The 72089-nt window shown below is 40.9% G+C and overlaps 2 protein-coding genes across 3 annotated transcripts; one reads left to right on the top strand and one right to left on the bottom strand.

Moving 5' to 3' along the window:
• Positions 1-6549: 6549 nt before the first annotated feature.
• On the top strand, positions 6550-9008 carry LOC147628624 (uncharacterized). The gene is made up of 2 exons (XM_086813817.1): positions 6550-7383; positions 7812-9008. Exons 1-2 carry the CDS (start codon positions 7022-7024, stop codon positions 8848-8850), a joined length of 1401 nt encoding a protein of 466 aa, XP_086669943.1. The 5' UTR covers positions 6550-7021; the 3' UTR covers positions 8851-9008.
• A 26513-nt stretch (positions 9009-35521) lies between these two features.
• On the bottom strand, positions 35522-63815 carry LOC147628623 (transcription factor GTE6-like). Of its 2 annotated transcripts, XM_086813816.1 has the most exons (9): positions 63546-63815; positions 38403-38621; positions 38122-38199; positions 37491-37718; positions 36793-36903; positions 36642-36700; positions 36373-36523; positions 35986-36175; positions 35630-35831 (listed from the first exon to the last, which is right to left on the bottom strand). In XM_086813816.1, exons 1-8 carry the CDS (start codon positions 63681-63683, stop codon positions 36014-36016), a joined length of 1146 nt encoding a protein of 381 aa, XP_086669942.1. In that variant the 5' UTR covers positions 63684-63815; the 3' UTR covers positions 35630-35831; positions 35986-36013. The 2 variants fall into 2 exon arrangements, with proteins under 2 accessions (XP_086669941.1, XP_086669942.1); XM_086813815.1 differs by having other exon boundaries at positions 35522-36175.
• Between the last annotated feature and the right edge of the window lie 8274 nt (positions 63816-72089).

Here is a 72089-nt window from a genome sequence, read left to right as displayed (position 1 = left end):
GTTTTGTGTATGCATGTTCCCAAGAATTCTCTATGAATGTACATACCCACCTACGTACGTACATTCCCAGGTTTACACTATATAAACAAGGGGCCCTCCTCTCATTTCCCACTATTCACTCTCCAACTACGTACGTACATTCCTAGGTTTACACTATATAAAAAAGGGGGCCTCCTCTCATTTTCCACTCTCTAGCTAGCCAAACTCTTGCTAATTTTCTCCAGAATCCTCCTCACCTCCTAACCTTTTGCCTCCTCCACTATTATTATGGCGACTATTGCAGGGGAATTTGAGACCTCCTCGGATATAGTCCTGCTCACACCCACCAAGAAGAGGAAGGCTACCAAGTTAAATAAGCTCTTGGAATATCACTGACTTCTCCCCACTAAGAGTGGAGCTACTCTAGGAAGTCTGCCTCTTCCTTTATGAAAGCATTTATACATTCATAAAGTTTATTTTCCACAACATGAAGTTAATGTTATGCATGCATCACACTTCATAGAGCTATAAGGTTAGCTCTGGAAAAGACAGAAATGATTGATTCAATTCTTCCTTAGAGGTTGGTTGTTGGAGACCAACAAGTTAGTTTCACCTCTTGTGCCATGGATATGGTGAGATTGAAGGGAGTTGACTTTTGGAAAGATGATTCTCCAAAAGAGAAACTCTTTCAAGATATTATGTCTGAATTCTTGGACGTGTTTCCATAGGAACTACCTCTTTACCTCCTCTAAAGAGGGGTGCTTCCATAGGAACTACCTCTTTACCTCCTCTAAAGAGGGGTGCTTCCATAGGAACTACCTCTTTACCTCCTCTAAAGAGGGGTGCAGACCATAAAATTAAGCTTATAACCAATGTAACTGGGGGCACACAACCAATGTTTAGGTAGCCTTACATGTTGAGTCAATCTGAGGAGGATGGAGTTACGATAAACCAATGTTTAGGTGGCCTTACATGTTGAGTCAACCTAAGGAGGATGAAATTATTAGACAGTTTTAGAAGTACCTCTAGATGGGGAACATAAGGCCTAGAAAGAGAGGCTTGATAGCAAAGTTGCCATGGGGAGCACCAATTCTTCTAGTGGACAAGAAGGAAAAGACAAAAATAATATGCATGGATTACAAGGGTCTTAACAAATTTAATGTTAAGAATAAATATCATTTGCTGAAGATGGATGACCTTATTGATCTTGGCTTTGTGGAGTGCAATACTTCACAAAGATTGACATGAGGACATGCTACGATCAGATTAAGACTAGTTTAAGAACTAAGTATGTGAGTTCTTGGTTTTACTATTCAAACTCACGAATGCACCAACTACTTTTGAGCAGATGATGTATTATATCTTTTCTCCATATTTAGGAGAGTTTGTGATTGTCTTCTTCAATGAAATCCTCGTGTATAGTAGGTGGACCATGCACAACATCTAAGGATTGTGTTAGATGATCTTAAAACAAGAAATCTTATTTGCTAAAGAGAGGAAATAAGATTTCTTTAAGCAAGAGTTAACGTACCTAAGACACATTATTACTATTAACATTTTTTGTATGGCTCTACTTTCATTGTCTATGTGGATAATTGATCTCTAAAATGCTTTTACAACTTTGTAAAATGGAGGGGGAGAAAAGATCATGGTCGGAGCTTATGTAAGAGTTTGATTTAAGGTCTATTATTGCAAAGCATATACTAATAAGGTGGCAAATACTTTGAGAAGAATTAACCATGTGAGTCAACTTACATTCATCATTAAGATTTTGACATATTTAACTATCTTACATGGCTTGTATTCGAGAGATAGATTCTTTAGTATAGTTTAGGATATTGTCCACGCTAGGAGAGTAAGACCTATTTCTATTAGTTTGAGAAAGTATTCTATTTAAGATGGCTAGATCTTCCAAAAGGGAAAGATCTATGTACCCAATGTAGATTGTGCAAGGAGTCGCATCATATTTGAGTATCATGACATGCCTTCTGTCGGGCATCTGAGTGTACTGAGGACTAAGCACTTAGTAAGCGGTTGAGACATTGTGGCTTTGCTATATCCATTGGGGATACCTAGAACAAAATGGAAAGGTATTATGGGTTTTATGGTTGGATTACCACATAAAATTTAAGGGGGATATAATGCCATATGGGTGATCATTGATTGATTGACTCACTAAGTTGGCGAGATTTTTTCCTAAAAAAGAGAAAATCTTAGCTGTTCAACTTGCTTGTTTGTTCAACTTGCTAAAAAAGAGAAAATATCTTGTGTTCAACTTGCTCATTTGTTTATTGAGAAGGTGTTTAGCCTTTATGGATTACCATTAGATTGATACTGTGAGTGATAGAGATGCCAAGTTCATTGGACATTTCTAACGTGAGGTGTTCAAGAAATTGGACATGAAGCTAAGTAAGATCTCATCTGATTAATCTCATATGGACACAGAGAGCTTGTGAATTAAACCATGGAGGTCATATACTATGTGTGTCTCTACGACACAATTTGATTAGGAAGATTAGGAAGCGTTATTGTGGGTGGTTGACATAAACCTAATGAATTGATTGCCAAAATATTAAATACCAAGCATAAATAGAATGAACAATCGCTCGAGAGACACAATATTGGGTCCAATTTGCCCCCACACAAGCGTGAGCCCACACTTTCTCTTGGTGTACTTAAATATATTTCTTGGAATAACTTTTGGGGCTTAAAATAGTGTCCTTTTACAAATATGTTGAATTCTTCAAGAATAGCTTGCTTAAAAAATAACTTGCTTTATTGAGTGTGCAAGCTAATCTACTTCAAAAATAGACGTGAATCTAAAACCATATAAATGTGTATATATCTTGTAAAATCAAATATGTTTCACATGTCCCAAATAATATATACATCATCAATAAATATAGATGGTGTGTCCAAAATGAATAGAGCCTTGTGGATGATTCACTCTATGAGAGATGCTATAACTAGTTTGCAAGAGAGAGAAGAAAGGGTACATAGGATTATGTTCCTGTGGATGTTCGTGTGTACTTATTTCATGATGTATTATTTTGTTTCAATGTTTCAATGCTTTCTTTTACAAGTAAGTGGATTCTTACAATGGGATAGACACACATGTAAGTGGATTCTTACAATGGGATGTTTCAAAAAGGATAACTATTTTGTTGTTTAAAAAAATAATCATTTTTAACAAATTGAACCCTTTCTCTCTCTCTCTCTCTCTCTCTCTCTCTCTCTCTCTCACACACACACACACACACACACACACACACACACACACACACACATATACATATATACATTGATGTATATAAATGTGCCATTTGTTTAGTGAGCTTCTAGTCTTTTACACACACACACACACACACACACACACATGCGCATGCACGCGCATGCACACACACACATATGTATATGAATAATGTATGCCTATGCGCACACACACACACACATATGTATATGAATAATGTATGCCTATGTGTGTGTGTGTGCGTGGGGGCATGTGTATAATTTTCTCTCTCATATTACATGAAACACGTGTGTGTGCATGTGTGTATAATTTTATCTCTCTCATATTACATATAATATATAAGGCAATTCCATTGAGAAATAAATGGGAAACCACGGACCTTGGGAAGCCTGTCAAATAAAAATACAAACGCGAGAGAAACACTAGATTGGGTCCCAACAATTGCCCCCCCAAGCGTGTGCCAAAAGCATCCCCGCTTGAGTATTAAATATATAAGGCAATTCTATTGAGAAATAAATGGGAAACCACGGACCTTGGGAAGCCTGTCAAATAAAAATACAAACGTGAGAGAAACACTAGATTGGGTCCCAACAATTGCCCCCCCAAGCGTGTGCCAAAAGCATCCGTGCTTGAGTATTTATAGATTTTATTACTTTAAAAATAGGTTACATGGCTATTTTAGCCCTTGCTTGCTCTACAAGCTTTTCTTTTACAAAAATTTGGATAATAAAATATCTGAAAATCCCTTGCTTGCTGTATAAAATTTCTTTTACAAAAATAAAATATCTGAAAAATCTCACTCCCATAATAAGAAAGCTTTTTATTATATATTATACTTCATTGTTCAATTTATATTCTATATTATAGTATATATATTATATAAAATATTGCTACTTTCACGAGACTTTTTACTTATATTTAGTATACTGTATAATTTTTAGTTCGCTTCAAATTATTGTAAGATTATATCTTACAAATTATTGATTTGTAAGTTACAAATTATTGATTTGTAAGATTATACCTATTAATGAAGCCTAACAATATCAATGTAGCCTATATACCCTCAAAATGCTACTAGCCTTACCCTTGATCCTTACTGATATAGATAAACACCTTTTTATAATATGTAACAAAGTTGTTACATATACATACATGCAAGTTAAAATCACAACCTTCTAAAAATTAATTTAAAATTCAATCCCATAGCATTATGCTTCCCAAGCTCTTCTAAATTTGGTTCAAACTCACTCAATGCACCAACCATGCAAATATGATTGCAACTTCACCCAAAAAATCAACCACCCATCTCTTCACATAATGAGATGCTACAACTCACATGGACCAATTAAATCGAACAGATGCATGCCTCACCTTTAGCATGTGGAAGTGCTCCTTTCATTATAATAAGTAGAATATATTGTTGCAACATCTCATATACAATGTAGGTAGATTTTTTGAAATAAAGAAATGGTCCGACTCGATGAAATGAACTCATGGGACATTCATGGTGAAATGTGACATGAAAAGTACTTGAAATAAACTCATGCGACATTGACAAGAAAACAAATACTGAAATTACCTCATGAGACAAATATGGAGAAGTGCTACATGACATTGCTTTAAAAGAAAACAAAGAGTGAAATTACCTCATGAGACAAATATGGAGAAGTGCTACATGACATTGCTTTGAAAGAAAACAAATACTGAATGTAAAAGAGAGAACTTAGAGTTAACAAAAAGGAAACAATGTTGCTTGAAGTTATAAAGTGAGAGTTCACATTTTGTAGTGGTTTGTCACCACATAATCTATACACATTCCATAATAATAAGGCAAGTTCTATTGCTTATAATGTGCAATGCTTTTTTGACATAATGGTAGTAATTATTCCTAATAAATTATAATATTAACTATTTGTGAAAGTGCACTAAGTGATGCCATCAATCATTACAAGAAGGAAAGTATAAGCAAAATAAGAAGGCAAATAACGAATGATAAACTTAAGGACGTCCACTACCTTCTACTGAATTGCATACAAGAAAACCATGTGTGAGATGGGCATTGCTTTTGAAAGATTTCATTGGGAAAGAGGAAAGTCATGAAAATAAAATATATTAGTGTATTTGATGAGTCTGTTGTGGTGGATAAATGATGAGCTAGTAAATAGATGCCACTTGAGGCTATTTAAGTCATGAATGAGGGAACAAGGCACATGTGCAGGTGTGATGGTTTGAAGTGGGATGTAGTTGCTTGACCTTTACAACATAATAGAAAGTTGCATAATTCATTTAATGCATACTTCCACAAAAGCAAGAATAGCAAATTATCTTGGTTAATTGAAACAAAGCCTTTCTTAGCAACTTTTACATGACCTTACTTATCATTAGAGACCTACTCCCCACACAAGTCAATCACATAAACCTAAGGATTAATCGGCATGGTCAAAAAGGTTCATTGAAGGGACATGTAGAGGAAAAAGAGGTGAAAGCATTAAGTGCATTCCCTTACTTTTTCAAACAACTTTTAGTTTACACAACAAGAAAGTGTAGGTATAGAAATGGGCTCTATGATTGTGCTTATATGCATTATTCATACCTTCCCTATGCACGTGTACTTTTGAAGAATCAACATTTTTGACCCTTTCAATGCATTTCAAGGTGCATAATGGGGCGCTTAATCGTAACACTCAATTTGCACTTGAAAAAATGCAAAACCTAGTATTAAGGGTGAGAGCAAGAGATTATACCATTGATTTTTGAAAGGTGTATTAGAGAAAAACCTTAACATACATGTTCACATGCACCCATTAGTGAGTATGTTTTCTCCACCATTGCTAGAGTTTGCATTTCCTCGTCCAAATATCCATCCTAGTGGGGAAAATAAAACTAGCATTGACATGGTATTTCCTCATTGGTGTGAATCCATAGGGGCCTATACTCGAGACTAAATTGCTTGACCTACCTACTTTTGGCTGAAAAAGCTAATGGGTGCTATCTCAACAGAAAAGAGTAGCTTTTAGTAGTTAGTAAATGGGTTAAGCCTTTTTGAGATCAGTGTGTGCCTGAGAAAGACTGTGCTTGTCAACAGTTAGGGCTTCATCAAAGACGCCCTCGCTTCGGCATGGATGTCAAACCTTACTTTGTGTGATGGAGAGACTTGTTGTAAAGAGGTACCCAACATATATGAAAGTAAAAGAGGGCCATGTGAAGAGGCAATGTGCATGAGCATGAAGAGGCCATGTGCATGAGACCCAACGGGAATCTTCCTTGGCCGGCCTCATTCTTCCAAGTTCCCCACACGTCTACTCTATATCGCCGGGCATTGGGGGTGTCATCTTATTTCGCCCAGGTCTGGCCTTGGTTCCAGTACGGCCGGGTCAGCAGACCCCCACGTTATCATTTGTCAAAGGACAGAGACACAGCCACACACACACACACACAGCGCGCTTGCTCTAGAGAGTGACAAGCTTTGTAGGCGAGTCTGCATTGTGCTTCAGAGTCTCGTGCATTGCGTTCTAGAGAGACAGAAGCTCGGTGGGCGATGTTTTCTAGAGAGAGATTAGGCATTTTTGTGCTCCCCGAGCATTTCTGAGAGATCGACGTTGTGGGCAAATTTTCTAGAGAGAGGTGGGCGATTTTGCATTGTGCCGTAGGAGAGATCTGCTTTGTGGACAATTTTGCGCACACACACACACACACAGATAGAGAGAGAGAGAGAGAGAGAGAGAGGCCACGGAGGTTTTTGCAGAGAGAAGGAAATGAACGTAACTGATCTTTGCTGACGGAAAGGGCGAGATGGAAGTCTCCCCTGGAGCGACAGCAAATACAGCAATAACAACATCATCATCATTAACAACAGCAGCAGCGGGAGGAGGAGGGTTAGGGACAGGTCCTATGCAGGCATGGTGGGAGGGCATAGCCAAGGCCCGGGAGCGCATCAAGGCACTTAAGGAGATTATGGGGCCCCTGAGCTCTTTGGAGGCTTTGCAGGAGTCCGACAGGCCCGCTAAGGGCCTGCTCGAAGAGGAGCGTGTTGCACAGGCCATCCTCGCCCATCTCACAAAACCCACCTCCGGCCATGGCCAGGATGCCCTCTGCCAGTGGCTTTATGAAACGTTCCAAACGGGTGACCTTGACCTCCAGGCCGTTGTCCTCAGGTATTACATTACCCCCATCAGACGCTTCTTTTTTTCATTTTTTCAAAGAATTTCCCCTAACCCTGCACCTATCTGCCGACTATGTGTTTCCTTTGGCTAGAGAAGGTTGCCAAAATTAGGTATTCAAAAGGATGGATAGTAGGGTTGCAGGGGCAGGATGGGATTCTTCATAAGAAGCCATGGGCGGCTTTCTGTTGACGAATGCAGCCGAACCATTCTCCTACCATGTTATGCGTCTGGGTAGTCCAATTTGCTTGATGCCACTCGTAGTGCATCCTCAAATTTTTTTCATCGTTCTCTTTGATGTGTTAAAGGACCTGTTTGTAAGGTGGTGCTTTTGTCTACGAATCCACCAGTAACCTTAGTGCTTTTTCTAGTCTGCTTGCTGCTAAGTGTGGTACGTTTTCTAATTTCCCATCTTTGGCCAGGTATATCCCAGCACTCTGTGGGCTCTACCTTCCTAGAATCACTAGCCATGGTGATGAGTCCCTTGCTGGGTTTGAGGCTGTCTTGCTTGCCTTGTACACTGCAGAGACAAAGGCCCGCAATGGGCGCTCCCTCATCGTCAACATTCCTGATCTTTCACAGCCGAGTCTCTACCACGCCCCCCGAATCCCCCCTGTTACTTCCCTGGAGCCTCGACTGGGGCAATTGTCAGCTCCTTTGGAGCCTCAAGATGCAGTCAAGGCTACAAAGAGAGCCTGTATTGTTGGTGTTGCACTGGATCTCTTTTGGCGCAGAATTGCCTCTATGCCACACAAAGTTAAGATTGAGGCATGTCAGTGTGCACTCAGATGGGCCAGGCTCTCTTGTTCTGATGACCAGATAATCACAGATGTTTCTGCAGATGCGGTCTCATCTCCTGTAAGTGGCAATGGAGAGAGGATTTTAGACTCAAATTATTACCTTGGCACCCCTTCGCCCTCCCGACAAGTGCCAGAGATTGAGATAGTGGGACCAGGGGAGCTTTTTTTGGGGAACAAATCTCCCTCACATTATGGCTCTGCACATCACCACATGCATCAAAACATGGTCTCTGAAGCAAGATTTAGTCCCAAGCATACCTCCATAGAATCTCCACTAGCAGACAAACCTAATCAGATCATGCCTTCCTCACAAAGAGTTGATACCAATGTGGATTTTGCAAGTTCACTCATGCAAGCAGGCAACGGAGCTAGAATACAGCTTTCATGGGAGCTTCTTCAACCCCTCATCAAGATACTAGGCCATTGCTTGTTGGCTCCGTTGAACTCGGAAGAAGTGAAAGAGGCTGCTTCTGCTGCCATCAAAGCACTGCACCGGAGGGCTTCCCATGATCTCATACCAGAAGCGATGCTTGCTACTTGTAGTCTTGTGCGGCTGGACATGGCGTCTAAAGCAATGAGTAAAACACACACTACCTCTGGGAATTCCACCTCCAGTTCGTCAAAACCACGTAAGCCAGAGATCTTGCTTGTCTCAAAATAAAATTTTGTTTCACCCTCTGTATTTGATATTTTATAGCATTTATTGCTGTCCCTCTGTATTCACATACATACACACACCTTGCACAATTGTTGGTGTAACAAAGTTGCATGCACATACACACACTGCACAATTGTTGCCTTAACAAAATGTTTTGTTCTCATTCATTTTCATTCAGCATGCCTGAGCATGGCCATCATATCTTGAAGTTCTATGTGCATGAGGTATCTTGCCTTCTATAAGCGGGTTCATGTAAAAGAACCTGCTTTACCTTATTTCATGTTACTTTGTGGAATTATTGCCTTTGTGCCATTGACCTCTCAGCTCCTGTGTGCGCAGCCATGTGCGTGAGCATGAGTGAGGGAATGAGTGAGTGTGGTGAGCATGAGTGAGGGAGTGAGTGAGGGTGTGCGTGTGTGCGGTTTGTCCACTAGTAAAATTTGTTAATTGGTAGGAGGGATGTTGACAGCCTGTGTAGGATATGATAACTAAATAACATGGGCAGTACAACAAGAGCATCAAGCAGTTAGAGATTGTAACAGTGGACTATCTAATGAAAAGAGCAGTCGTTAAGAGTCCATCCTATGCCATGGCCAGCCGCTGATCTTCTTGTTACAAAATACAATGGGGACTCATGTACTCATCCTGTGGCATGGATGAGACAATTCGGCATAGGGGAAGTGAAAGACCAATCCCATGCACACTAGAAAAATCAGCTATGTGGCGGAATGTACCTGGGCTCGGTGCTGGGTGTATTTGGGTTTTCAAAAACCTCTTGGAGGACACCCGTTGCAAGGGGTTCGTGTGGGCTGTGTCCTATGCAGGCTGCCATGGTGGTCTGCACACATTGGTGGATGTCATCAGCTTTAATTGCATGGCATTTTTAATCCTAATCTGGGGTGATTGCACTAAAACAATGTGCAATCAAGCTCCTTAAAGCAATTGGCTGCCATGGACATCAAAGATTCCGATCGAGGATTAGCCATGGAAGGATTGGGATTTACTATTTGGGTGATGAATGGAAGTTGGGCTTGTTTCCGAGGAAAAGTTGCAACCTCTAGCTTCGTCTTCTGCCCATTTGCATTTTAGTTAGGTCTTATTACGCATTAAAGAGCAGTGATGGGCAACCACTTGTACGGAATGTCTAGATTTTTTAAAAAATTTGCTGCATGCAACATATAGGTCTTCTGTATTTGATGTATGTGTACATGGTTCTCATCGCAGGAAATTTACAAGCAGATCCCCTACCCATTGATGGGAGGGAATTGTTCCCCCCGCCCCCCCCCCCCCCCCCCCCCCCCCCACACACACACACACAAATACCACAACCCCCAAAAATAAAAAAATAAAAAATGAAAACCAAAAGCAATATTCCCATTGTGTGTAAAGTTTACCCTTATATATCCGATATCTACAAATCTATTTGGATTGTAAAAGAGTGTTGGGTTTTCCCTGGGTAGACTTTGAGATGGGAGGGCTTTGTGAGGTACTACCAAAAAAGTTAAAGGTGTTCCTCTATGAATAATTGAGCTTTTCTAGCTGCTTCATCCACATCAAGGTCTTGTGGTGTGTCTTGCTTCCAAGGAAGGTATGCCCTTAGCATCTAAGCTAGCGTAGTTTAGTTTAACTTCAAATTTCCTAGGGCTAGATTTTTCTAAGTTTTCTAGATGTGAGCATAGCTTTAAGAATAGTTTCTAGATTCCCATAGGGTGATAAGACTCAATTGTGTTATGCCATTGGGTACAAATAGTAGTCCCTAGCTTCATATATTCCAGAAGTGTACATCGAAACTAGGCTACTAGAAATAAACTCCATAGGGCATTGGTAATCCTCATACATGTTTTGTGGAAAACTAAGAAGGAAGGCTCTTCATCATTGTCAAGGAAATCCTAAGATTGTGTAAGTAATCCTCAGACATGTTTCCTGGCAAATTGAGAAGGAATAGCTCTTTATCACAAGGAAATCTTGAGATTGCATTAGTATAATAATCTGTTCCCTAAAGTTAAGGACTATAGGATGAATCGGAAAGTGAAACATATCATCAAGCTCTTGAATTGCTACATCCCTATGAAATATGGCCATAATGTGCCTTTTGACAATCTTCTGGACATAAACTCTACATAATCATGGCTAATGGGTGATAAAAAATCTATTTCCCTTGGCAACAACAAGGTAGATGTAAAAAAGGCATGCGTTTGCTCAGGGGTCTTACGCACAACACCTAGGGTGGCTAACTAATAATTACCCGTTTGCTTGGGAGGCGAGCTTGTATCTTCATTCTCTTCTTGCTTTCGAAGAACCAATTCAAGTTCTTCGACCCTTTGTTTCTACTTCAGCTTTGTACCTTTAAACCAATTAAAGAGCTTCCTCCGTCTTCAGGGATGCTTGCTCATATATCTCTTTTGCTCTTTGTGTTGCCTTTATTTCAAATTCCTGGTACTTTTGTTGTTGTTTTAAAAAACATTGGTGGGCATCTAGAAGCTATTTTTGTATTTCTTTGCATTGGTTTGTCTCTCGCAGCTAAGCATTCTTCATCCTTTCATCTACAAGTTCCCTCATAAGCTTCCCTTTATTTGTTTGAAGTTGAGCAATTTGATGAGAAAACTCCTTGTTGGCCTTGCTTAGTTGATCCCTATCTTTCTTTGTATTCCCTAATTCATGTAGCCATTCATTGCACTTTTTTGTTGAGTCAACCTATGTCATTTAGGTCATACACTATGCTACATGATGTCCACAGTGGATTATGATGTCTTCTATGAGGCTGGCATATAGTTATAGGTGTATGGATACATTCATGTAGATTGGGTTGTAGCATCTTGGACAAAGGTGTAGGTGGATTTATGTTTTCCTTTGGTAGTGGTGCTATTACATGAAGCAGCAAGAAACAACCTGACAAGTTGCCTTGTCGAGTAGTACAAAGACAGAGTGCATGGATACTGCGATGGGTGGGGCCGCATGTGAGGTAGCTTGGTTGCGTAAGCTACTAAGAGATTTGGGGTTGCATGTGGACACATAGGTTATCTACTATCGCATGTGAGGTAGCTTGGTTGCGTAAGCTACTAAGAGATTTGGGGTTGCATGTGGACACATAGGTTATCTACTATCGGCAACAATCTTAGTAGCATACAGTTGGCTAGAAACCCAGTGTTTCATGCATGAATCAAACACATACAGGTCCATTAACACTTCATTAGAGAGGTGGTCTTGGCAAGAGATGTTGATCTCGTGTACGTCAACACAGAGGAGCAGGTTACTACTGACATTTTCACCAAGGCCTTAGGAGCAGAGAAGCTTTGCAGATTTCGCACTATGCTTGGAGTCTTGGAGATGGAGTTAAGCTTTAGGGGGAGTGTTGAGATATCAAGATTAACACGAGTTGGCACTCATGATGTGCCTAGGTGACCATTCCACTTTTATACCACTTGCACGTTTGGTAGTAGCTGAAACAATGGATCTTCACCAGTGATTCTATAGCTAGATTACACATAGTTATGGCATACTTGTTCACATTATGGACCGCTTGTACATAGTACTCTATTACTTATTTTGGTTTACTTATCTTTTGTAGACTTCTTTTGAGAGAAACAAGGAGAAGAAGATTTCAGCCTTCCATCTTTGTGTGTGTCTTATCCATTGTTGTGTGAGTGTACGTGTGCTTGTAAGAGCTCAACTCAAGCTTTCTCTCCTCCCCCAATCATTTTACGCATGCTTAGTTCTAAGACAAGAGATGTGTTAAGATTAGGAGATATTTGGTATGTGGATTCTGGCGCTTCTAACCACATGACTAGTCATGGTGAGTGGTTTAGAGATATGCAAAAAATGAAAAACTAGGTTATGTAAAAATAGGTAATGATACTGTGCATCCCATTATGCATGTTGGTAAAGTGCCATTATCTTTACAGGATGGCAAAATGAAGTACTTGTGGCAGATTTACTTCATGTTTCAAATATTATGAAGAATTTGGTTTCTATTGAACATATGGTTGAGCAGGGTTTGCAAGTGAGGTTTAATCCTCAAGGATGCTTTGTGGAAGACTTAAAAAATCCTTTCCAATTTATTGCAAAGAGTAACAGAAATGGCATGATTTTGCTTTGAATATTAACATGCTTGAGGTTAAAGAGTAGCCATGGGATGGACGCCATTGGTGCATTCGTCATGTGAATATATAATGCTAAAGTGTATGCAGGTCCAAAATATTATTGTAGATTTGTCGAAGTTTAAGGTTGATGGTATAAATAAAATATGTGAAGCATGTCAGCTTGGTAAGCTTCTCGTATGAAAAGCACATCAATGTAAGGTCGTTGGAAGTTATACACTCGGATGTGGATTGACCAAAATTGCAACAATTGCAAGTTACAAGTATTATGTTACATTTATTGATGATCACACTAGGAAAGTGTGGGTTTCATGAAGGAGAAAAGTGAGGTGTTTACTCACTTTCAAAGACAACCTTGGTCGAGGAGGAAAAATGTATGCAAATAAAATGATCGAGATCAGATGGTGGGGAGAGTATTTTTCCAATGAGTTCAATGATTTTTTCAGCAAAGTAGGGAATCAAGAGATAGTGGTACACTCCACAACAGAATGGTGTTACAGAAAGGAAAAATAGGCACATTGTATAAGTGACATATGTCTTGATGTCTAAAAAGAATATACCAAAATATTTTTGAACTAAAGTAGTATCAACTATTATTTTCATAATGAACAAGACTCCCATTGAAGTGCTGCTATGGCAGCTTGGTTTTAGAAACTACTTGGTGATATGGGTGAGCCCATGGATAGGGCATTTGTCATTTATTGTGACAACATGAGTAGTATACAATTGGCCAGTAACCTAGTATACCATGCTAGAACGAAGCACATCGAGGTGCATTATCACTTTGAGGGATAACGTTCTAGAGCAAGTGATGTAGGTCAGGTATATGTCAGCACACAGAGGATTAGATAGCTGATATCCTCATAAAGGCATTGGGCACAGAGAAGCTCCATAGGTTTAGGAGCTTACTTGGAGTGCAGTGTGTGGAGTTGATCTCGAGGGAGAGTGTCGAGATATCAAGCTCAACTACTAGTGCTGCGGACGTTGATGACCCACCTGGGTGATAGCTTCTGCATTTATGCTACTAGCATGGTTGGTGAGATTTAGTTGATATGCCGTCGGTGGATAATAGGCTATGTGATGGCCACTTTGGAGTACTAGAGTTATGACATAGTTATAGCGCCAGCTCATATAGTTGAGTTCACACTTTGGACTGACCATTGTATGTTATTGTAGGAGAGTACTTTCCCTTATAGTATGTACTCTTATATGGTTGTAGAGAAGAGAATAAGATAGAAAAAAATTTAGGCATCCATCTCTCTCGTGTGTCTTGCTCACTTGTGTGTGTATGTGTGTTTGCTTTGCAAGGAACTAAAGCTCTCCCTCTCCCTCGCATTCTCTTTACAGGTTGAGCTATGGCCATTGATAAGTGGTGCAAACGGTGGCTGATATGTTCACGATGGTTCATAGTCGACAACACGACAGATACTATTGAGATAAAAATCCTAAAAATGTGACCCTAAAACCAAAGCTCTGATACCATATTGGTGATTAGGCTCCAGTGTCTAGTGTGGTGAAGGTAGCCGTGAAATCTATGGAGGATCAAAGAGATCCATGGTTGTTAGTCTATAGAGAGAAAGAGAGAAAAAGATAAATACTCAAGTGAGAGAGAGAGATTGCAGAGTCAACGAATAATATATTAGATTGATATCGGGCCTTCACCAAGTACAATGCTTTTATAGCCTTTAGAGGCTCATCTAGATAACATCATTGCTTATGTCAAATAGGTATAATATCTAGATGTGCTAACTACCCTAATAACTACCCTAAGAGTGGTTTCACACACTTGTACACACACATAATATCTAGCCTTAGAGGTTATTCATACACATAAATGGTATACACATACATGGACACACGCACAAGGGTATACACACACAAAGTGGACACACACATGAAGCTCCGATTTCCCAAATTTTTTGGGATTGATCAATTCCACTTTTCAGATCACTCGATTCAACTTTTTGGATAAAACAACTCTACTTTCTTGAATTGCCTGACTCTACTTTCAAGGATCGTCTGATTCAACTTTCTTGGATCATCCGATTCCACCTTCAAGAATCATCCAATTCTACTGCTAATTTTCACCATTTTTATAGATTGTTCATCATCAAGACATTTTTTGACATAAGTTTAATCTTTATCATAGCATCTTTTCTTCTCAAATTATCCAGCAGTTATGTGTGGCCACAACTCTACAAATGATTTTTCTGTACAAAGAGGATAAATTGGATGGGTCAAATTGCTCCCTATGGAGATTTATGGTAAAAAATGTCCTTCTTACAAAGGGCTCATGTTAGTGGTGGTGACGACCCTCGTCTTGGCACAATTGCTCCTGCAACTCCTCAAAGGGTTAAGGACTAATAGTTCCTCAAATAACTACTGAATAAAAAAGATGGGATTCACATGATGCTTAAGCTTTGGCATTGATTGGCCTTGTCAGTTTAAAGGTATATTGTTTCTACACATTCGCTCTTGTAAAATATCCATTCTAGCCTATACTTCTATTGAGGATTCATCCTTAGCAAACGTGATCCACCACTAAGATATGTTTGTGAAGGATGTATCCTTAGTAAACTTGCATGTCAACCTTTCCCATCCAATAGATAGAGCTGATACATAGTAATATGTGTGTGGTCCAATGAGGACTACTTCTTTGGGAGGAAGCTTCTACTTTGTTACATTCATTGATGATTACAATAAGTACAACTGATCTTATTCTATGAAAAAAAATCAGAGGTATTTTCTCATTTTCAACACTTTGTTGCTATGTTTAAAAATGAAACTAGCTTAAAAATACAAACTCTCCCATTCCGACAAAGGGAGGGAATACATATCTAAAATATTCAAAGAATTTTTGGCACAAAAGGCATTAAGCATCAATGTACAACTCCTTATACACCACAACAAAATGGTATTACTGGTGAGAGATGTAATAGAACTCTTATGAAAATGGTTAGATGCATGGTTAAGGGTCAGTAGCAACTTCCACACAAGTTTTGGATTGAAGAAGAAGTCTCATGGAGATGGTTAGATGCATGGTTAAGGGTCAACAACAACTTCCACACAAGTTTTGGATGGAAGTAGTTCTTTGTGCTACCTATGTGCTAAACAAATACCGCGCTAAAGCTTTGAAGACTCCCACTCCATATGAGGCTTGGTTTAATCAGAAACCTTAGGTTGAATACATCCATGTTTTTGGTTGTTTGGCATATGCACATGTGCCATCACAAAATCAAACTAAGCTTGATGACAAGGCAATGAAGTGAATTTTTATTAGCCAGTGCCAAAAGAAAAGGTTATCGTCTCTACAATCCTCTCACTAAGAAGATTATTATCAATAAGGATATAATTTTTGCAGAGGATTCTATCTATCCATTGATGGAATTCAATAAGCATACCTATGCAAATTCTCCAGACACGTTTGATGGTTTATTACATGTGCCACTATCTGCTCTGCTGATTCTTAGCAGATTTTGCTTACTGATCCTTGTTTGATGCAAGGGGGGAATGCTCAAGAAATTGATTCTTAGCAGATTTTGCTTACTGATCCTTGTTTGATGCAAGGGGGGATTGCTCAAGAAATTGATACACCAACTTCAGATGAGCTTAAAGATACAATTAATGTTGAAAGATGAGCAATAAATGAATCCAGGGTATGCTGGAAGATCAACAATAAATGAATTTAGGGTTATGCTTGGATGGGTTAGAAGAAGTTAATGTTGACAGATCAACAATAAATGAATCTAGGGTTATGCCTAGATGGATTAGAAGTACCTTTTAGGATATCAAATTGTCTGCTCCTTTGCAGAGTAGAACCATATCTAGTGCTCAAACCTCTTCTTTAGCAGATATTGTTGAGTTTGAATTTTTTAATTCTCTACATGATTTAGAGTATTTTGAAGAGCCTCAAGAAGATCCAAAGTGGGTGAAAGCCATGTAGGATGAAATTCATTTCATTAAAAAAAATGGTACTTGGGATTTAGTGGATCTACCAGTTGGTAAGAAAGCTATTGGTACTAAGTGGGTCAAGCAAAAGGCATATGGACCTATTGATAGATTCAATGCTGGACTTATTACAAAGGTATAGAATTTGAGTTGTGAAAATGCATGGAAGATGTATGTTAATATGATTGGTTCATATAAAGTGGCTACATAGTAGGTTTATCTCTCAAACCTCTCCCATTCTCTATCTCTCTCTCCCCCCTTGCTCCTCTTATGTTCCATGTTTCTTGGTATTCCATGATGGCATTCTATGGAAAGAGATTGATTATAAAAAACTTTTGCTCCCACTTCCTATATGACCATTATCCACTTTATGATTGCTTTGGTAGCCTAACATAGATGAAAAGTGCACCAATTGGGTATCAAAACAATGTTCTTGAATGGTGACTTATAGAAAGAAGTTTATGTGAGAGTCAACTAGCTGGTTATGCCCAACCTAGTCAAGAACATCAGGTATGTAAGCTTAATAAAGCTTTATATAGTTTGAAACAGTCTCCCTAAGCTTGGTACTAGAAGATTCATCCTATTTGATTTGATAGGGATTTCAAAATAGTCCTACTAAAAGCACTTTCTATGTAGATGACATGTTGGTGTGATTCCATTCTCTATGTAGATGACATGTGATGATAAGCACTAATGAGGATGATCTCGCCTCAAATCTTGAGATGTCAAACCTGGGTGTTTTGCACTACTATGTGGGTATACAGTTTATGCAGCAAGATGATGGTATAGTCATTAAACAATTCAAGTACGTCAAGGCACTGCTCAAAAGATTCAATATGGAAAGTTACAAACCCATCTCTACACCATTAGAACCTGGTGTAAAACTTAGTTTGTAGGATGCTGATGAACCATTCAACATAACCACTTGAGCAACTCACAAATAGATATGATTAAGCTATTGGATGCTAATGAACCATTCAACATAACCACTTATGCAACTCACAAATAGATATGATTAAGCTATTGGATGCCTAATCTATTTATACAACTCACGACCATATATGTCACAACTTTTAAAATTCATGCAGGCAATAAGCATTGGCAGTAATTAAATGTATTGATACTTGCAAGGCACAGAAGATCTTTGATTGTTTCATGCCAAGGGGAGTGATTTACAATTGTAAGCCTTCAGTGATTCTGATTAGGGAGGTGATTATCATAGGCGATAGTCCACATCTAGAAATTGTTTCTTTTTCTTAGTAATTTGTGCATATCTTGGATGAGCAAGAAACAACAAACTATGGCAACGTCATCTTGTAACAGTTGAATGTGTATGGTTGAGAGGATTGATGGAGGATCTTTGTGTCCCTTATGACACTCCAACTCCTATTCATAGCCAAAGTCATTATGTAAAGAATCATGTCTTTCATGCCAGGACTAAGCACATTGAAGTGCATTACAACTATGTCAGACAGACACTCCACGTTGGAGAGATCAGTCTGATCTATTGTAGTACACATAATAATGTGGCATATCTTTTCACTAAAGCCTTATCACGTGAAAAGTTTGAGGCCTTTTACAAAGATTTGGGCCTCTTCACTTTCAAAGATTAATCTACAAGCTCTGTAAGCCTCACATTTATACTATAGAGGGGGGTTTAATAGATATTTGATAGTACTTCACTGTGAGGTCATATACTTATGCCAGGGAACTTTTGTCCCACTGGGTTTTTCCTTGTGGCCATCCAGGAGTGAAACGTGCACCTTAGGGATCATAATCTCACGGTACATATCACTTCTACAGTTAAACCCCTTGCTAAAGGTAACACTATAGCGGAGATCAATTTCACAGATTTCATGATCATAATCTCACGGTACATATCACTTCTACAGTTAAACCCCTTGCTAAAGGTAACACTATAGCGGAGATCAATTTCACAGATTTCATGAAAGTACTCCAAGAGGGAATGAAGGCCAATAGAGCTCAAGAAAACATATATATGTATCCAAGGAGAGAGCTTCAATGGTGCTCAATCCACTGACAAGGGCATTTGACCAGTGAGTGTCCAGTCCTAAGGGCACGCTATAATGTAAATTGTACTTTTTGTGGACATAATCATGAGGCTTCACAATGTCGCATGCGTTTGCAAACCCTTTCTAATGGTTCCAAAGACCTCAGCAGTTGCCTTTACCAGCTTCATCACAACGACAAGCCGTAATACCTACTCCAACACCTCAACCCAATGATGAGCAAATGGCACAACAACCTATTGCAAGGAAGATTTACAATGCACAAAATGTGTCGTTACCTCCATCAATTTTGGGACCTCAACCTCAACCTCAACCTCAACCTCCCCCCCCCCCCCCCCCCCCCCCCCCCCCCGAGGATGACACCATTGAATCAAATAGGTTTCGAGGATGACACCATTGAATCAAATAGGTTTCGAGAAACCTTTTGAGTGTCCAGAATATGAGGTTGACTTGGACAGTGCCTCACATGTCATTGAGGACTCCACAGAGCTTTATCTAGACTATTATGTAGTTGATGCAAGAGGCAAAGTCAAACCAGTATACCAGCTAGCCACAGTAGGATTGAGACATCAACTCTACTGTGTCAAGAGAATGCCTCTTCAATGCTATCATTGTCATGACCACACCGAGTCTCTAAGTGTCCCATTAGAAGCCAACCAATCACCCAAGTTGCATCTTCCAGCATGCCACCGGTAAACTATTAATCTGTGTGGCATAGATCATTGGATCAAAGATTTCCCAATGAAAGTGATGGTTGCAAATGAGCAAAACGGTCCTACCATCACACCTCTCAACATGATTGGAGTGGTTGGTCAAACTCAGAGATCAATTTTGAGAAAACCTAACCCATATGTGATGCAATAACGAGACTCATGGCTCAAAACACACCTATTGTGGAAAAGAAAGTAGAAAACCAGGCTACTTCAGTAGCGGGATCCAAAAAGAAGAGGAGCCATAGAAGAAAGAAATCCATAAAAGGAGGCAAAATGAAGAAAACAGAACGAGAGAACTTGGGAACACTTGACAAACCAGTCTACATGAATGATATTGATGAGGACTCCGATTCACTGAACACACACGCTGGTTTTGGGCAAACTAAAGACACTCAAACAAAAACTAAGGAGACTAAAAAGCAAAGGATGTAAACCCTCAAGAAACCAAACAAAGAGAAACTTGGTTCATACTCTGACCTTGTAAGAGAATTGGAACAACTTCATGAGCTCAGGGAGATGGTCACACATACTCACGAGGAGTTAGAACCAAGACCAAAACAAGTAAACATCTCTGATACTATTCATCCAAACAACCTAAAGCCTATCATCATAACCCACAAACCCTTTGATATACCTAGTGTCATCCTTGAGGTTAGCGACAAGAACTCACCTATCCCAAGCATGGATTCTTAACTCTTTTGGAGAATGTTTGAGTATGAGAACCCCAAACTCATTCAAGAGGTGAAAATTCCAATATCACCATTAGCCTCACATGGTACAGAGGTGATGAGTACTCCCTTGAAAATCCTAAATTGTTGGAGTTCATGGCTTCTGAAACAAAGACCATGATGACTACGTGCTTGTGTGGAGATCCCAAACTCTTCAGAGCATTGAAAGCTCTTTTAAATGGAGAACTCAACATAGGACTACCATTTGCAGAAACCCACAAGACTCAACCGTATTATGGAATTTTATCAACTCAAGTCATAGAGGATCTAGGGACCCAAGTAGAGGATGAGTACACCAAATCAATGGTCAAAATTCCATTAAATAAATTGGGTCAATACTTTGAAGGTGATGTATCCACCAACGCATTACTACCAGTCACAGAGGGCATCACAATAATGGAAGTCCTTGGTGGTGCAGGAGTCAGTTTAATCACCAAAAAATGCTTTTAAAAAATGGCTAAACCTAGGCTTGAAATCTCACACATTGTGGTTAAAATGGTTGATGGTACTATTACGCAACCTAATATCAAGGTGTTGAAATATCAGGTGAGGCATACGTTCATTGTGATGGACTTTTCCAAGCAACCTGATTCTCATGAAATGATCTTACGAAGACCATTTATGCGTGAAGCTAAAATGGTCCATGATTGGTCCAAAACCATGTCTACCTACAATTTGATGACTCAATCCTTAGAGTAGACCTCGTGTGACTAGTCATGTACATCCGTGGACTATTTGACTAGAGGTCTGATACTACCATCCATTCAACCCCTTTGCAATATTGCGATACTTGCATAGAAGAGACAGATGTAGGGAAGGACCCTCCCTTCAAAGATACTAAAAAAAAGCTATTGATCCTAAAGATGATCTAAACTGGATACATATGATGGTTAAAATTGATAGCTAGGGAGCTAGAGGATCTACATGGGTTACGCCTGATGGTGAGGAGCTCCCTAAGGTTGTGCCCCTACGAATGATTCGTACTCTACCTTCTAATATCAAGAGGATTGGTTATAGTGAACTTGAGTCCACATGGGATGACTCAAGCTCAAGCACCAATAGTGGTGAGGAGTCTGAAATAGAGATTGAAAGCAACACCAACTCCTAAATTACCATAAGAAAAACACATTTAAAAACATCAAAAGGACTGCAGCGAGTAGCTCTGAATCCGATACGGATTCCCTATTTGAAGACATGGATGAAGTTATTCAAAACACCTAGGAGAATCTCCGAAGATGGCGGAGACGTAAACGTTATACAGCCAATCATTATATAAGGTTGCAAGAGAGGACAACTACCGCCCAATAGCTGTAATATGTTGGTGCATTCGACGCACATCGTAAGTTTATTGACAATTGGGGAGAGGAATTACAAAAAGTTATGTATTGCAAACCTCCTTCCCCACTGAGTGGATAGCCAAAATGGATGTTGTGGTGGATGAACCAAAAATGAATCGCTCCGCGAGGCGAAAAAAAAACAAAGAGTTGGACCAAAAAGAGTGGGAAGCGGAAGCTGCAGCTGCAGCTAACACAGCTGAAGAAAATTAGGAACCAACACCTAACTTGTACCCTACCCCAAAGCATTATAAATATTTGAAGTGCTAGGAGAGAAATGTAAAGTTCTAGGACAAGAGAGAAATGTGAAGTGCTAGGAGAGAAATGTAAAGTTCTAGGAGAGATATCCAATGTATTGACTAGCCCCTTTATCAAATTTGGCTAAATATAGCACGTGGCTTTATAAGAGAGAAATGTGAAGTGCTAAGAGTGATATCCGATGTACTGACTAGCCCCCTACCACGTTTGGTGCCAATCTGACCTAGTTTACTTCTAAAATAAACTGGACTAAGAACCATCCACATTCAATTATTGTTGGCTCCAAAATAGACCAACTTAGAGGGGTTTTAGAATCAAATGCATGCTTAATTACTTGTGAATCTAGTGATCCTAGCTTCTATCAAATCCTAACAAAACTTTGCACCAATCTAGACACATATAGGATCTACCCACCCACCATCAACTTACATCCTAGACCGGAATACTTGAGTACCAGAGGGGTTTTTGAATTAAATTCATGCTAAATTACTTCTGGATCTAGTGGTCCTAGCTTGTACAAGATCCTAACAAAATTTTGCATCAATCTAGACACATATAAGACCTACCCACTCATCAACTTACATCCTCCACCGGAATGCTTGGGTAGTACCAAATAGCCCTAGACCAAGAAATGAACAAGAGAGATTAGTTTTCCATGCCTAGCTCTAGATCTCTCCCCAATTGCTTTCTCTTAGTTCTAACTTTTGTGGGCATTGATGTCTATTAGCCTAGCCATGTACGGGTAATATTTTTTTGCAAACTTTTGTAAGTGAGCTTTTTAAAAAATTTACGAGCTTGTTTTGAACTCTGGATCATTGGGGGAAATTTTTAAAAGAAAGAAGAAGCACACTTTTAAAAAGGAGGGCTCAAGGAGTCCCAAAATTCCATCATTAGATTTAAAACTTTTTTGGGTGTAGAATTTGGCACTTTTGACATCCGAAATGAGCTCAGAAGGCCCAAAAATGGTGTTAATACTCCTATGTTATGACCATCTTTCTTCGGCTGTTGATGTTTAGGAAAGGGGGATACAGCCAGCAGCCCCTGGACAATCAACGTTAGCACTGATAGTCCAGGGGGGGCTGGTAGTAGCCCGGGTCCTTTCCTGAACATCAGCTAGAGAAAGATGGTTAAAATATAGGCGTGTTTACAGTTGATTCTACATTTTTGGGCCTTTGAGCTCATTTTTTAATGTCAAAAGTGCCAAATTCTATAGTTTAAAAAAATTTGTAAATCTGATGTACATATTTAACCCACTGAGAGTCCCCTTTTTCTCTTAAATAGTGTAGCCCTCAAATAATATAGTTTATGTGTAAACATCTTGATGATAGGTAAATATATTGTTGCTATGGTGTTGATCTTGATACTATATACTTGGTGTGATGGTCTTGAGAGTTGGAAAAAAGCTCCCAAAAAATAGAATAAAACTCGTATGCAAAAGCTCGCAAAAAATCACACTCGCCATGTACCAATTTTGACCTCAATCTACCATATTTAGGTTTTTACCAATGCAAATTCCCAAAGCTAGTTGCATTTTCATGCCTACCTAAAAATAGCATAGGGCACTGTGGGAGAGCAATCTTAAATGCTAGCAGTCTTCTCTAGTAGAGGTTGAAAAACCCCCTATCTAGTCTTGAACTAATTGACATAGTTTGTCATTGCAAAGGACTTGGTTAACTCATTGATTTCCTAGCATAAATTTTGGTCAAGGATGAGCCAAAATTCTTACATTTTCCTGCAAGGCCATAACTTTCAACTGGTTGACCTGAATCAGATAAGATTTTGTACAAAGCACGCTTGATACACATATGACGACTTGGACTAGGCAATTTTTCCAGAGTTATTACACCAAGTGGGAGATTTGGCCTGGCTCTAAAACTCTCCCCATTTAGTCATCTTCGAATCTCACTGAACAAAAGTGATACAGACAGCTTGAGTGGTACCGTCACAAAAAGATTGGACATTGTTGGGTCACTATTTATTTGTAGTAGCCCTTGCTAGAATTAAAACTTCTTCATCATAGATCATCAAAGATTGGAATTGAAGCATCCACAGTATTGTAAATAGACTAGGAAGCCTTACTATCAAGTTTGGAACCATTCTGGTGAGATTTGGATTACTTATAAGTCTTTTTATATCTCTTCCAGGAAAAAAGACAAGACTTGTTTTGAAGTAAGAATCAAAAATCTTTGGGAAAAGAGAATTTGATGCCGGCTGATAACTCATAGTCCATTGATCCGTTCCAGAAAATAATTTGCATAGTGTGTGCCCATACATCAAAGACCACACCAATTAACTCAGATTTTAGAACATAAAGTGGAGGTAACTATATGGGCCTGGCAAAGAAACCTTGCAAGTTTTCACACCTGGCTCTAAAACTTTTCCCATTAGATCTTTCTCAAATTTGAGCTTACACATGAGTTAACACCATTTTGGACTACTCAAACAAAATTTGGTCCCAATCTGGTTTCAATATTTATTTTACTAGATTTTACAAAAATTAGTTGTAATTTCATAAAAATTAGGATTGAAGCATCCATAATGTGCTTTGACACTTTGAGAAGCCCACTACTCAAGTTAGATCTTGCATCCAAGGATGAGTCCAAGCTTAAGCTTAACCTAAAATTAGCATTTAAGTAGGTTTAGTGAGTTGTGATAGAGTTTGCATCTCCCAAAAACTACTCTAAGATAAGCAAGATCCTCCAAGGATGACTCGATGCTTAACCTAGAATTGGCATTTGAGTGGGTTTGACAGAGTTTACAGTTCTCAAAAACTAGTTGTAAAGAGATGCTCCTTCCGCTTTGAGTGCACACAAAGGTCATCTATGAATATTTCCAAGATCTTCCAAAGAAGAATCTTGAAAGTTATGCACATCAAGTGTTGGAAAGTTGCAAGGGCATTAATCAAGCCAAAAACATCTTGAAAAAGCCAAAAACATCTTGAAATTGTTTGAGCAGGGATATCAACTCCCCTTCTCATCATCGGTGAGATCTTTGGAAATGAACATTAGCTTAGGTTCTTCATCTAGGTCAATGAGGTTTACTTCCTTGGCCTCAACGGGGCCTTCAAAGAGGTATGAGGCTCTCTTTTTGGGCTTCTTTGAATCTTCTTGCCATGTACTACTCTGTGCCCAATGTTGTAGGGACTTTTAGAACTCATGCACTCGCCCTGATCTTCCTCTTGGTGAGCTTCTTGAATTGGGCTTCCTTCTCTTCCTCTTCCTTGATCTTGTTAAGTTTACATTAGGTGTCTTGGTAGAGCTTGGCTTGCTTAGAGCTTGTGGGCCTCGAGGTGCGCTAGGAGCTGCCATCATATAGGAAATGTGCGCACTCCTTATTAGGAGTTGGTGGCTCTAAAGGGGAAAAAATGAAGTTGTTGCCAAATCAACTCATAGGAAATATTGTGATGACCTATTGAAGGCCAACCTTCACCTCTCCCTCTCTGAGTCCTCCTTCATTGCATCTAGAAATGTGGGGTGTGATTAAATTGGTCCTAGAGGTAGAGGCTTTAGGACTCACTCTTTTTGAGGCCTCTTTAGAATGGTTATGGGTCCGTTCAAATCCTTTAGCATAATTTGAGGTTCCCTCATAGGTTCTATGATTGGATCTAGAATAGAGTGGTCTAGGGTACATTCAAGAATAGATTCTATGATTGGCTCTAGAAGGGAAAATTCTTTTTGCATCTATAAGTTTCTTGGTAGCTAAGTCCATAATTTTATGGGCTTTTTCAAGAGAGACTCTTATGCATCTCCTCCATGTTTAAACTTCACCCCTCCCACCCCAACCAACTATCACCCCTCCCACCCCAAACAACTATCACCCCTTCTATTTTCAACGACATGGTAACGTAAGAGGCCCAGCCTTCTCTGGGGGCTAGATCCACTATTTACACGTTGAAACCTACATTTATTTGTTTGCTTATCTCTAAAGATGTGATTTTGTTCCTACATCTATCTTCCACATCTTTGGAAATTCGGGCTTGTACGATATTAATGTGGAACTAGGGTTAAGGTAGGGAGACAATGCTAAGCAAAGGTGGCTTTAAAATCTCCATAACTTCTATGTGTGTAGAAGGACAAAGAGAGAAGAGAGATAGCGATAGTAGAGATAGAGAGAGAACAAAGCTCTTAGAGGGAGAGAGTATTTGCAAGATGAAGGACAATACGTTTATATAGGTATAAAGGTTAAGCTCACATCATTTCTTATATCACATATAAATTATCTAGATATTATGTTAGCCCCTCCTAAGAGTGGGTTCACACATACACACAAATAAACAAACAGGCACGACCTTGATCCCAACAAACCCACAAAGGGATTGCCTCATACTTTGTCAAGGATAAATCTAGGCTCATGGTATCTCATGCCAATTTTCCTGGTCACATGGCTCGAGTTTCACATGGCAATTATGGGGTCCCAAGGGTAGAGACAAATCAAGTATTTTAGGTCACACAAACAAAAGAAAAACAACATACATAATGGACTTTAAAAGGCCCAATCATCCATACAATAGTTGGCCTCATGTGTGGAAGGCTCTTCAACAACATAAGCAATGTTCTTCTTGGAAAAACAATAATTTTCAAGATAATTGCTTTTCCCATAGAAATCACAAGGATTTAGGCTAGAACAATTCTTTCCTACAAGGCTTTCCGTTGGCTTGTCCTTTGTATGAGCCCTTGGACTTTGCAGCAAAGCCTTATTCTATGATAGCTTCTAATGACCTTTGCTTCTTCTTTCTTTCTTCTTCGTGTAAGGTACTGATGATTCCCTCTAAGCTTAGATTAGGTACATTCTTCAAGGTAGTGACCATGTTGTCATACTCCTTAGACATACTTTTGAGAAGCACATCTATGGCATCATCATCATAAGTCTCACTAGAGATTTGACTACACGTAGTTGAGTCATGAGACTCCACATTTTATTGACATGTGCAGTAAGAGATTCTCTTATCTTCAATTGTAAGTCAAAGAAAGTAATTTTCAACAAAAGCTTGAGTTTTAATGCTAGCACCAAAAAGTAAATCAAGTTTTTCCCAAGCTTCAATAGGTGATTCAAGATCAGAAATGTGATGCAAATAGTCATTACCCAAGCCAAGAGTAATGATGGAATATACCCTCTCTACTCTAAGGAGTTCGTGTTGTGTTCTGGCTTTTTCTATAATGGTTGAACCATCATCAAAGGAAGAGGCTATACTGGTAGTGCTCTTTAGCAATCCTCATAGATTTTCTTTCATCAAATGAAACTTTACCAGGTGTGGAAACCTTGGCCATTAAACTTGTATATGAACAAGTGAGACCTCATAATTACAAAGAAAATAAAATATTTTCACTTTATACCATGAAAATTTAGGGTTTCTAAAAATTATGATTTCTAAGAAATTAGGACTTTTGGGAAATGATGCTAATAGTTAAATTCTTGAATCATGTCCTTAATTATGAAAAATGATAGCGGATATAGGATTAACACTTTGATTAAGTAAGACTTTATAAAAACTTAAAAAGGCTCAATTTTTTACTCTTATAGGGACTTCAATAAGATAAATTTTACCAAATTTCTAGAATGCCCCAAATTTTGGGGATGTAATATGTCTACTACAATAGCTAATGTGGAAGCATGCTAGTAGCGGTGCTGCTGAGTAGATGGCTAAAGTAGGTAGCCAAGACTATGTCAGACATACACACTTCCTTTGTTTGTGTGTCCCTTGGGAAAAATCAGCACTAAAAGAAACCTTTAGAAACACATAAACCCTAAACCTAAAATAAATCCCTAACCCTAAAAGGATTCTCTACTCCAAAACTTGCCCAAGCAACAACTCGTCCCCTCACTTATATATTTTGTCAAGCCAAAAGCAAGGAACCTAAAAGGTTGAAAAACACGGGCACATCCTTAGGGGGTTGAGCTTCGTGAGTAGATTTTACAAATGGCATAAGGTTAACATTAAGACAAACTCTATGATTCGGCATGTAGCAGAAATCAGAAGAAGATCGTTTGTCCAAGCCCATCAAGAGTGAAGATAAAATTAAATCATATAATTTCACTTGTGGTTTTTTTTAATATCATATTTTAAATCAAAGGTTTAACATTTTGAAGAGAGACTTTGAATCAACAATATATAGTATAGAAATAATATTTTGGCATTAATGTGAGGTAAAATATGTAATAGTTATAGTTGATGTTTTGATTAGTAGATTCTCAATTGGCCATTGGAACTATTTTTTTGTATTGACCTCTCAATAATAATTTAAAAAACTGGCTAAATTCTTACCAAATTATAGTAAATATGAAGGTAATTATAGTCCAGTAGTGATCACTACATTGTTAATTAATCATTGAACCCTTAGTACAAACATTAAATAGTGGTAATTATAGTAAATATGAGAGGTAATTATAGACCCACTTGTGATCACTACATTGTTAATTTGATAATCGAAACCTTAGTTGCAAATTTTAAATAGCAATGCATTGATCTCATATCGATGGGAGAAATAGCCTTACAGCATTCAAGGGAGTAAATCATTAAACTAACTAACCTTTTACTCGAAGACCCAATCACAAAACAAATCATTAAACTAACTAACCTTTTACTCGAAGACCCAATCACAAAACAAATCATTCAAGGAAGTAAATAGTTAAACAAAATCATTCAAGGAAGTAAATAGTTAAACAAAATGACCTTTTACTTGATCCATTTCCCATAAGTGTTCTTTTAACCCTATCCATGGCTCGTATTTTTTTTTAAACATTCCTTTGCAAAAAATTTGATGAAAGGCTTCTTGTTTGAGTAAGATACAATATAATGTATTGCCATTGGTATCTTTGAACTTTACCAAAAATTGTACCTTGTACTCTTAAAATATGACTATTAGCAAACGGAGAAGAAATGTATGATATAAATGTTGTAAATGGTTTGTTTGTGAAAGCCATTCAACTTACTAAGTAGATTTAAATGTAATAGACATAGATCAACCATTAGTCTCTACCGATTGTGTTTTTACATCACATGGGAATGGAGTTCTTAGTATTTCTTATTTACGCATATATCCCTAGAAGTTTGATTGCAAAACATATTAATAAGAAAATTGACCATCGTTTCATTAAAGTTATTGTCCTTGTTTACAATGGCAATACTAATTTTGACCAAAGAGAGGTGTCTTGGAGATATTACTAAATAGGTAGTAAACCACTCTTATTTGGTACTTCTTAGTATTACAAAAAAACAAAAAACAAAACCTAGAGACTCTTCAAAAAAGTAGCCTATCCATGCTTAAAGCCTTAGATAAATCCAAGATGATAAGGAAATAGTGGAGAAATAATCATGCGTAACTTAAAAAGATACCTTGTCTTGATTAACAACTATCTTGGTGGAATAATAGGATGGCACATTGAAAAACTATATGGTCTACTTAGTTCATACATCGAATCCACACATATAATCAATGCAGGGGAATTGGGTGGTTGGCTTTTGAAGGCTACATTCAACAAATCTCCTTGTACAATACTTGTGTGCGTGATTTGGCCAATGCATTGTTACAGTTGACAAGTTTGAGCACCATGCATATGGCTTACACATAGGCGGAGGCCTTGTCAAGCTTCCACCACAGTGAGACAAGGGATGTTGGGAGTCTATATAAGAAGAAAGAGTTTGGTACAAAGTTAGGGGATAATGACACCCATGGATATGACTATGAATATAAAAGGAGGATGAAAGATTACATTGGTGGTCACACCAGTGTAGTCAAACTAATGTAACCTTTTACTGGTGATCACATCTTATTAGTTTATGGTTTAAATTGCATTGAGAGTAAGCAAAGTGGGAAATCTTCATAAAATCAATCAGAGCCATATTTTGTTTAGCCTATTAGGTAGCCCATGCTTGGAAGCAAAGAGCAATGTTAAGCATGGCTAGCTGAGTATGGTTGTAAGTGCAAAAATACATATGAATAAATAAATCTTAGAATTCACACCAAGGAAAAATGAAGCATTCCAAAGTGTGTGTGTGAGAGAGAGAGAGAGAGAGAGAGAGAGAGAGAGAGAGAGAGAGAGAGAAGTTTAATGGGGATGACATGTCTCATGTTTGGAAACCAACCAATGCAATTATTACACCTATACCAAAGGTTTGGTTAATACAAAGGGGTTAATGTCATTTGCTAAGAGATTAGTATTACAAACTGATAGTTTCATTTTGGAAGTTGTCCTAGGCATTGAAAGGTTGAGGAAGATGACATGTTGATACCCAATAAATCCATCAATTGTTTAAGCAAGGATGCAAGTAGAAAAATGCAACCTCAAACAAGAAATTTTAATGTAGCTATCGAGCTTATTCTGTGGAATCCACTTTAGTATATAGAAGCTGGACACATGAGTTTTTTGGGATGAGCTTTCGTGGAAAGTAATACAAGTTTTAGCTATAATGTTTGCATGTCTATGGAGGAATCATGTGGCCTGTCATGCGACTTAACATGAAATTTGTTCCATGTAATCATGCACATGGTGCATGTTCTTGGCCAAAGCATGGATGCTATGCCTATTCATCACCAACCTAAATTGAAGTGACAAAGAGGTCAAAATGTTACGATCATCAAAGTGCATTTATGTTGACTACAATCCCTCATTGAGTATAGGATTAGAGGCTAGAGAAATGCTTTTTGGCCAAATTTATTTCTTTCTCTTTTGGACCATCAATAGTGTAAGAATCACATGTATATTACTAATAATCATATCTTCTTCTTTTTTGTCTGCAAAGATAATGTTTTGAACCAAACTTTGAAATCAACTTGAGCAAGGTTATAGCCTATTGATTCAATGTAAAAAGTTGATTGGGAATTTTGTTTTTTTTTTAAAAAAAAACTTACAATGTAAATAGTTGATTGGGAATTAGTACTTTGTTTAAAAAAAACTTACAACTTTACTAAAAACAAACCTCACGAAAAAATCTCCCTGTTCCTTTAATGTAATCCTTAAAATTTGATTTATGGGAACCTTGGATCAAAAGTATTTCCTGATTGAGAGAAAGTATAGGGACCTTGGATCAAATGTATTCATGGGAGACTTGGATCAAAAGTATTTTTTGATCTTCAAACTTCTCTCGTGAGAGAGTCTTCGTGAACATATCTACCACATTGTCGTGCGTAGAGACATAAGCCAAGCTAATCTCTCCTGCAATGTGACATAATGATAATACACCGCAATGTGCTTTGTGCGATCATGAAACACTAGGTTCATTACAATGACTAATGCACTCTAGCCATCATCAGTGACACGGAGATGGGGGACTACTCTCTAACACCAAGATCTGCCAAAAGGCATCTCAGCCATACACAATCCACAATCACTATAGAAGCTGCCATGTACTAATCTTCACAGCTCAAACTGGCCACTGTTGGTTGCTTCTTTTGTTGAACATGATATACATGAATCACTAAGGTGAGTGGACACTTGTGTGTCATAACATCCAGCCCAATCAGCTTACAAAATACAAAAATCAAATTATCAATGAGTTCTTTTTGGTTAAAAAAATGTGAAATTACATGGAATCACATAACCCTGTGTATTCAAAAATGTCAAAAAAACAAAAGTGTAGTAAAATGACAAAGGAGACCTTTTCAAATTATAAGTGGAAAGAAGATATGCCATCACATAAAGAAAAGGAATTTTTAGATATTAGGCTATTGCTTGATGCTTTATAGATAATTATTGATGAGCTAATCAAGGATTTACCCTCAAGCTGAAGACCAATTTCAAGTGTTCAAATGTCCTCCAACATGAACAAAAGAATAAAATCAACAAGGTGTTAAGAGTGCAAGGTGGTTCCAAACGCAGTGAACGATACATTTAGTACGTTTGGAAAACGTGCTAAAAAGGTTCCAAACGTAGTGAACGCTGTCCCCGATATATATATATATATATATATATATATATATATATATATATATAATTTATAGTTTACTTATAAAATTTTAAAATATGAAGTTTGAAGATTCATCAATGAACAATAAAGCACTTACTAATACTATACAACCTTTAATTTCAATTTTGCACAACTTACAAGTCACAAGTGATAATGGCAAATGCAAATATCAAACAAAATAATTAAACAATGAACAAAGATGAAAGTGAGATGGATCATAGATATATCCGAAATCATAAGACTATAGACATATGTCATACATGATACTACAAAGAGAGAGAGAGAGAGAGAGAGAGAGAGAGAGAGTTGAGCGTGTGCGGAAAGGGGGAGGGGGAGAGAGAGAGAAAGAGAGTTGAGCGCAGCACAGAGACGCCCATAGGAGAAGACTTGAGCGCGCACAAAGGCTGCCGCATGCAAGGAAAAGCGAAAAAAAAATGACGACTTGCATCCGTTTTTTAACCTATAAAATCAAAAGTGCTCGTTCACTAATGTTTCCAAACGTTAGTGAACGTTCCAAACGTTTGGAACGTTTGGATTACATCCAAACATGGATGCAACTATGCAAGAGTGTGACACTAGATACTCCATACTCAACGTTCCAAGCAACTCTTGCTTTCAGGATGCTCCTGGCACTTTAATGCATGGATTCCTTTGCATGAAGTGTAATAACTTTTGCTGGAGTGCCTAGAATTACAAAGTTTTAATATCATTGGAAAGCTTATTTTTAGTAGATAAGTTTTGACTTTTTGATCACCTTTGATCGAAGTTATGGATCAAAAGTTGTGGTTGTCAAGTTAAGGCTATCCTGGCCACATTTCTAAACAAAACTATCAAAAGTTATTTTTTTCTTTTCACGCCTAGTAAAACAGAGGGCCAACTGACCTCAAGCTTAGACAAGGCCATGGATGCATGTTGTCAATAGCATGTACTTCAAGCTTATCAAATGTTGTGCCCAACGGACAACGGTAACCACTAGTTTCAACATGCCAAAGTACCCCCAAGAACATATCCTTGGGTCTCTTAATTGAAGAGGCAAATAACAAAATTGTATGTCACTACCATCGTAAACCCACTTAGACCATGCCAAGGATAATGGTGCATGTTGGAGAGCATCAACATCCTGTAGCAACAAGGATATCTAAGGCAATGATAGAAAAAACCAAGACACTTATGGCCAATGTATTGTGAAAGTGGATAAAAACGTTGCTCCACTAAAGTGAAAATGAGCATGGCCAATAATATACTCATAACATCCATTATGTGTGGAAATAACTCTAAAGAAATAAATTATAAATATTGGTCTACAAGCAATTGTTACTTTCTTTATAAATATTATGCCCATCGGGTGACATTTAGAATTGAACTATTCTTTGACTTAGGTTATGAGGAGTACATCCAAGACCCAACCTATAAACAAACATGCATGGTAGCTAGTTGGTGGCCGAGGGATACAAAACCAAAATATCATTGTATGAAGCGTGTATAATGAGGAGCACACTCCAAGATCCAACCTTTAAAAAAACATGCATGGTAGCTAGTTGGTGGCCGAGGAGGGATACAAAACCAAAATATCAGTGTATGATGCATGTGTCTCAAAAATGGCAAATGCATTGTTATAGAGATCATGTTTATATGAGGTGACACTTTGAATTGTACTATTCTTTAACTCAAGTTATGAGTACACTCCAAGATCCAACCTTACATAAAACATGCATGGTAGTAGAGATGGCTAGTGGCTGGGAAGGGATACAAAACCAAAATATTATTGTATGATGCATGTGTCTCAAAAATGACAAATGCATTATTATAAAGTGCAAAGCAACATGCCTACATGATTGGAAGGCATGTTGGGGATAGTCCAAACTTGGAAAATTAGTCGAGAGGGTAGCCACTTAAAGTACAACCACACCACCGTATGTTGCATGGATGATGCATGAAGCAAGGGGTAGGATTACCAATGTTCGACGAGCTAGGGACTGATCATGGAGATAAGGAAACTATCCAAAAGGAAGAGGAGTAAGTTTTCAAGCAACAATGTGGCCAACAACTCTCATAGACTAGGGTACATGATGGGTACGTGATGGAGACTAGAGATCATAAGCAAAGATGACGGCCATAAAAGATCAAGTCTGAGAACGAAGCTCCAAGCATTGGCACTACAACTGCTCAAGGAATTGATGCTCAAATGGGGAAGGCCATGCCCTCCATAGAGGATCAATATGAATTCCCACATACACCAATGCCACCATTAACAGGGCAAGGGAACATTCCTAGCACTCCTTTTGTTCATTTGGCCTTTCGAAGACGTTACTACAAATTTCATTTCATTTCATTTCTCTCAATATATGGTTTGATGTTTTTTTTTCTGAATTTCTGATTTTTGTGAAGGCCACAATTAGGGCGAAAAAGGGGTAATAAGTGGATGTAAAACATGTGTTGTGGCCAATACGGAGAACTCCAATAAACTCGAAAGTGAAGTGTATGGGACGGATATATAGAAAGATAAAATGCAATTGATATATTTAGAACTTCTCAAGAGGGATGGTGGCTCCATGTTTCAACTCTCAGAGACAAGGCCGGGAGCTCTAAAGCATCAAATGATATGATTCTACCCTGACGATGTCTCCCGCACACCGCATGTGGATCTTAATTGTTGGGATCAGGGTCTTGCCTAGGTGTTTGTTTGTGTGTATATGTGAACCCACTCTAAGAAGGGACTAGCATAATATCTAAATATTTAATGTGTGTTTGACATAAGCAATGATGTTATGAGTTAAGCCTCTATACCTATAAAGCTTAGGTGCAAAGCTTATGTGAACCCACTCTAAGGGACTAGCATAATATCTAGATATTTAAAGTGTGTTTGACATAAGCAATGATGTTATGAGTTAAGCCTTTATTCCTATAAAGCTTAGGTGTAAAGCTTGACATAAGCAATGATGTTATGAGTTGAAGCTTTATACCTATAAAGGTGTTGTACTTGATTGAAGAGATACACAAGTCACATCATTTGTAGTCATGCAAATAGCCTCTCTCTAGGAGCTTTGTCTTTGTATTTGATTTTCAACAAAGAAATGATGGTTCCAAGACACCCACCAGCAGTTCATTCAAGCCTCTTGGAAAGACTAGGTAATGGAGTCTTTTGTGCCAGGCTCGTTTAAGGCTTATCAAAGGCTGGAAAATGGTGGGTGTGCCTTATGTTGCCTGAATGCATGCAGACTTATCAAGTTCCCTGCCTGCCCACTTCTAGTTCTCCTAAGTCTACAAAGCCCAACTCCCCAATTCAAATGCAACATGTTTCAAAGGTAGTGCGAGCTATGAAGACTCCAAGAGTCCTTCGTCCAGCTACTGTGTGGGAAGTCATTGGAGCCCTTTGTCAAGCTGCTGTGTGAGAAGTGGAGCCCTAAACCAAGCAAATGTGTTCCCTAACTATCCTCTGTCGGGCGCTATGTTAAAAGTTGTGGAGCCATAACCCAAGCAAGAAAGCTGCCCAAGAGTCGAGCTCAGTGCTGGGTGCAACTACTGCCTAGCTTTCCTCGGTTCTGTTTACGTGACATTTTTCCAAGCCTTGGTGCAGTCATGCACTAATGTGCTTGCTTGTACAGCAGAAAGAAATAGTATAAATGAATGCATGATAGCATGCAGAACATAGGCTAGCACCATTTCTGATTTTGATGTAAGGTATCTGCATATCTTAGGATTAGGTCCTTCACTTCAAACTTCACAATAATGTCCACAATGGCTTGAGCTTCACGCTACCCAGTCAAGTATTTGGTTAGCATAATAATACATTTTAAAAAAACATTATGAATCCATTTTCATCTTGGAACTTGTATGCCATGTATGTAAAAGGAATTTCAGCAAATACTTACACTTAAGCTTGTCATCTACCTATTGCTGAAACAGTCTTGTTCTACTTCAGTGAAATTGTGACTGTCGAAGGAGAAGGGTCTTCATTAGTGAACAAATCCTCTGAAGTAGAGAGGCACCTCAACATGATTTTTTGGTGACAAAATTGTATTGAAGCCGAATTCCAACAAGAGAGAACAAAACCCATAAGCTCCGGCATTGTTCAAGTCGTACTCTTGTACAAGCTTTGGATGATAAAGCAGGAGCCACTACTCACATTTTTTGCTTGTAACTATTTGATGATATCAAGGCGAAGCTTTCCTGCTTCGTTTCTTGGACTTTCCAAGTGTTTCATTCCCACTACCCCTTCTGACTTTCCCTCCAAGACTCCTGGCTGCTGTGCCTTTGTTCTGAGAGCTCATTACAGCTTTGACAAAGTGCTGTAAGCGCCACAACGTCGAGGCATCCTAAAGCCACACAAACAAATAGCATAGAAAGGATGATAAGTGTTTCAAAACGTCAAAATCTCTCCCCCACAGAGACTTAGCATCGTCATAAGCATGCGTGTTCACATGCATGCTTGAGTGTCGATCATATTCAGTTTGGTGGATCTATATAAGGCTGTATAAAAGCACAAAAAACAAAAAAGGTGATTTGAACAGACCTGAGCATCAATGTCAACTTCCACCTCTTCTCCACTTGCTTTGAAATCAGGGTTTTTTTGAGCAATAAGCTGAATAGCCTTGGATAGATCTTCGGGGGACAATTGACTCAAACTTTGTCCTAATTGCCTTTTCTCCTCTGTTGTCATCATCCTTTACACAAGTAACGGCACAAGATTGAGATAGAAAAGACAACCATGCATCAAGCAAGTGTGAACCTAGCTCAGCCTTCCGCCACATAGTCAATATGAAGGTGCAAGCATATGATTACCTGCATTGGGGTGCTACTTCTTGTCTTAAAACTTCCAGCTGTGCATTCAACTCATCCAACTACCCAAAAAAAAAAAAAAAGGAATTCTGTAAAACTTGATATTCTTCAGACTCCAGCCAAAGTTCAATATGGACAAAACAAGGTGGTATACCTGATGGTTCAAATCAGACGCATGCTTTTCCATTGCCACTTCTTCTGCAATCTGGAGGGTCTCCAGGTCTCTGATGTGAGCTTCTCTTTCTTCTTGACGTCTCTTGGACTCCTGAAAATTGGGAGAATATCATCAATAACTACTTGCTGCGTTACATGTCTTGTTCCCCCAAAGCATGAATGCGAAATTAGAAGAACTAGATGGCTACCCAATGCTAGAGGTGGGCCAATGTGAAGATAAAATGCCTAGGGGAGGCCCAAGGCCTTGAAGGCTAAAAAGCGCATGTGTAATGAGGGAGTCTAGAGGGCCTTGCCAGTCCTTGAGATGGCAAATGTGATGTGGTAAGGCCTGCGGGATGCCCAAGGCATTATTAACATTCATACATGATAAAGGCCTTTTAACCTTCATACATGATAACACACTTAGTCGGGAAAGGCGAATAGGTAAAAAGATGGACATGCCATATCTGACGATGGGCGGTAAAACTCTACTTCCACAACCCGTTGTTGGGTTCTCCAAGGGAAATGATTGGGGGGATGTACGTAAACACCCTGATGCCTTGGAGTTGGGCTCCCCTCTTCACATTGGGCTCCTCGAGCACTGTCTAGATCCCCTAATTATGCATCCGCCCTTAGGTATAAACACTATGTAACATGCTCCTCCATAATTTCCAAAATACAACTTTATGCGAATAATACCTCCTCTACAACTTTGGGCTCGAGTGAGGTCTTCCACTTATCTTCAAATTTCTCTGACAGAGTCTTGGCCATGAGGTGCACATCCGTCCCTTCCTGATTATATGTCATAGCATTCGTAAACACGAGCCGTACATCATCACAGATCTCCTGCACATGCTTGTAACCAGTCCCATCCTTCGCTTCCATTCGATTGCGAATGGTTCCAAGGTCCATTGGTTTCTTTATCACCTATATTTACACATTAGCTCAACTTATAGTCGGTCCAACCTTGCTAAAGAAGTTGTAGGATGAAATTATGTGCTTGAAAAATGCCCTGCCATCAGTAAACTAGATGTCTAAGACAACATTAAAAAGAGTAAGCCCTGATCATACAATGCAGTAGACGAAAAAACCTCATGTGTCCACACTCATCTTGTGGCATCCTCCTCATGGACAGAGTATAGGCCATAATATGCACTACATGCATCCTCCTCCTCATGGACGGAGAAATATTGTATTAATATCATTAAAGACCCAAAGGATCTGTGAGACCAAAAGATATTACATATGATCCATGTATACTTGAAACAGAGAAAATGGAAGGAAAAAATCTTATCTGTCTATCCTATCTAGAGAGAGAGAGAGAGATTACATCATAATAATCATGTAGTTTGAGACCTTCCACATCCACAGGCTTCATGAAAGGCCAAGCCCACTTATGAGATGTGATCTGCAAATAACAAATGGCATAGCAACAAACGTTCAAGTTCCCATCCAACTACCTTAAAGATGTGTGTAAGATGGCTGGGGGCCTGGGGCTTGCCTTACCTATTGCACAAGGATAACATAGCCTTACAACAACAACAAATAACAAACAACTGATCAAACAAAACTTTAAACCACTATGCATGTGCATGTATAACAAGCCTTTACCTGCCGCAATATTGTGCCAAATTGGCGCATAAGCTCCCCCATTCGTTTTGCAGTAGCGGCCTCCCGACGTGCTGCATCTGTCTGCTGCTGCTTCTTGGCATTGATGGCAGTTTTGTCCTTGTCGCGATCTTTCGGATTCAAACTACCTTTGGCAAAAGAGACTTTGCCTTTGCTCAGAGAAGCCTTCAGTTGGATAACCTCATTCACTTGTTGCTCAATCTGTCATCTCCACCCACGTATATAAGCCTCAGATTCCTCCTGCATATGGTAAGTACGAAACACATAGCTTCCATATTTAAGTCTCTAACATTTCATAGCATTCACTGTTGTTACACACAACTGTGACCATCTCCTAGAGCCTTCAGGCTCAATAGAGGACACAATGAATCTATCATTGGCAAACCAGTAATGAAATATTAGGTTCACAACATATTTCAAATTGAAACCAATAAACCAGCATTCAAAATTAACCATCCAATTGTAGGTCCCCAGGCCTTGAACTGCCCCTAAGCCAAGAGACTGCATTGAGTAGAGTGGCTATGCAGAGCCCAAAACTGTGACATACACTGTCACCAGGGTTATCAGAACCTTCAGAAACGTACAAATAGTACAGGTTGAGTAGAGTGTCTATGCAGAGCCCAAAACTGTGACATACACTGTCACCAAGGTTGTCAGAAACTTCACAAACATGCAAATGGTACAAGTTTCAAATGAGTTCCAAAAATTTCAATCCCCGAAGGAAAGGTACTGTATGCCTGTACAAATGTACACACACACACACACACACACACACACACACATACATACACATACACACATACATACATCCAACAATACATACATACATATGTACAGAAGTAGTATGTATGTATGTAATTATGTAATATGTATATGCGTGTGTGTGTGTGTGTGTGCGTGCGTGCGCGCGCGCGCACGCGAAGATTTCTAAGGTACCATATGTTAAAAACGATGCGGGCTGTATCACACGTCTCGTCTCGTTTGACACAAGTTTCGAACCGACTATGACTGTCACAAGCTGTGTCCAGATAAGAATATGTTTGGGGCATCTGGACACAAGTGGGCAACCTTCATCAGGAAGGGGCTTCTGTGGGCATACGGTAGAGCACCAATGGGCAGGCAGACCAGGCAATAGAAGGGAATAAGGCAGGCAAAGCAATAATACTGACTATTAGTACTTGTGAAAATTAATATTTTTGCGAGAGAAAGCATGTCATGAGCAGCCCGACCAGTTTGTGTGTGACTGAAAATGGCTTATTTTAACCACTTCATTAGATTATTGTTGAGGTTAATAACGTGAAGCCTATATCTTAGAAAGATTAATCATTAACATAATTCACCACAAAAGCATGAAAGATGAAATTAATTTATCTCATGACCATAAACACTGCACTAGGGACCAAAGATGGGTCGACCCCCCTTATAGTATTGCATTACCGAAAGAGTGTTGATTTTTGTACAAGCTTGGAATGACTGGGTGCCACTTGCACACCCTCCCAAGTGTGACATGGACATACTTCTATCCATTGGCCACCTCAAAGGACGAATACATGCCCAGATTCATGTGTTTGTAAGGGCTATTGTGCAAGATCATTGTAATATTGTCCAATGAGCAGCCCAGTGTGGACAGACTTATTTTGTGAGCACACTATACATTATTATTACGGTTGGTAGAGTTGGTAGCCAACTCACCAACATTAGACACTATAAATAGGAGTCTAGGCCATAGCCATATTCATTCATTGATCAGTCAATCATCATTGAGTTGCGAACTCAAGAGCAGTGCTACCAGTGAGTATCTCTATTCATGTTATTAATACACAGTAGATTAGGTCATCCCTCTACTGTGTATTGAGCATGAAGAACAAACAGTTTGTGCATGGGTTTAAGTCTGTGATTAGGCACCAAATTGTCACCAATTTGGCTCTTTCACACACTGTCTGGAACCAAGGAGTGTACGGGGGAAGAAAGCTGAAGCATCTATCGACAAAGTTTGGCTTGAAAGATGGCCACACAACATGAGTAGCATGGGATTTTATTCATCAAAGTGGCTTATGATATTTATGAGTCAATGTGTTCACACATCATTTAAGTGTGGCCGGGCCTATTATTATTTTGGGCATGTAAATATGGACAAAAGGAGGTGCCTATAGAAAACTTGGCCATCAAACTTGTGAAAAGCATAAAACCAATATGTTTGGCACATCAGTTATATCTGACCAAAAAGGGGGGAAAAGCACATCAAAAAAAGTGCTAGTGGACTTTATAAAAGCATAAAAACTGGTATTTTTGGCCCATCAGCCACTTTTGGCAAGAAGGGGGAAAAAGTACAGCTATATTTGGGGCTGGCCAACTTTATGAAAGGGATGAGTGATGCGCATCAGACACACACACGAACCGCAGCCTTTTCCTCTTTTTGGCGTGCAGACCGTACAGCTGGTTTTCTCTCTCTACGCTGACCGTACAGGTGGACGTACAGGCGGCAGCTTTTCCCCTCTCTCTCTTCCCAGTTTGCTGGTCGTACAGAAGGGGGCAGCAGGCGGCAGCTTTTCCTCTCTCTCTTCCCAGTTTTCTGGTCGTACAGAAGGGGGCAGCACGCGGCAGCTTCTCCTCTCTCTCTCTCTCTCTCTCTCTCGTCAGTTTGCTGGCCGTACAGAAGGGCCCAAGGGGCAGCAGGCTAATCTGTTTACTGGCCATACAGCAAGTAGAAGGCGGCAGTTTTTCCCCCCTCTTTTGGTGCAGCCGTACAGCTCATCTTCCCTTTCCCTTGCGCTAGCCATACTCAGTAGTGGGTGGTTAGGCGCTAGGGTTCCTCCTTGTGCTGTCCTTGTACGACAGCCGTACAGCAAGTACAAGAATTTCTCTTGGCTGGTCATCCAGGTGGACAGCACACTCTCTCTCTCTCTTCGCTGGCCGTATACAGGTATCGAGGACAATTTGTGCAGTGGTACATCAAGCCAGGCGCATTCCTCTCTCCCTTGCACTGACCGTACAGTGGTACAGCAGTCGAGCAGGTTCTTCTCTCTTTTGCTCAGGTTGTACAGTGGTACAGCAGCTAGGCCACACATCTATCTGATTCACATCATATCTCATCACATCTATTCACCTCACATCTCATCACCTCTATTCACATCACATCCATCCATCCACATCTATCTGATTCACATCACATCTATTCACCTCACATCTCATCACCTCTATTCACATCACATCCATCCATCAATCCACATCTATCTGATTCACATCACATCTCATCACATCTATTCACCTCACATCTCATCACCTCTATTCACATCACATCCATCCATTCACATCTATTTGATTCACATCACATCCATCCATTCACATCTATCTGATTCACATCACATCTCATCACATCTCATCACCTCTATTCACATCACATCCATCCATCCATTCACATCTATGTGATTCACATCACATCTCATCACATCTATTCACCTCACATCTCATCACCTCTATTCACATCACATCTATCTGATTCTCATCACATCTCGTTAAATCTATTCATAGAATTTAAAATGCTTGGATAATACTTGATGCTCATAAATGCTAACTGATTGATGTTTATGGATGCTAAGTGGGAGTCGGACCCCCGTGCTCGAGCTAAGACGAGGTGTTGGACATGTCATCTCCAGCCCATTTTACTCCATTTTATTCCACTTTTTATCTATATATTTATCTTATGTAATTAGGAATTTTTCCCATATTTTTCAGCTATGTTATAGCTTAGTTTTAGGTTTTTTTAGACATTTTATCATTTGTCCAAACTAGTAGCTTTTTTGCTACAGCCGGCTCACTCCACAAACATGTATATAAGCATGGACATTGTTCATTCATAATTCATTCAATACATTTCAAATCTTGCCTGTCTACTTTCTCTTGTTTGATCTCTACTTGCTTCCGCTTCATATTCACATATTCTCACAAATTGTGGACATGAACATCTCCTAAACCGCATTCCGAACTGAATGGGCCCACTTCGAGTTCATGGTCATGCCCTTTGGTTTGACAAACGCCCCAGTTACATTTATCAGCATGATGATGTGTGTGTTTCGGGACTTGATACACAAGTGTCTTCATTTTCTTGGATGACATATTGATTTTTTTAGCTACGGAAGGGCAGCACAACATTGACATAGAAAAAGTGATGAAATTGCTAGAAAGCAATGAGCTATATGTAAACAAGAAAAAATCGAAGTTTTATCTATACGAGGTTCATTACCTTGGATATATAATCAGTGCCGAAGGAATCCGATTAGATCCCACAAAGGTGGTGGAAATCCTCAATTGGGAAATCTCAGAAATTGCTTATGATATTTGGTCGTTTTTGTGGGCGGTTAAATCCCGAGATAGCAACTTCGTGAAGAGGTCCACCGTACTGTCCTCCGTCGAATAGAACTCTAGCAAGATGTCATCAGCAACGAACAGTTCACCAACAAAGTGCCTCTGTATGACCGTGGGTTCCTCCAGTGAAAGCCCAATCCTGCCATGCAACCTCTACAACCTTACCACCTCACAAGCAGCATCACAAGTAGCCCAGTACTCTGCCTTTGTCAACGACAAGGTAAAAGATGACTGCCTCTTACTGCTTCGTAAAACTGCACCTGGGCCTAAAGTAGATCTCCTTGTGTCCGGATCTCCTCCCCAATCTGAGTCACTCCAACCGTGGAGTCAGACTCCATCCATCAACCCCCCTCCTGTGTAAAAGAGTCCATGATCCTTCACATGCTGCAGAAACCACAAGATACGCAATCCTGCCTCCCAAAGAGTCATCTGCGACCATGAGCTCAACTGCCTTATCAGGAAGCTCCCGTCCAATCTGGTATCCATCAACCAAATCAATGAACCATTCTGCTTCCGAGTCAAAGAGGCATCACACTGCTCACAAGGATCAACACCTATTACGGTGGAAAGCCAAATCCTGGAAACCTGCTGAACACCACGCAAGGCCTTCTGAAACCTGTCAACCACCCCCTCTGAATCCAGAAGCCTGGAGAATTCCACCTCCTTCTGCAAGTAATCAACTGCCACCTGCCTGGCTTTCCGAGAGGTCCCCGTGGAAAGAACATCCTCATCTACCGGAGTTTCTTTGTCCAGAATACTACAAGACATCAGAGCAAAAGTTACATGTTGTCACCAATTGGCCGACCATTTGGTCCATCTCCAGTTTTGTGTCTCATTCACTTGAGGCCAGGGCGGTGTCTCATGTGAAGAGGCCAGTATTTTTGCTTGACATGGACGGGAGCCAGACTAGTGCCACCCGTGTGTTAGCAGGATGGTGTCGTATGGAACCTTTTGTGTGTGTGGGGGTGGGTGCATGGTCACCAACCCACACCACCATGAAGCTGGCCGCCCCCATGCAAACGTGGGGAGCCGACCAGCTGTGGTCATGTTACTACCGCTCCAATCTCTACATAAAAGAACGACCACCCCACCCGTAAGGGGGATACAGCCGGGACCATCTACTGCGCATGTTCTCCAACAGGTGGTGGTGCAGGATAGTCCAAGCTTTTGGAGAACCACGGTCCAAAGGTGCTGAGATCGGGAGAGCCAGGCGTTAGTACGGGAGCGCCTGTTTGTGCGTGGTCCTGGAACGGGGTGCTCTCCGCAGATTCCAGTGAAGACATAGGACCGTAGAGACTGGACCACTCAAGTGGTCGCTCTCCTTCGAACATCTACTTCGAGCCTTTTGTTTGGTACTGTATTCATTTGTACATGGACATCATCTGGTTCTTTGAACCCATGGAGCATTGTATTTGTTAAATACTCCCAATAATATATCATATATTGAGGGGGGGGTTGGCCCGTTCCGGCCCCAGTGCTGGTGTCCATCTATTTCATTTCGAATTTCAGTTGTTATTAAGTTGTCCATTTCAAATTGTGATATTAAGTTGTGCTATTACGCGTGTGGGTGTCCAACGGAGTCTATTCCCACTTGACGGGATCGGTTTCATTGGTATCAGTGTTGGGTTTTACACGTCTGTATGCACCCACGGGAGTGCTAGTGATCAGTCTAGGACCACTGGGGCACTTTTTACTTCAGTTAGTGGAGGTTTTTTCCCCCAGTTCACTCTAGTTCAGTTTATTAGTTATTTGGTCCACCCGGCACACTTATGGCCGGCCCATGTGAACCCTTATCTTTTAGGGTCACCTTTATGTGGTGGGATTGTACCTCATTTTTAGTATAGAATCATAGGAGCTGCACGACTCACTCTCTCTCTCACTGTGTGTGTGTGTTTGCTCTACTGTGTGCTAACCCTAATCCTTTCCCGGACCTTCATTTGGTATCAGAGCCTGGAGAGTACCCGTCGTCAGTTGCTGCTGCAGCCCGCCATCAGAGAGAGCTGCCCGTACTGCTGCTGTGTCTGCCCGTACTGCCTGACAGCAGCCCGTACTGTTGCTACAGCTCTGCCCTTGACCAGAAGTCGCCGCCGCCAGCAACTCAGCAGACCAGGCCACCGCCTGTTGCTGTCTCCAGGCGCCGTACAGTCGCCGCCCTCCTGCATACTCTACGCTGCCCTCCTGCAGCTTTGCGCCGTACAACTGCTCCAGCTCCAGCTGCTACAGCTCAGCTCGACGTTCAGCCAAGCCAGCTGTCTGTCATCAGCACCTGCATATGTACCTGTAAGTGAATCTTCAGTTTGGGTTTTCCTTCTGTAGATTGTCTCTGCAGGCATTGGCAGAACATTTGGGTGCAGGTATTTGCAAAGCAGTTGGGTGCAGCATTTTTTTGGGCATTTCCAGGGTTTACTTGCTGCAAGGTTGGTCAGTTGGTGCATTGAAAGCACATTCAAAGGACACAGCTTGCAGGCAATTTTTGGGGTTTTTGTTCTTTGCACACAGGTTGATACTCTTGTAGAGTATTTTTTTCTGCTTGGAAGTCTGCCAGCAGAGTTTGTACACATTTGGGCATTTGCAGGCATTTGTTCTGCATACAATGGCTGCTCCAGGGAATGATGTGTTCACTTTTGTGTCCAAAGAGGACAAGCTTGATGGGACAAACTATTCCTTGTGGAGTTTCATGCTGAAGAATGTGTTGGTCGCCAAGAATCTTTGGGATTATGTCAGTGGGGACGAGGCACGTCCAGTTCCTATTGCCCCAGAGACTCCTCCGCAAGGGGGTGCTCGTGGGAGAGGAGTACAGGTGCAGGTAGCCCCAGTTCAAAGGACAAACGCCCAAAAGGCTTGGGATTCGAGGGATGCACAGGCACTCTCATTGATTGCTTTGTCGGTCCAACGTTCCATTATTCCTCATATCCGGTCTGCGGGTACATCGAGGATAGCGTGGACGACATTGGAACATATGTATGCAGCCAGGAATGAGGCTCGTATATCCTTCTTAAAGAAGGAATTGGAGAATGTCAAGATGCATGAAGGAGAGGAAATGAGTTCACATGTGAACAAAATACAGGATTTGCGTGAGCAACTCATCAATGTAGATGAGATTATGTCAGATGCACAGATAGTCTCAAGGACTATGGATTCTTTGCCACCATCCTACCTCTCTTTTCATACTTCTCTTTCTCTTTCCATGCGACATGCCCGGGAACCGTTGACGTTCCAAGACTTGGTTGGGTTGTTGTTGCAGGAAGAGCAAACGAGGAAGAACTTGGGGGTGGATCAGGCAGCTGCCGATAAAGCTTATGCTGCTGATCATAAAGGCAAGGGCAAGTTTCAGCCCAAGTCAAAAAGTACAGGTGGTGGTGGCTCCTCACAGGACACTAAAGGGTCTGATGGACAGCCCAAGAAGAAGGGCAAGTGTCACTATTGCAAGAAGCCAGGCCATTATATCATAGATTGCAGGAAGAGGATTGCCAAAGAGAAGGAGAAGAAGGACAAGGAGTCAGGGATGTCTGCCACAGATGCCTCTCATTCCGTAGCATCCACTGAGACTGCTTCCTATGCAGTAGACAGGGATTATTGCTTCTATACTTGCAGTTATGCACCCTCTTTACATGCTCTCAGTATGACAGATCATGCTCGTACATGGTACTTTGACAGTGGTGCTTCAAAGCATATCACATCTCGCAGAGAGTTGTTTTGTAATGTAAGCCCTGCCCCTGTTGGCAAGTCAGTTCAGTGTGCCAACAATGCATCCTACCCAGTTCGTGGCATAGGAGAGATCCAGTTGACAGCCATTGATGGCTCCATTCTTCGCCTACAGGATGCCTTATTTGTGCCAGGCATCAAGAAGAACTTGCTCTCCATTTCTTCTATGGCACAGTGTGGCTTGCATGTCAGTTTTGATGACGATAGATGTATTGTCAGAAGCAAGGGGACGGAAGGTCTACTGCTTACTGGCACATTGAGCCATGGGTTGTATCAGCTTGATACATTTCAGCCTATAGATCAGTCCGCTTATGTACTCACTGATCGTACTCCATCTATGGTAGATGCGGAGTTATGGCATGCACGCATGGGGCATGTCAATTATGGCAGCTTATTGTTGCTTCAGAGACATTCTATGGTCAGAGATTTACCTCTATTGGAGAAACCATTGGATCACATATGCGAGGGATGTATTTTGGGCAAAATGCATCGCTTCTCTTTTCCCCGTGATCAAGCTTTGAGAGCAACACAGAAATTGCAGCTCATACACAGTGACTTGTGTGGTCCGATGCAGACCAAATCATTGGGTGGCTACTTCTACTTTGCCACATTCATTGATGATTTCACTCGGATGTGTTGGGTGTACCCTTTGACTAGAAAGTCAGAGGTCTATGATGCATTTCTGGCTTTTGTTGCACTTACAGAGACTGACTCTAGTTGTAGAGTCAAGACCCTACGGTCAGACAGAGGGGGGGAGTACATGTCTTCCCGGCTGAATTCTTACCTCGTTGGAAAAGGTATTCAGCATCAGTACACTACAAGGTACACCCCTCAGCAGAATGGGGTAGCGGAAAGAAAGAACAGGTCACTTATGGAGATGGCCCGTTGCATGCTTAAGGGCAAGAAGCTACCACATGTGTTTTGGATGGAGGCCATCATGTGTGCTTGTCATGTATTGAACAGATGCCCTACCAAGGCACTGAAGACATTGACACCTTTTGAGGCTTGGTATGATCGCAAGCCTACAGTGTCACATTTCCGTACTTTTGGGTGTGTTGCATATGCCCACGTACCGCAAGAGTTGCGAAGGAAACTAGATGACAAGGCCACTAAATGCTTGTTTGTGGGGTACAGCCGTGAAAGCAAAGGTTACCGGTTGTACGACCCCTCCTCCAAGAAGTTGTTTGTCAGCAGGGATGTGATTTTTGATGAAAAATCAGAATTATCCATTGCTGATTTTGATGCTTTTCAGGCTACAAATGATGTCTTTGAAAACCTACTGCCTATGGATTTCTATTCCACAGATGGGCAACAAGTACATGATGCTGAAATTCAGCCGGTTGGTCCACCTATGCATGCTGAAAATCAGCCAAGAGCTGAACCGAATATTCAGCACATGGTACCTCAAGAACCCGTTGCAACACAGGGGGCAAGGCCGATACCGAGATGGTATCTTCGTACCTTGCAGGACAGCCATCTTGAGGCACCTCTTGTTGGCCGCACTCGTAGAGAGACAAGGTCATTTGAGCATGCAGATGTTATTGACATTGACATGGTTATGGCAGCCAGTTTACAGGATGATGATGAGCCTGATAGTTATGAGGATGCATGTGAAAATGTGCATTGGAAAACAGCCATGCAGGCTGAGTTTGATTCTATTGAAAAGAATCACACATGGGATTTAGTTGATTTGCCCAAAGGCAAAAGAGCAATTGGTACCAAATGGGTCTTCAAGATCAAGAGACACGCAGATGGCTCTATTGACAGGTACAAAGCCCGTCTCGTAGCTAAGGGCTATGCTCAGAAAAAGGGCATTGATTATGAGGAGACTTTTGCTCCTACATCCCGTATGACAACACTTCGTTGTGTAACCGCATTGGGTGCACATCATGGTTGGGTTGTTCACCAACTCGACATCAAGACTGCATTCTTGCATGGGGACCTCGAGGAGGAAGTTTATGTACAGCAACCCCATGGTTTTGCAGCACATGGTCATGAAGGCAAAGTATGCAGGTTGAAAAAGGCCTTGTATGGTTTGAAACAAGCTCCTCGAGCTTGGTATGCAAAGATAGATGCCTTCCTACTTGACCAGGGCTTTGTGAATAGTCCATCCGAAGCCACTTTGTATGTTAAAAAAACATTGACATATCTGCTGATCATCAGTCTATATGTGGATGATCTCTTGCTTATGGGATCACATGACGATGAAATTGCAGCTTTCAAGAGGGTATTGCAACAGACATTTGACATGTCTGATTTGGGGCCTTTACATTACTATTTGGGCATCCAGTTTGTGCAGAATGATAGGGGTATTGGTATGATGCAATCTCAGTATGTGGATACACTTCTGAGAAAGTTTAAATTTCAGGATTGCAAGCCCATGAGCACTCCTATGGAAACGGGGCTGAAACTGTCCATCCATGATGACAGTGATTCTTTTGATGTTACCACCTATGCACAGGCTGTGGGCTGCCTCATATACTTGTGTAATACGAGGCCAGATATTCAGTTTGCAGTCTCTCAGCTCAGCAGATTCATGCACAGCCCACATATGTCACATTGGCAGGCTGTCAAGCGTGTATTCCGTTACTTGCAGGGCACCAAGACCTTTGGCCTATGGTATGCCACAGGGGGGTCTATGCCTCTACATGCTTACAGTGATTCAGATTGGGCAGGTGATTTTGACTCTCGCCGTTCCACGAGTGGGTTTTGTTTCTTTCTTGGCTCTTCATGCATTTCATGGTTAAGCAAGAAACAAACCACAGTTGCCAGTTCATCTTGTGAGGCAGAATACAGAGCCGCATACACTACTACAGTGGAGTGCATTTGGCTACGCAGGTTATTGGCTGATATGGATGTATTAGTAGAGGAGTCTACTACCATTTACAGTGACAGTCAGAGTGCCATTGCAGTGGCCAGGAATCCTGTGTTTCATGCTCGCACGAAACACATCGAGATCCACTATCACTTTGTTCGGGAGAGACTCCATGCAGGTGATATCAGTCTGATCTTCTGTCCTACAGATCAGAATGTGGCAGATATCTTCACCAAGGCACTTTCCAGAGAAAAGTTCGAGGCTTTTCGCACTGCCTTGCACTTACAGCCTCTTGGTGCTTGATATTTACAGTGATCACATATCACTCCAGGGGGGTTTGTTGGGTTTTACACGTCTGTATGCACCCACGGGAGTGCTAGTGATCAGTCTAGGACCACTGGGGCACTTTTTACTTCAGTTAGTGGAGGTTTTTTCCCCCAGTTCACTCTAGTTCAGTTTATTAGTTATTTGGTCCACCCGGCACACTTATGGCCGGCCCATGTGAACCCTTATCTTTTAGGGTCACCTTTATGTGGTGGGATTGTACCTCATTTTTAGTATAGAATCATAGGAGCTGCACGACTCACTCTCTCTCTCACTGTGTGTGTGTGTTTGCTCTACTGTGTGCTAACCCTAATCCTTTCCCGGACCTTCAATCAGAGCACAGTTGTTTCCTTCTTCTTAGTGGGGAAACAAACCTGTGTATTGGACATGCCGCTTCTAACACACTTAACACAATGGGCAGCCAAGGCAACCCTTTGGAAGTGCCTAATTCGAGGGGCCCATCAAGTGCCTCGCGTGATTCTGATGCTCTATGAGGAAGGCACAAGCCCCTTGAAAGGGTAAATGATAGTGATTCAAAGGGACAACTGTCTCGAGGAAAGACAGTCATGCAAGAAGAAGAGCCTGATGCAATGAGGACTGAAATGGAGCATATGAGAAAGCTTTTGCAGGCACAAGAGCAAGAGCTAAAATTTTTGCATGAACATCCCCATGTGCAAAGTGCCATTGAAGCAACGAAAGCTGATGGACAGACTTGAGCAAAGAGATAATGAAAGTGTGCAACAGTATGTCAACAAGTTTTGGAAAGTGTTGCTGGAGGAAACTCCTTTCATGCAAATCACTGAGGATGAAAGAAAGAGGAAGTTTCGCTCTGGATTGCAACCAGCTTATCGTTCGGGCATTGAATTGCACCCGAAACATACTTTGCAACAGCTCACAGCTTCTGCTCTTGCTACGGAGCAATTGGTGCTCAAAATTAAGCAGGATCAAGGCGGTTCAAAGGGGAAAGACAAGGCTGTCCCAAATCTGCAAAAAGGTGGACAGCCACCTAAAAAGAACTTCCGGGAGACCCACAAGGGAGGTAGAGCTGAAAATACCTCATCTAAGGATCAAGGCCCAAAGAAGAACAAATTTGATTTGACCCCGGAGCAAAGAGAGCAATATGCCAAGGAGGAAAAATGTTTTTCTTGTGGTAGCAAAGAGCACATGTTTCGACAATGCCCTGACCGCAAACCAAAGCACGAGGACAAGCAAACCAAGGCTAATGTACATGCAGTTCCCGATGTGCAGGGGAACACAAATCATGATGCAAAAGAGCGGATGGTATGCAAGGCTTGGGGTCAAATCAGGGATCAACCCGCCTTATTCATGTTTGATGTGACTGTGCAACCGATAACTTCATCTCTATACAAACGGCAGCTGCCTTGGGTATTGAGGTTGAAAACATGGGACCTCAGATTGAAGCCGAAGCTGCTTTTGTTGGTAAAGAGGTGCAGGTTACCCCACTGATAGGGAAGTTGCGCATACATATCCAGGGCTACCTTGATAATGGACATTTCTTAGTTGCACCACTAAATGGATGTGATGTATTGTTGGGCAAGCCATGGCATCATAGGCTTGAGCCCCGCAAAGAATACAAGACCAACATGATTTCTATTATGCATAGAGGCCGCATGCATTTCATTGATGCTGGCAAAGAAGGGGATTCCATCCCACTTGTATCTCACATCCAAATTAATAAAGCTTGTACCAAGTCATCAAATTGTGGATGCTATGACTTATGATAGGCTGAATTTTCTTCATGCATTCAACGACTGTTTTGCTGATGCATTGCCGGGTGAATTACCTCCCCAAAGGCCCGAAGATCATCGCATAGATCTTGTGCCAGGTAATTCTCTACCTAACAAACCCGCATACCGAGTGAGTGCCAAACAACAAGAAGAGATCATGAAGCAGGTAAATGAGCTTTTAGACAAAGGTTTGGTTCAGCCTAGTTCCTCACCTTATTGCTCTCCTGTACTTCTTGTTCAAAAGAAGGACGGATCATTCCGCATGCGTGTGGACTATAGAGCTTTAAATAAGCTTACCATCAAGAACAGATTCCCAATTCCGCGTATTGATGACATTTTGGATAAGCTTGATGGTTCGGCTTGTTTCAGCCGACTTGATTTGAAGAGTGGTTATCGAGTGGTGCCACAAGATGTCCATAAAACTGCATTCAGGACAGCCTTTGGATTATATGAATTTTTGGTGATGCCCTTTGGTCTCACCAATGCTCCTGCCACGTTTAATCATATGATGGATAGGATATTCCGACTCCATCACAAATTCACAGGAGTATTCTTTGATGATATCTTGGTTTTCTCCAAGAATGAGCAGGAACATAGAATTCATTTGGTCACAGTGTTCGAAGAGTTACGGAAGCATAAACTTTTCATTAATGCCAAGAAAAGTGAGTTCTTCCTTTCAGAGATACATTATTTGGGTCACATTGTATCCAAGAATGGAGTAACAATGGATCCTGCAAAGATAGAGACCATTCGAAATTGGCCAGAATTGCAAAACGTACATCAAGTACGTAGTTTTTTGGGATTATGTTCATATTATAGGCGTTTCATAAGGCATTTTGCTATGATAGCCACCTCTCTACATGATCTCACAAAGAAGAAAATCTCTTTCAAATGGACTTCAAAACAACAGGATGCTTTCTTGCAGCTCAAGCATGCTATCATATGTGGACCTGTGTTAATTGTTCCTGACTTGCACAAATCATTCGTAGTAGAATGTGATGCTTGTGGCGATTGTATAGGAGCTGTCCTAAATCAAGAAGGGCATGCAGTTGCATACGAGAGCCGTCGTTTGCATGATGCTGAGCTTCATATGGATATCTATGAGAAAGAGCTCTTAGCTGTAATTCATGCCTTAAAGATTTGGAAACATTATCTTCTTGGGGCTGAATTTGTAGTCAAGACAGATCATCAAAGCTTGAGATACTTTCTATCTCAAACAAAGCTTTCGGAGAAGCAAATGAGAATGGCAAACTTTCTTTCCATGTTTCATTTTCAGAGTGTACATACTCCAGGAAAGAAAAATGTGGTGGCAGATGCATTATCCAGGAGGCCTTATGTAGCTGCCGTCTCAGTGGCCTCTCATGGGGACTTATCTGCTATGCGTGATTTGTATCATTTGGATGCTGATTTTTGCCATATATGGACTGATTTAGAGACATATAACTCTATTATATATACACAAGAAGATCCCGAATACAATACAAGAATGGCAAGAGGCTGTTGGGCCATTTTATATGGCCCCCAAACAGCAGTCGGCTTGCTGTAGGGCAGCCGACAGGACCTACAAAAGGAGAACAACACCTACAAGGGCAGGCACACCCACAACAAAGGCCCTGGTGTCTCAGTAAAGACAGGAGATGACTTCTAACACCCCCTCTCACCTCCTGGCTGTACCCATGCAAACGTGGGGAGCCGGCCAGCTGTGGTCATGTTACTACCGCTCCAATCTATACATAAAAGAACGACCACCCCACCCGTAAGGGGGATACAGCCGGGACCATCTACTGCGCATGTTCTCCAACAGGCGGTGGTGCCGGGTAGTCCAAGCTTTTGGAGAACCACGGTCCAAAGGTGCCGAGATCGGGAGAGCCAGGCGTTAGTACGGGAGCGCCTGTTTGTGCGTTGTCCTGAAACACTAGTGGGGCGCTCTCCGCGGATTCCAGTGAAGGCATAGGACCGTAGAGACTGGACCACTCAAGTGGTCGCTCTCCTTCGAACATCTACTTCGAGCCTTTTGTTTGGTACTGTATTCATTTGTACATGGACATCATCTGGTTCTTTGAACCCATGGAGCATTGTATTTGTTAAATACTCCCAATAATATATCATATATTGAGGGGGGGGCTGGCCCGTTCCGGCCCCAGTGCTGGTGTCCATCTATTTCATTTCGAATTTCAGTTATTATTAAGTTGTCCATTTCAAATTGTGATATTAAGTTGTGCTATTACGTGTGTGGGTGTCCAACGGAGTCTATTCCCACTTGACGGGATCGGTTTCATTGGTATCAAAGCACAGTTGTTTCCCTCTTCTTAGTGGGGAAACAAACCTGTGTATTGGACATGCCGCTTCTAGCACACTTAACACAATGGGCAGCCAAGGCAACCCTTTGGAAGTGCCTAATTCGAGGGGCCCATCAAGTGCCTCGCGTGGTTCTGATGCTCTATGAGGAAGGCACAAGCCCCTTGAAAGGGTAAATGATAGTGATTCAAAGGGACAACTGTCTCGAGGAAAGACAGTCATGCAAGAAGAAGAGCCTGATGCAATGAGGGCTGAAATGGAGCATATGAGAAAGCTTTTGCAGGCACAAGAGCAAGAGCTAAAATTTTTGCATGAACATCCCCATGTGCAAAGTGCCATTGAAGCAACGAAAGCTGATGCAATGGTAGATGTGACTTTTGAGTCCATGGCACGGGAAGTAGGCAAGAAGCCAAGGGAGTTGGCACTTTCTTACCTCCTCCGCAAAGGTGACATCAAAGAGGGGGAAGACGGAGAGCTGAAATTCAGAAATCCACCTCACTTGAAGCATGGTGATCCCGCATCTCAAAGGTTGAGGTCATTTATGAAAAAGGAAGAGGTGACAGTCACCTCTCGTCATGCATCTTCTCCACATGACACAAAGCCTGACAGGTATATGTATGCTAGTGCTCTCATGGAGGGCATGATGGTCACATGCATTCAAGACATGTATCCCATGGTAGGGATGACAGATCTGCCACTAGAAAAGCTTTGCCTACTGAGTTGTCTCATGGAGAGACATTGCCTTATGCACGAAAGTCACATGCATCTGATTCTCTGGTTCGTGGAGCACATGCCACCGTGTTTCATGAAACTTTCATGATGGCCCATGGAGCCCATGCAGATAGGGCTGAATAAAGGGAAAAGAAAAAGAGAGGACCATGAGCCTCATGCCAGAAAGCTCAAGGAATTTAAAGCAGGTGACAAGTTTGTTAAGTTTGATGTTTTTCATGGAGAGCATGATGCTTCCAAAGTGTTAGCATTTGTGACACAGTTTGACATTGCTTTTAGCGATGAGGACTTCACTAAGAAGCCTAAAGTACGCCATGCTAGCATGTTTTTGAAGGGGACCGCTCCTCATTGGTGGATCACTGAAAAGATCACCAAGGACCCCATTTGCACCTGGAAGGAGTTTAAGGACAGATTCTATGCTCAGTTTATGCCACCAAATGCGGAGCAAACTCTCACTCAAAAGTGGGACAGACTTGAGCAAAGAGAAAATGAAAGTGTGCAACAGTATGTCAACAAGTTTTGGAAAGTGTTGCTGGAGGTAACTCCTTTCATGCAAATCACTGAGGATGAAAGAAAGAGGAAGTTTCCTCTGGATTGCAACCAGCTTATCGTTCGGGCATTGAATTGCACCCGAAACATACTTTGCAACAGCTCACAGCTTCTGCTCTTGCTACGCAGCAATTGGTGCTCAAAATTAAGCAGGATCAAGGCGGTTCAAAGGGGAAAGACAAGGCTGTCCCAAATCTGCAAAAAGGTGGACAGCCACCTAAAAAGAACTTCCGGGAGACCCACAAGGGAGGTAGAGCTGAAAATACCTCATCTAAGGATCAAGGCCCAAAGAAGAACAAATTTGGTTTGACCCCGAAGCAAAGAGAGCAATATGCCAAGGAGGAAAAATGTTTTTCTTGTGGTAGCAAAGAGCACATGTTTCGACAATGCCCTGACCGCAAACCAAAGCACGAGGACAAGCAAACCAAGGCTAATGTACATGCAGTTCCCGATGTGCAGGGGAACACAAATCATGATGCAAAAGAGCGGATGGTATGCAAGGCTTGGGGTCAAATCAGGGATCAACCCGCCTTATTCATGTTTGATGTGACTGTGCAACCGATAACTTCATCTCTATACAAACGGCAGCTGCCTTGGGTATTGAGGTTGAAAACATGGGACCTCAGATTGAAGCCGAAGCTGCTTTTGTTGGTAAAGAGGTGCAGGTTACCCCACTGATAGGGAAGTTGCGCATACATATCCAGGGCTACCTTGATAATGGACATTTCTTAGTTGCACCACTAAATGGATGTGATGTATTGTTGGGCAAGCCATGGCATCATAGGCTTGAGCCCCGCAAAGAATACAAGACCATGATTTCTTTTATCCATAGAGGCCGCATGCATTTCATTGATGCTGGCAAAGAAGGGGATTCCATCCCACTTGTATCTCACATCCAAATTAATAAAGCAATGAAAAAGAGTCTTTGGTTTTTGTTCGTGATAGCATTGTGACAAGTCATCAAAATGTGGATGCTATGACTTATGATAGGCTGAATTTTCTTCATGCATTCAACGACTGTTTTGCTGATGCATTGCCGGGTGAATTACCTCCCCAAAGGCCCGAAGATCATCGCATAGATCTTGTGCCAGGTAATTCTCTACCTAACAAACCCGCATACCGAGTGAGTGCCAAACAACAAGAAGAGATCATGAAGCAGGTAAATGAGCTTTTAGACAAAGGTTTGGTTCAGCCTAGTTCCTCACCTTATTGCTCTCCTGTACTTCTTGTTCAAAAGAAGGACGGATCATTCCGCATGTGTGTGGACTATAGAGCCTTAAATAAGCTTACCATCAAGAACAGATTCCCAATTCCGCGTATTGATGACATTTTGGATAAGCTTGATGGTTCGGCTTGTTTCAGCCGACTTGATTTGAAGAGTGGTTATCACCAAATACGAGTGGTGCCACAAGATGTCCATAAAACTGCATTCAGGACAGCCTTTGGATTATATGAATTTTTGGTGATGCCCTTTGGTCTCACCAATGCTCCTGCAACGTTTAATCATATGATGGATAGGATATTCCGACCCCATCACAAATTCACAGGAGTATTCTTTGATGATATCTTGGTTTTCTCCAAGAATGAGCAGGAACATAGAATTCATTTGGTCACAGTGTTCGACGAGTTGCGGAAGCATAAACTTTTCATTAATGCCAAGAAAAGTGAGTTCTTCCTTTCAGAGAAAAATTATTTGGGTCACATTGTATCCAAGAATGGAGTAACAATGGATCCTGCAAAGATAGAGACCATTCGAAATTGGCCAGAATTGCAAAACGTACATCAAGTACGTAGTTTTCTGGGATTATGTTCATATTATAGGCGTTTCATAAGGCATTTTGCTATGATAGCCACCTCTCTACATGATCTCACAAAGAAGAAAATCTCTTTCAAATGGACTTCAAAACAACAGGATGCTTTCTTGCAGCTCAAGCATGCTATCATATGTGGACCTGTGTTAATTGTTCCTGACTTGCACAAATCATTCGTAGTAGAATGTGATGCTTGTGGCGATTGTATAGGAGCTGTCCTAAATCAAGAAGGGCATGCAGTGGCATACGAGAGCCATCGTTTGCATGATGCTGAGCTTCATATGGATATCTATGAGAAAGAGCTCTTAGCTGTAATTCATGCCTTAAAGATTTGGAAACATTATCTTCTTGGGGCTGAATTTGTAGTCAAGACAGATCATCAAAGCTTGAGATACTTTCTATCTCAAACAAAGCTTTCGGAGAAGCAAATGAGCATGGCAAACTTTCTTTCCATGTTTCATTTTCAGATTGTACATACTCCAGGAAAGAAAAATGTGGTGGCAGATGCATTATCCAAGAGGCCTTATGTAGCTGCCGTCTCAGTGGCCTCTCATGGGGACTTATCTGCTATGCGTGATTTGTATCATTTGGATGCTGATTTTTGCCATATATGGACTGATTTAGAGAGAGGCGTATAACTCTATTATATATACACAAGAAGATCCCGAATACAATACAAGAATGGCAAGAGGCTGTGGGGCCATTTTATATGGCCCCCAAACAGCACTCGGCCTACTGTAGGGCAGCCGACAGGACCTACGTCTCCACGACTTGCATAAAGACACCCAATCGGCCAGAAAGGAACAGTTGGCCATATCATCGGGGTGTCCACGACCTGTATCACAGTCGGCCAGCACCAAAACTGAAATCGAGTACTACAGGTACACTCGGCCAAGATCAAGGTCCTCCTACCACCACAGGACTGCCACCCAACCCAGGCCACGGAAAAAATAGAAAAAATGGGGAAAAAATACGAGGAGTGAGGAAAAATGAGAACACCTACAAGGGCGGGCACACCCACAACAAAGGCCCTAGTGTCTCAATAAAGACAGGAGATGACTTCTAACAGACACTTTCCAAGTTATCGCCAATGCAAGTAACATCCCTATTGCAACAAAATGGACATCCGGTCGCTTACATGTCCTGTAAGCTGATTCTAGCCGAAAAGAACTACGCAATCTATGATCGGGACTCCGCGCGGTGGTATAGGTCCTAAAGCATTGGAAGCATTTCCTCTATGGGCGCAACTTTGAGGTTCGCACAGATCACCAGGCTTTGCTTTGGCTTTAGACGATGCTAAGCGCAAATTGGAGTGACCGTTAACACTGTTGGAGCCAGATCTTCCAACAAGTGGGTGGAATAATCACGTATCTTCCAGGTAAGGCCAACCCAGTGGCTGATGACTTGAGCACGAAAGGAACCGTGTCCCACATCCAATCCACACGGATGGATCTCGCTTATACAGGACTAGACAAGATGAAGCACAAGAACGCGGATTCCATGAAATTCAATACTCAGTGGCAACAAGCATTGGATGCCACTTCTTGATACGCGACGGTTGGCATTTCTACAAACGTCGCCTCTATGTATTGAAACAATTTCAGCAACACTTCTCCATGATGCCCATGATGCCATTACTAGCGATCATAGGGGCATAAACTCGACATTGAAGACGTTAAGAGCAGCAATTTTATTGGCCTAGAATGAGGCAAGACGTGTTCACACATGTGCACCACTGTTTGATCTGTCAAAAGGTGAAAGCTCCTCGCGGGAAGAAGATAGGGTTGTTACATTGCCTATTCTCAAAGGACCTTTCCACGATATATCTCTGGATTTTGTGATGAATCTATCTCGACTCCAAGAAAGCGTAATACACAGTGTTTGACAATTGTTGATCGTTTTAGCAAGTTTGTTATGCTTATTCCTTGCAGGGCTAATGTTACTGTCATGTGCAAGACATGCACAGGCATACTTCAAAGCTAGTCCTCAAGAGGCAACAAGCTAAAGACTTATTAGAACCATAGATTTGGAGCATTGTTTGCTGTTTTGGCAAAGGGGATTGACCAGTAGTGGACATGGATGCTGTCGGCCAGTACACAAAAGAGAGTAGGTCATGTCAGCTGCAGCATGTGATTTATTTTGTCCAGGAGCTAGCCGACCAACAGTCGACCAGTTCACTTGGTCACCACAAGGCTTATAAATAGCAATAGTGCTCATTGTTTTCTTCATTTAGCCCTAGCTTGGGACTAGGTCCTAGAACTAGGATTAGTTTAGGTAATTTACTAGCTTATCAAGGCAGCCTATGGCTGTGGGATTTCTACCTCCTTTTTGTACTATATGATATACTGAATTCTCAGCTAGCTCTCTCTCTCTCTCTCTTCTGCTTGCGTTTTCGCTTCAGCATGTTCCAGGATGTATTTAGGGCTGAAAGAAGACTCCCAAAGCTTCCGCATGTAACAATTACCATTGAGGATATTGGTAGATTCTTCATGAGGCATGGTATCCCGTAGGTGGCATGGCTAGAACCATTGTGCCAAATCATGATGCCAAGTTTACCACTCATTTTTTGAGGGCATTATTTGATAACTTTAGGACTACGTTGAATTTTTCCAGTGCATTTCATGGCCAGGTGAACGGACAAACCGAGATTTACAATCGATTGGTGTCCGACATGCTCGAGTGTTATGTCCACGACCACCAAGATAAGTGGGAATAATTTTCACTCTTTTTCATCAGCTATTGGCAAGACTCCATATGAGGCAGCTCTTGGAAGACCGTTCCAGTCTTTTTTGACTAAGACGTTATCCTCAGTGCATGAAGCTAACAGATTGACGGAATCTTACCAGGAGATTTTGGAGTCTGTTAAAGACAGGTTGGCTAAAGCACAAGAGGCCTAGACTCGACACGACAACAAGGACATAAGAGGTGATTTTCCGAAAGGAGATTGAATATATCTATGGATTATGAAGCAAAGGTTGAAACAGATGGACAAGCGATGCCCAAAGTTATCGTTTCAGAGCTTCATACCCTTTCCCATTCTAAAGAAGATCAATCAGGTTTCTATGAAGCTGAAGCTATGTAACTCCAAGTGGGCCGACAGAAGGGGGTTTCACAAAACACTCGACCATTAATGCAATTAAACACTTAAATGGGCCACACCCTTAGACATATGCCACTTTATTCCCCAAAACTCAAAAAGAGAGATGTCCACATTTGACACCGCATAGAGGCCAAAATGGGTTGATCCCCCCTCCCCCCCCTCTTGGAGAAATTTAATACCCAAGGAGAAAAATATCATGAACAAGCTTTGAGGGCCTTACTCTCCCCACAAGAGATACCGAATTATTCATATACAACCATAATTCCACCATACACACGGGCCCATCAAAAGAAGCTCCAAAATACCATGAATGTGTGTAAACCACCTCTTCTCATGAGGGTACTAATCTTCCCCATCACCACGGGTCTTCAAGGTGTCATATGTGATAGAGAAAACTCTGCAATACAACTAGTTAAGTAGATACAATGGCAGTACAGTAGGTACAGTGATTGGTATAGCAAGTACGGTAAGTACAATGGTTGGTGCAACAAGTACAGTGAATGGTATAGCAAGTACAAGGGCTGGTATAGTAAGTACAATGGTTGGAAATCAAAATACAATAATTAAATACCCTTACCTTCAATATTTCTTCGCGATGGAAGCCTTCAAACACTCCCCAACTATCAGTGTGCTTCATGGGCAGCCAGAGAGAGAGAGAGAGAGAGAGAGAGAGAGAGAGAGAGAGAGAGAGAGAGCAATCAACAATAGGGCAGCCTATAGCGATGGTATAACCTTGGAGTAGAGAACCACCAAGAATAGAGAAGAGTTGCTAACGTGATAGAGGCTAGTTTGCATCAATAGAGCCTGCCAAATTAAGAGATAGAACTCCATTTATAGATTTGGGGCTCTCATGAGCCAGAATGGCAAGTAAAATCTATAATGACAAGTGTAGAGCTGAGGTGACAAGTGTGAGGACATTTGTCTCACTTTGATTCATAGTCTTGCCACATGTCCCAATTTAAGAGATGGTTTCTCCCATAAACTTCATCTCTAAAAATATCTCAACTCGTAGACATTCTATCAAAAGTGCTTAAGCAAGCCCTCTCATTTGCCTAGCTTAAGGATGTAATGAAGCAAAAAAAAAATCCATTCGGAGTTGTCCAAAAATATTATCCTCCTAGATTTTAGGAGTGTGATCTTTATATTCAAGATTAATCCCCCATTCTCAAAGCTTCTACTTTCCAAATATTAGACATCGTGAAGTCCACCAAACCCCTTTTATACTCGGAAATGTCCACATTGGGGACATCCTCCCCAGTTTCTTAAAAGTTGTCCTTAACTTTAAGCTTCAAGCTATATATCCAAGATATAATCATGTCCCATCAAGTGGGTGAGACGAGACAGTCTCAAAAATCCAATATAACTGAAAGAATCCATCTCCCAAATAAATGGGCGAGACTAAATAAATCTTGATAACCAATATCAACATCATGTCCCAAATAACTAGACGAGACAAAACAGTCCCAGAAGTCCAAATATCATAATCATGTCCCAAAATAAATGGGCAAGACAAAAACAGTCCCATAAGTCCAGATATCATAATCATGTCCCAAAATAAATGGGCAAGACAAAAACAGTCCCATAAGTCCATATATCATAATCATGTCCCAAAATAAATGGGCGAGACAAAAACAATCCCATAAGTCCAAAAATCATAATATCCCAAAATAAACGAGACAAAATAAGTCTACTCTCGTGATAGTAGATACCCATATCTGAGCACATGCTATCGGCCAACTTCCTCAAGCCTAATGCTTATGGACTTGTTACTTCTTCCCTACCTGAGCCTACTGGTACCCTAAAGCTGCTGGCTATTTAGGAATTAGTTAGGACTGGCCATGTCCACGTGTGTGCACGTGACATTCCATCCTACTAAACTTGATGATGGGTTGGAAACCTATCATCATTCCTCCCTAGACTATTGACTTTGTACTTTGACTAAAAACCTCGTCATTCCTCTGATTCCACTCCAAGTCTGGTTTGAGAGCTGTGCATCTCTTCCGCTTTGTCCCCATGCCAACAATCCCTTTCCCTCAACACAGCTATGGTCACCTGGCGAGAATGATCATGCCTAATGCTCCACCTTTGGAACTGATCTAAGAGCCAACAATATGCTCCTTTGAACACCAACTTCCAAGGAATGCTTTCCTCTGGTTTTGCCTGCAGCCAACACCTCATAAATGCTACCCTAGCTGCATTATTACATGGATTAGTGCACCTTTCTTGGGACAGCTTAGTCCTTAGATGGTTGAGCCTGAATGCTCTAATACCAATGTGAAGCCTTGTTGTACTTGATCCAGCCCTAAGTCTCCTGATTAGGAACACTAATGCAATAGCAATGATTAGACGACATGATGCCTTCTCGCTCAAGCTTCTCCAAAAGAAAGTACGTGTTCTGGCAGCGAGCAATGTCCTCCTCTTCTCCCGTTCTGGTCGAGAGAAGACAAAGATGAACTGTATTTTCAGCATATTGATGTGGTACAAAAGACGTATACTGCTGTACAATTTACATGACCTTTAGCCTTCCAAAAGAGGACTGAATTCTAGACCAAAAGGCTATCTCTGAATACCTGCTGTGGGCCAGCTTCCTGAAGCCTAATGCTAGTGGCCTTGCTGCTTCTTCCCTGCCTGAGCCCGCCAGTGCCCTAAATCTACCCTAAAACTGCTGCCTATTTAGAGATTAGCTAGGACTGGCCACATCCACGTGTGTGCACGTGACAAGTACATTTAAGCAAATCAATGCCTTCAGGTTTTCAAAAGGTTTCAATCATGCTGGTCTTCAAAGGTGTTGAAAGAGCCCTAGAAGACACATTACACTAAATATACCATAACAAAAGCAAAATTACAACCAAAGAATAGCTTGAAAACAGAAATCAGAGTGCATATCCACTGTTTGAAATCTCATTACTATCTAAAAGCAACTAAGCATTATATGATATATAATCAACGTCGCATAAAAATCTCTTCAAAAAACCACTTTGAATGTTAGTTTTATCGCCTACTGGAAAGACTCCTCTCTGCATGGGGACAAGAACTTGAGTTCCAGCATTGCAAAAAATAAGCAGCCTGGGTTCAACCTTTGAAAAGGTAGAAACACTTGCCAGCTAAGACACAGAAATCTTACACCGCGCGCGCGCACACACACACACACACACCTTATATGTATACCTTCATGTACACCGCTCTGTTTCAGACACCAACAGATTTTTGTCACTCTCCTCAATACTCCAGTACATACTTCCAAACACAGTACATATATATATATACAAACATGATGCACGTATGCATACATACATACCTGCACATATGTGTACATGCATGCACTAATGCATATACATACTTGCACACGCATACATGCACTCATATATGCAATGGTCTAACTCAGACACGCATAATTGTATGCAGTAATTACTGCCTCTACGATAACGGTAAAACGGGCTACTGTGCTAGAACCCTAAGATGTCCAAGATCATCACAGACCCCAAACAGCCCAAATTAACAAAACACTGACAAGATCATCAGAAACTCAGAAACCCTAACTAATCAGAACCCTGAACAAAATCATCAGAAACCCCAAGCACTCTAAGCTAATCAGAGACCTAAACATTCAGGTCGTAGCTAATGAGAACCTCAGAGAAACCCCATAACCAACCTAAGAGATATGTAGTAGAGAAGGGTCACCTCTTCAATTTTCGACGTCAGGTCTTCTATTTGTCTTCTGATCTCCATCTTTGGGTCTTCCAGAAGCAATTCCTCATCTCCTCCTCCATCGCCATGGCCGTTTGTAGACGGAGGAATGTCGAGCAGTAGGCCGGTCATTGCTGTGCTTTTTCCTGTTCTTTTTTTCTTCTTCTTCTTCTGCTTCCTCTGTGTAGTAGTGTGCGGCTCAGAAAAGTTATTTATGTAATACACTTATGTTTTTGAAATTTGCCCAGGCGTTAATATTCTACTCCACTTTCTCTTCAAATACCCGTCTACATGGAGCCAAGAAGAGAAAAGTGGAAACTTCCACTTAATCCTATTTAAGCAAGCAAACCATCAATCTATGCAATGAAGCACAAGGTTCTAATGCAAGGGAATGATTGCTTAAAAATGGTTTAGGGCCACTATTTCTAGCCTTAAGCAAGTATATACATGAAGTGTGTGACTTCCCTATTTGGCATTAAATATAGGGTAAGGCCATGTCCAATGTGTTATCTTACAAAAGATAGTATTTTGGGTAAGATGAAATGCTTTTACAGTAAAACGGGCAAGCTAAAAGTCTTGGGCACGGCAATGTATGGTTCTCAAATCTCATGGTGGTACCAGAGATTGTTGCTTGTTACATCTTTGGTGGTAAGATTTTTGTTGTGATGGTGAAGATAGTCAAAGAAGAGGCGAGTGGAGACTGAAAGGAGCTTATATTGATCTAAGAGGTTCCTAGACATTCGAAGGGGATCCAGGCAGTGATGGGTCACACCATTTCACCCACCATAGCCCCCAATCCAAAATTACAACTGGATGGTTGTCATTGATGAGGCTTGGTGAAGGTTGTCAATGATGAGGCTTGGTGAAGGTGTCATGCTATTATGAGTGCCTACATATACAAGATGTGCTTGTGAACTACAAAAGCCCTTGTGTGAGTAATGCAAGTGTCGTGCATGGGCTACAAGGTTTACCAGTATGCCCGTGGACCATATTTGGTGCTAAACGGGGACTAGCCTAGGGGTTTACCTCCATTTTTCCATCCATTCCAAGCTATTAGATCACCCAATATTACCGGGTGTTAAATAGGAGGCCACACTTAAAAAAACATATGGTTTTGGAGCTTTGGATGTGAGAATTGTTGTGTTTTATTTATAAAGTGCTTGGGCGTCCTATTTTCACTATTTTTTATACATGTTGGTAGCTTAAAAATCAACCGAAATCAATTAAAAACATAAACTAGGATTATAAACCTTAATCACTCCCCATCAAGTCTAAAAAAAACTCAAAAAACTATAAAAACCAGGCTAAACCATCCCTCGGGTTAGAAAACGTAAGCCCGTCCAGTGAAAAAATAGACATAAGTCAACATGTGAGCTCTGCAAGCCATAAGCTAGCACACGGCTACCTGAGCTGTCTGTGTGAAGGCATCACATGTATGTGTATGACCATGACCATGTATACAAGTATCAACATCAATATCATCAACATGATGATCGTCATCGCTATCCACCTCATCATCCACTGAATGCATGTCATGATGATACCAATATTAATATCATCATCAACATGATGATCATCATCACTATCCACCTCATCATCCACTGAATGCATGTCATGATGATACCAATCCTTAGGTATATAATCATCACTGCTCACAAATGTAGGGCACTCAATCAAATCCCCACATACATCCTCCCATGCAATCAATGCCGAACCATCCATGTAAAGATATCCACATAGATCCTCAACAAAATCACCATGTGTAGAACGTCTGGACCATCTAGCACAAACATCCTCCTCATCAAATAAATGTCTACATTGGCTAGGTAATAACATCCGAAGCTCAAACATCCATATGTGACATGAATATGATGTGTCATCATAGCATGATGTCGATGAAGAAGGATCTAGAGGTCGAAGCCGCGATGTGCCAAATGTATGTATGAACTCGGCAAATGATATGTAACTCCTCACCTGAAGAAATGGCAAATAAAGATAATGGCAATGAAGCCAGAATGATAGGATACGAGCAGATATCGCATGATCAGGGTCTGGGATGGAGACATAGTGATGTCGACGACACGAGGATGGTGGGTAGCATGGTGATCATAGGTGGGGTAGAAGTAGTAATGGGAACTCATGTCGACCCACCAAAGCCCTAAGTGTAGAAACACCTCTAAATGTGCATGAACAAGGACTAAAATGCACATGTGAATGCTCAAAATACACTAAATGACCCAAAGTGTGCACGTGAACGCCCAAAATATACAAAAGTGGCCCAAAGTGTGCACGTGAACGCCCAATGACTAGGGGTGAGGTGTAAAAAATAACTAAAAATATACTGGACAAAAGCCGAAATGCATGTGTGAAAAATGTCTCCTAAAGGATCAAAGCATGTGAACAATCCCAAATAAAACATCAACGCGTGTGACACACCACCCACATGTGAACAATTACCCAATATGTATGTGTGAACACTCTTTGAAAGCCTGAATGAAATGGCCAATGAGATAGAATGGAAGGGTATGAGTGGTAGGGTGGACAAACCAAATAAAGTGTCCAAAAGTATAAGTACCCGCTAATAGGTATGATGGAAGGAAAGTGTGGACACAAGTAAAACCCTAAGGATTCCCATGGTGTGAAGCTAAGACAAAACCCTAAGGGTCTTTAAACCCTCATTTTTCTTTTCTCCATGCATGGCTCCTTCTTTGTTCTCTATTCTTGTTCGAACTCCTCCTCTATTGGTTTGCCGGGCTGTTGCAGCCGTCTCTGCGTGCTGTGAAACGGTGTTTACACAAGGGCTCTTAATAGCAATCAAGTGCTTTGCCGGTCTGTTGGCAGCCGTCTCTACGTGCCGTGAAATGGCCATTTGCACGACTGCTTGTTTGCCTTTGTGTGTTTGCACGAGGGCTGCTATAATCGGATGCTTTTCCTCTGTGTGTTTGCAGGACTGCTCGTTTGCCTCTGTGTGTTAATTGGTATCTTGCTGCTAGTTAATTGGTATGAATCCTTGTAGGTAATGAAGCATGAAATTGGTATGAATCCTTGTAGGTAATGAAGCATGAAATTGTTTGGTATGAATCCTTGTAGGTAATGAAGCATGAAATTGTTTGGTAGTATCTTATTGCAGAGAACTTTAATCACTATGCATGTACTCTGTTAACTGCTTGTAAATTTCTTGATTCAGTTCATGTTGTGAGTGATAACTGTGAAATGCATGTAATTCTTCATCCCTTTCCAAAATGGCTGTTGGAGGCTGTTTTTTTGTAGCATGCTTGATCCTGTCATGCTTGCATGTAACCCATAAGCTTTGCATGTATTGCTTTCATTGTTTTGGCTACATGTGACACCTTAGCTGTTGTTGTTTCCATGCATACATGTAACTGTGTACACATTTGTTCATCATACATGGATTCAACTGTTTGCATAGATGCATTTCATTGGTTTCTTCATGCATGCATTCAAACTATCTCTAAATTTGTCAATCTTGGACTGATTCACACCACTCTTGCTAAACATTCATCAAGATTTGCTTGCAACTGCCTTGATTGCAGAAAGATTCAGAACTGTTTGACTCGTTGGTGAATATCTAGCAAGATTTATCAATTCCTGCAACTCTGATGTATAGTAGTAGAATCCCTTGGTGTATATGGTAACACATTGGCTTGCCAATGACCTCAGTTCAGTTCTGAGAGGGATTGTTATACCTTTAAACTTTCTTACAAACTTTCTTGCAAAGATCAACTTGTTGGACACTTTTCTTGAACAGAAATAAGAAAATCAAGAATAGAATGAAGTTTAGGGTAAAGATCACTCTGATGTAAAGTTTTGTACCAATCTTGCTTAAAACACTTAAGTTCTTTTCTTCACTCTGCACTATATTTTTATGGATTTTCTTCATGATCTTTGCACTGACTGTCACTATTTCAAGGAGCTCTGCACAGTTATATAAAACTTTGCACAAACTTCAAGAAACTGCACAAACTTTAAGGAACTGGAATAATCTTCAATTTTTTGCATAGAATCTGCAACTCTTATAGTAATTTGCACCAGAACTCTGTTCTACACAGTAATCTTCAACTTTTTGCACAGAATCTGCAATTGTTATAATAATCTACACACCAAAATTCTGTTCTGCACACAACAATATGCACTTTGCACAATAATCTGCACAGAAATCTGAAACTGCACAGCAATCTTTGAAAGTGCAATGAAATTTTCTGCAAAACTGCTTAAGAAACCAGGCTTCTTGTAAATCTGCTCCAAGAATCTCCAAGATTTTAAAAAATAGAACAGAAATAGAGGCTTAATGGATTAATAATTGGAACTGTAAGCTCTTTAAGCAAGATAATGCAAGAAAATCTCTCAATTTTGGTTGCAAAAATCTCTCTAAATCTTAATTCAAAAATTAAGAAAATCAAGACCAAGAAGATCAAGAAGTTCAAGAACCAAATAATAAATTGGATTAGGGTTCAAAAAATAGTGTTTAATACAAATTCAAAAATGATTAACAAAAATCTCTTGGTAATCCTATTAAACAAGAAAATAGCAAATCTGAAAACTGTGTGAAAATCAATTTCAAAAATTATTAACACTAATCACTCCCGAAGCAAGGACCTAAGCCAAGGGCACTGATACCATTGCAAGAAACTAGGGTTGGCCACTCAAAGTATGCAGTGACAACATGGGTGTGGGTCACCATCTGAGGGCAATAGCCAAGAAGGCCATGGAAGCTAAATGTGTGCTTGTTTACTTGAAGCACGACAAGGGTGGATTGCACCAAGAAGACATGAATGTCTATAGAGTGAATATGATCAAAAAAGGGTACAATGTCCATGAGCCCTATGCCTCATATAGGGTACTCTAAAAGTACACATGTAAATGTCCCTAAGCCCAAGTGCATAGGCCCTATTACCCTATGTGCATGTGCACCCAAACCTACTTCATTACAAAATTAATCACATTTACATACACAAGGGTAACCAATCCTTGAAAATAAACTTGAAAATAGGGAAGACTCATCCATTGGTTGAGACATTCTCGCTAATGAGTCTTATACAAGTTGATATGAAAATGCAACGTAGAAGCTCACACCACGTCGATTAATATCTATAGAGCTTGTAACAAGATGTTGGATGGTGAAGATGAGGACCAAGAATATGAGCTCCTCTAAAATCCTACCCACTCTGAGGACTAGATTCACGTTCTTGCAACTATGGATACTCTTCTATAGTAGAAGCTTGAGACAAGGTTTGCACAGTGCCAAAATCACATCTATGTTCGTGCTTGTTGTTGACGCATTTGAAATAGAACCAATGGTGGAACATACTTGTCTTAAGTTAGAGTTCCCTTAAAAAATACCACCTAGCTGCATGGCCCCCCTAGTCACAATGTGTTGTCTTAGGAGAGGTGGACTTCATTAAGCCACACCCACCCCTCACACCATTCACATGACCCATTACTATGGTAAATAATTCCTAATATATGATCGTCGATTGTTTTGAAGTGGAGCTCATAATTAGATCTAAACATGCATCATGCAAGTTTTATGTGCCCCCCCTGCAACAAGCAGGTACATTGAAAGAGAGCATCATGCAAGTTTTATGTGGCCCCCCTGCAACAAGCAGGTACATTGAAAGAGAGAATCATCCTTGGGGAGGGGATGAATCACAACCATAGAGTGCATTGTTAGTTGGCAAAGAAGGATTACAATGCTTGAGGGGATGAATCACAACCATAGAGTGCATTGTTAATTGGCAAAGAAGGATTACAATGCTTGAGCTCCCCTTCAAAATGGTTACCCTTAGTGGATGAGGTTACCCCAAACCTATCAACATCCCAAGCCTCGTCCTCAAGCCACTACATTAGGTAACCTCTAACACTACATAACACTCTCCCCTCGTCACGTCAACCACCCCCTCAAACCATTATGGAGATCCTAATCCTCCTCGACACAGATGAAGACCATCCCCTAAACTTCAAACTCAATAACCCTTTAGAGGGAGGTTACCAAGAAAGAATGGGTACCCAAGCGTACCTTGGCTAGCTAGGGAAAGTACAATGCCCATACAAGGCCCTAGCACAACAGCCACCATTTGGCCCAAAGCCCAACCGTGAGTACTAGATATCTGCCAAGTTGGAACCCCCAGCAATAGAGTTTTACCCAAACCTCAAGACACATTGGATCCCTATTAAATTGCTAGAAGCCGAAGGCTTCTACGAAGCAAAACCGCTCATTTGGGTCCCAATAATCTCTGTCTACACAAACCCTAAAACTAAAAAGATCCAATCAACAGCCTTAGCACCTAGTACCACCTCAAAATTCATTGGATCCCACCAAAATTGTTAGAATCACAAGGATTCTACAAAGGGAACCCCCACATTTGGGTTTTAAAGTCAAGAAAACCCATGCCCAGATCCCCACCACAATCGCACCCTTTAACATTGAACCTAAGTGGGTGTGGAGACACAAAGCCATGCTTGCAATGCCAAACCCAAAGCTTAAGAAGGAATGGAGATTAGTGGCCTCCACCCACAACTCATGTGCTAACACCACCTTCAAAAAAGTCAGAAGAGCCTACAGACTTCGACTTGCAAGAGGGACCTTGCTCGTGCAGTGGTCCTAAGAAGAGCTACCCATGGTGCCAAACCCAAAAGAGGACTATGCACACGCTTTCATGGTGCTCTCGAGTAACCCCAAGAATCAAGAAGATCACCACATGATCCCATAACACCTATGCGCACCACATCGCAACACCAAATTGCCAGTTAGAAAATGGAAAGACAAAGCTTAATCAAGTGCGTCGACAAAGTTGATGGCAGTGACGTCAAGGCTTTCATTATGGATGGGCAAGTGAATCTCTACCTTTGTTTAGTGAGGCCATATGGTAAGTAAAACCCCGTTGTATCTATGTAACATAACACTTCTTATTAATTATAACACAGCACTTCCTATTAATAATAGGAAGTGCTATGTAACATAGAACTTCCTATTAACTTCCTACTAATTGTACGTGTGCATATACCTAGGAATGATTTTAGAAAAAAACTTGAAACTCAAATCAAAACTAAAAAATGACCAAAAGAACTTCCTATTAATTGCACACACATATACCTGGGAATGATTTAAAAAAAACTTGAAACTCAAATCAAAAGTAAAAAATGACAAAAAATTAAAAACACATATATGCACCTAACGAGCACATAGCACATATATACATGTATACACACTCAACCCTCCCCCTATAAACTACCCCTTTGTAGGCCCTTTTAATTTTTCTCCCCCTAAATTGTGAGACACCCCTCCCTAGGAGAAAATTTCCACACACACACACACCCCCCCCCCCCCCCGCACACCCTAAATTGTGAAACATCCCCTCACTAAAAGAAAATTTCCACACAAAAACCCTCCCCCTATAAACTACCACTCCTTAGGCTTAAGACTCAAGAAGATCACCATGACCCCACAATACCTATTCACCATAGCTGGAAATGGAAAGACAAAGCTTAATCAAGTGCATCAGAGCAAAGTCGATGGTAGTGACGTTAAGGCTTTTGTCAATGGATTCTCCACCTTTGTTCAACGAGGCAACACGGTAAGCCAAAACCTTAAAACCGTGATGTATCTATATAACATAGCACTTCCTATTAATTTTACATACACATATACTTGGGAATGATAAAAAACTTTAAACCCAAAAGAAAACTTAAAAAATAACCAAAAACTAAAAACACACATATACACCTATGAGCACATAGCACATACAAATGCCCACAGACAAACATCCCCCTTTTTATTTTTCTCCCCCTTAGATCCTTTAAAATTCTCCCCCTAAATTTTGAAACACCCCTCCCCTCCTTAGGAGAAAAGTTCCACTCACAAAAAAACTTGGAATTTTTTTCTAAAAAAGGCTTACATGGCCATGTCATTATATATAGGTTCACCTTGCCACATCATCATATAAGCTCACATTGCCACATCATCACCCAAAAAAAATCATTTAAAAAATTGGCTCACGTTGCCACATCATCACCTTGGCTCATGTTATTACCCTTAAAAAATGGCTCATGTCATCACATAGGCTCACGTTGATAGGTTTTTTCATGTTCAAAGAATATGCTAAAAGGATGTGCCTATCTCAAACCCCCAACAAATAATAAATCGTGGAGTTTGGTTTGAAACATTAGGATGACCGTTGCGTGGCCAAGTAGAGTAGCATGTGTGAGAAACCAAAATAGAAACAATGTCGGTGAACAAAGGAGATGGGTGGTGCAACAATCTAGAAGGAAGGAAGGCAGTGTGACAGGGGTCAAGAAGGACAATTGAGTTTTTTGAAGGGACTGTCCTAGTTGAGTTGTGGCTAGCGACCACCAGAGAAAGAGAGGTGAGTGAAGACTACAGTGGAGAGTGTCTCATGTAGGTCAACTTTGTTGTGGAGATGCAAACTAGAGTCCCTGTATATCTTTGAAGATTATAGAGAAGAGATACTCAAAAGAACATGGAGTAACTTGGTTAGCAGCACAAGGGTTTCCAAGAAG

This window comes from Cibotium barometz, chromosome 19 (assembly GCF_041138505.1).
Source record: "Cibotium barometz isolate CiBa-2024 chromosome 19, ASM4113850v1, whole genome shotgun sequence".
NCBI lineage: Eukaryota > Viridiplantae > Streptophyta > Polypodiopsida > Cyatheales > Cibotiaceae > Cibotium > Cibotium barometz.
The sequence above is the reverse complement of the archived record's forward strand: the minus strand, read 5'-3'. Positions and strand labels throughout refer to the sequence as shown.

Coding starts and splice junctions, on each gene's coding strand:
- LOC147628624 (XM_086813817.1), top strand. CDS start 7,022: ATGGAAGTCTCCCCTGGAGCGACAGCAAATACAGCAATAACAACATCA. Junction 7,384..7,811: donor CTCCAGGCCGTTGTCCTCAG/GTATTACATTAC, acceptor ATCTTTGGCCAG/GTATATCCCAGCACTCTGTG.
- LOC147628623 (XM_086813815.1), bottom strand. CDS start 63,683: ATGACCGGCCTACTGCTCGACATTCCTCCGTCTACAAACGGCCATGGC. Junction 37,719..38,121: donor AACTACATGATTATTATGAT/GTAATCTCTCTC, acceptor GTGTAAATATAG/GTGATAAAGAAACCAATGGA. Junction 36,176..36,372: donor AAGTTGACATTGATGCTCAG/GTCTGTTCAAAT, acceptor GTGTGGCTTTAG/GATGCCTCGACGTTGTGGCG.